General features: G+C 38.2%; 2 protein-coding genes and 1 long non-coding RNA gene across 6 annotated transcripts; 2 read left to right on the forward strand and 1 right to left on the reverse strand.

The window, feature by feature from the left end:
• The first annotated feature begins 5698 nt into the window (after positions 1-5698).
• LOC136848841 (WD repeat-containing protein 91) lies at positions 5699-46089 on the forward strand. 3 transcript variants are annotated; one of them, XM_067121623.1, is made up of 15 exons: positions 8380-8579; positions 11588-11711; positions 15491-15631; positions 17524-17639; positions 20351-20544; positions 29227-29398; positions 31002-31111; positions 33789-33951; positions 36500-36621; positions 37761-37937; positions 38334-38472; positions 40837-41052; positions 41208-41417; positions 43531-43700; positions 45016-46089. In XM_067121623.1, the coding sequence occupies exons 1-14, from the start codon at positions 8460-8462 to the stop codon at positions 43681-43683; spliced, it is 2157 nt and encodes a 718-aa protein (XP_066977724.1). In that variant the 5' UTR covers positions 8380-8459; the 3' UTR covers positions 43684-43700; positions 45016-46089. The 3 variants fall into 3 exon arrangements, with proteins under 3 accessions (XP_066977725.1, XP_066977723.1, XP_066977724.1); XM_067121624.1 differs by lacking the exons at positions 8380-8579; positions 45016-46089 and adding an exon at positions 5699-5885 and having other exon boundaries at positions 43531-44993; XM_067121622.1 differs by lacking the exon at positions 45016-46089 and having other exon boundaries at positions 8156-8579; positions 43531-44993.
• LOC136848842 (uncharacterized) lies at positions 6558-7172 on the reverse strand. Its single transcript, XR_010856153.1, has 2 exons — positions 7042-7172; positions 6558-6777 (listed from the first exon to the last, which is right to left on the reverse strand). It is a non-coding gene; the product is annotated as an uncharacterized lncRNA (long non-coding RNA).
• Positions 46090-49415: 3326 nt separating the features above from the next.
• LOC136848843 (protein FRA10AC1 homolog) lies at positions 49416-60038 on the forward strand. 2 transcript variants are annotated; one of them, XM_067121626.1, is made up of 6 exons: positions 49416-49919; positions 52541-52646; positions 53475-53637; positions 54177-54342; positions 57154-57313; positions 59157-60038. In XM_067121626.1, exons 1-6 carry the CDS (start codon positions 49908-49910, stop codon positions 59435-59437), a joined length of 888 nt encoding a protein of 295 aa, XP_066977727.1. In that variant the 5' UTR covers positions 49416-49907; the 3' UTR covers positions 59438-60038. The 2 variants fall into 2 exon arrangements, with proteins under 2 accessions (XP_066977727.1, XP_066977728.1); XM_067121627.1 differs by lacking the exon at positions 57154-57313 and having other exon boundaries at positions 49442-49919.
• Positions 60039-72089: the final 12051 nt, after the last annotated feature.

A 72089-nucleotide genomic window follows, 5' to 3' on the forward strand; every position in this document is an offset into this window, starting at 1 on the left:
ATATATATATATATATCCAGAGAGAGAGAAATATGACTACTTGCTAAAACAATATTTCGCATTGAATTTACTTTTAACATACACGGTGTGAGGAAGGGAGCAACTCACATGACTCATTTATAGTTAGGTTTCTTATGTGTGGGGCGTGAATTGCAAGAAAAAATATGTATATAATATATATGTGTGTGTGTTTATATATAAAACCAGGCGGCGTAGTTTGCACAATCCTGGATGTCACCCTTCTCTTTATAGACGGGCACAATAAAGCTTTCTCTCCATTCTTTTGGTATCTTTTCCTGACTGTATATTTTCTTTGCTAGGTCCCACAGCGTGTTTATTCCTCCTTCTCCCAGGCTCTTCCAAAACTCTGCAGGAATTCCATCTGGTCCTATTGCTTTACCACTTTTCATCTTCTTCAGTGCCTTCTTTACTTCCTTCCTGATAATATTATGTCATAACAAGTTTCTGGAATCCATCTTCAAAGAATTTTCTAGGATTTTCTTCATTTAACAGGTGTTCGTAATATTCCTTCCACCTCTTCTTCATCTTATCCTCGTTGCATAAAACTACTCCATTCCCATCCCTAACCTGTTTTATATGAGAGTAGTCTTTGGTGCTCTTGTCCCTCGACTTTGCAATTCTGTGAATTTTTCTCTCCCCCTCAGGTGTTTCCAACTCTTCGTACATGTCATCTAATGCTCTTGCCTTTTCTTGTGCAACTGCCTTCTTTACTTGTTTCTTATGTCTTTGGTACCTCTACTTATCTTCTTGCTGCCCATACTTTTCCCCAGATATTTTTTGCATCCCTTTTGGCTTTGACCACCTCTTTCACTTCATCATTCCACCACCAGGTGTCCTCGCCGTCAGGAGGTTTTTTTCCCAGATGTCTTTCCCAACTCTTCTCCACCCGCTCTCTTTACGGCCATACTGTTGTGATTCCACCATTCTTGCACTCCCTCTAGCAATCTAACTCCCCTCAATACTCTCTCTTTAAATTCCAAGCAAAAGATAATTCAATACAACAGTATTGCTGCGACCTGATATATGTAAATCAAGCTCAATCAAATACAGAGCGTTGATTCTTCATTTCCAGTGAATGACTGTTGACTTAACTCTATTTTGCACTTTCATCAAAGGAAAAATAATCACTGCAGTAACTTCAATCTCCAAATGAGATAAACTCAGCAAAGTACATCAATAAATTTTGCCAAACACTAGCTACAATTGATAATTTACTCTTGGGGTGGGTGGAACACCAAGATACGTCGAAGGTCTTAGACTGCATTCAGACCAGTACCAGTTGGAAACCTAAATATTTCTATGAATTACAACATCATAGTTACATTCCTAATTTCTAAAAAAAGATAATTTGGACAGCGAGTGTCACAGAGAACTTTTGCATTAACCTCGCTACGGGATCGAGTCTAAGAGGTTTCCCGAGTGGCCATAATGCCGCCATATAGTTGAGATGACTACAGGGGTGAGTTTCCTATGTAGATGCCTTTTGCCTTGACTGTGTAATACCTGTGATAAGAAGTAGAAGACTAAAAGAGATTCCTAGATGTTGGCTTCGAGTTCCCCATGGGGTGCTGAAGAAAAGGGGTCGGGAAATTCCTCAGTAATTTCAGAGAGATGAATACTGTGAGAGTTTAAGAAGATAGATGTACGGCAGTAGGCGTAAAAATGTTCTCTAAAAACAAATGGAGATGAATTGGTTACTTAGGAACGTGTTAGAATTAAAAGAAGGTAAATTCCCAAGAGATGAGCGTCAGAAATGCTAGTCCTACAGGAAAGAAGAAGAATTATAATGGAAAAAAGTGGGCCACGCTCAAGAGTGCCACACCCTAGACCAGCAGAGGTTGTGGTACAGGGGAGAGGGTGTAGGAGTTAACTAGTTCGTTAAGGACTTTCGAGTGTGAGAAGAAGAGTGATGAAGGATCAGGGAGTGTCAGCAATGAAAGTATATCAATTAACAGGGAGGCCCAGAGACCTGGGTTCGTCAAAGTAGGTTAACGTAACAGCTATGTTTGTCTATTAGTCTTGTGCTGAAAGAGAAAATTTCTTTTATCCTCGTTCAAGGAGATGATCACTAAAGATACTCTAATGCCTTAGTCTGTCTTAGACTAATAAGTATCTTAACTTCATAAATGCGCAGGCGAGGGGGTAGCCAAGAACTTCTTTGTGGAGTGGGTGGCTGAATAGTCTTGACTAAAATGTACAAGGGTCTTGCTGCAAGGATCTGAAGAGGTGCTAAGTACATGTTAAAATGATATAATTAATATAATGAATATAGCAATATGATATAAGAAACAATAAGCAACCAATATAGTGAGATGTTACCATATGTATGGTGATGTATTATCGAGGTTTCAGGATCTCCAGCACCGTGCGCCATGAATTGCCCAACGTAATATACATACACACATACATGCATACATATACATACTCACACACACACACACATATATATATATATATATATATATATATATATATATATATATATATATATATATATATATATATATATATATATATATATATATATATATATATATATATATATATATATTACGTTGGGCAATTCATGGCGCAAAGTGCTGGAGCTTCTGAAACCTTAATAATACATTACTATACATATCGTAATACACACACACACACACACATATATATATATATATATATATATATATATATATATATATATATATATATATCAGTAATAAGATGCAAAATCTAGCTTGATAAATATATACATTGATAATCCCTGGAAAGGTGAGGCTTAAAGGCCAGGTACTAACAGCTTTTGTGCATTGTATTCATCATCTTCAGGTAAACATACAAAGTAAAATAAATACAGAGACTTGAAAAGGAAACTTCATCAAACAAAGACTAAAGCCATTAACAAGCGGAACATTATTATTGTGTACAAGGAGTGGTTTTTAAAAAGATTACTGTCATTACCACGCCATCGTTAAGAATGCTTTGCAAACACTTGAGCATCAAACTGCTGACAGTGGAACAAACAATCGCTAAAAGGTGGCATTGTACTCCCCTACCTTTTATGAACTAGGTAACTATCTAGTTTAAAGAGACCAGAATTAAGAAAAAACAGGTAACAGGCCTTGATCAAATACCTGTAATTTTCGGAGAAGCTATATTTGAATAATCAAGATGAAGGTGATTAGTATCTAAGACAAATTTGCTGAGCCATTTTATTTATGGGTTTGAGATCACATTAAGACCGCTTACTTCAAGAATAAACAATAAAAGCCGCAGAGTTTGCCGGTACCCTGGAACCTGGGAAACACTCTGGTAGGTACCACAGTCACCTGGTTTTAATCTTCGGCCCTGAGTGTGCTATATAAAAATTTCCCTAATTCTGATTCAGATTCCCTGACTATACCATCTACCACGCAGTATTAAATATACAATTAATTAATTCACTCTAAAAGTCTTGCTTTTTCTCTCGTGAGGTTAAGTACCACACAACTTTCTTGAAGTTTTACTACTCTTCTCTGGGGCCGTCTTTCCAAGAGGGAGGCAGGGCTCTTGCAAAGCCAGGGAACATCCCAAGTGAAAGGCCTCACCCTAGGTGTGGAGGCTGAGGCTTCCAAAGGAAGGCATCCCCTGAGGGTGGTGTCTCCCCCAGGGATGCCTTCCCAGGGAAAGCTATAGCACCCTTACCAAGAAGGTAATCCTCTGAGGTTGCTTTTCCACTAGGAAAATAGTACTTTTGCCATGTCGACAAGCATCCCAGTAGAAAGACCTCACTGCAGGCATGGAGTACAAGGCTTCCTAGTGAAAGCATCCTTTGAGGGAATCTCCACCCCTTCCCTCAGAAATGCTTTCCCAGAAAGAATTAGGTCATCTCTGCCAGGAAGGTTGTTCTAGGGGCTGCCTACTCAGGAAGGAGACAGGCTCCTGACGGGTCGAAAAGCATTCCCAGAGAAGGGCCTCACTACAGGGATGGAGGCCAGTGTTTCTTTTTCTTCTTAGCTTAATTCTTAGTCAGGTCTAAGGATTCACGGGGGCGACCATCCTTTCCCGGCAGGGCTAAGAGCCCTAGGCTCTCAGGGGAGGGGTTCTCAATGAATAGGACTTTTTTAGTGTTGTGTCGGTCAGACAGCCATTCTGTTATTATTATTATTATATTATTATTATTATTATTATTATTATTATTATTATTATTATTATTATTATTATTATTACTATTATTATTATTATTATTATTATTATTATTATTATTATTATTATTATTATTATTATTACGCATAGTGACTCGCAGATTTTATCAATATGCTTTCAAAGAACGTTCACTGATTTTTCTTTGCTTTCGAGGCTTCTTAAGAATGATCATATAACTGACTGAAAATGTAATATGAACTAGATATAAGGCAGCCACATTTAATGAAACATTTCTGCTGTTGAAGAATTGTTATATTCTCGTGTATGCCCATATTTCATCTTAAACGGAATGTTCGTAAAAAATAGATTCTCCCTTATTTTACTTGTTAACTGATGCATACATTAAATCATAAGGATTATTAATAGCTTGGTTTAAGATATATATTTTGCTTATCATTCGTTCCGAGAATAACGCATCAGCAGTTTACCGTACGAATAAACACTGTGGTAAAGATCACATTTGATGTGTATATGTCATTTTTAACACATTCACCTGTATGTACGAAGGATATACTTAGTATTTCGAACACTGCCAACAAATTGTTAAAACTTAATTTGTAGCGATTTATAGATCCTAGGAATTTCCTATGAATTTTATGGGCGTTTCCAAGGGGTGACTTGTCACTTAATTTTAACGCATCATAGTTTGATAAAGAAAAAACCTTTTTTGTAACATTTCCGTTATTCGAACAAATTTGATCCTCTTCCGATATATAAAAGACACGTATGCGGGTCTGCATTAGTCCTAAACTCTATGGAGCTATTAGTACCAACGTACTCAAAAAAATTATTCAAGTAATTACGTCAATATGTAGTGAGCGAATTCGTTAAAGGAGTTTACTATATTTTTTTTACTCGTGTGTGTGTGTTTTTTTTAACTAAAAAGGGGAGGTCGAAAGTCTAAATTTCTATATAAGCAAATAAACACACATGCGTTCATGGCAAAGGAGATAGCTATAGAAAGAGTATAAAATATTATACACAGGCTGATGCTAAGGAGATCTCTGTTACATACAATTCCGAGCAAACAAATTATTCATCTCCTGCTAACGATACTGTTACCGAATCATATTAAATTGCAAAGTTCGCATACGAGTAATTCCTTTTGAAGCAATCTTCAAGATGTCGATGAATTGCATCATACACAAAAAACGAACCTCATAATTGATGAAAGCAAATTCTTTATGAGCGAGAGTAACGTGCATTTAAATATGCATCGCTATTTACATTCCTCACAAAATTAACATACAGTGTATAATAATTCCAGGAAAAATTAATAGAAATATTCATTTCCCATGGACACAACGGTCTGAGTGCATACCCTAGCCTCCACCCCGGGCAACGTCATCGCCGTGGTAGGCAGGCTACTCAGCGTCGGAGGAGTTTTTTGCAGTATCCTCCCTCTTGCATTAAGTCAGGAGGGCTTCCAGAGCGGCCATATGGTGGGGGAATGGCAAGGGAGGGACGAGTCTCCGGTATGTATGTCTATTGCCTTGACAATGAGATACCTGAGAAATTCAGTAGATGGCGAAAGAGACTGAGCGTCCCACAGGGGCCCGAAGCTAGAGGTGATGGCCGCAAAGATCTCGTGTTTGAAGTTGGCAGTTAATGATTGTTCTAGAGATGGGCCGGAGAATATTAGATAACTGCAATATCTTATGAAGAAAAGCGCAATAGGCACAAGGGTTCCACTAAGAGTAAGTATATAAGGTTGTAACTTTACAGGAATGAGTCACCAATTAGGAATTTCACTCATTTATTCGAGTGAAATTCCTAATTGGCGACTATTAGAAACGTTGGTTGCATTGGAAAAGAGCTTAATGAAGGGGGAGTGGACTAATGGAACATGCTTAAGAATGTCAAAAACTACGTGCATTATTGAACTTACTCTCAACTATATATATATATATATATATATATATATATATATATATATATATATATATATATATATATATATATATATATTTTCAATAGTTAACTTGATATTAAACGATATAATGTGGCTTAATATTTACGAAAAAATATAAAAAGTAAAACAATTACGCACATATACACACACTATATATATATATATATATATATATATATATATATATATATATATATATATATATATATATATATATATATATATATATATATATATATATATATATATATATATATATATATATATATATTGATGATTTTAACCTGGGGAATGCTTACCATGGGCTGGTTCTAGAATGTGTGTTTACTTACCACATCATATTCGTCAGTTCTAACTGCAGGTGCTTCAGGTAATCATAATATACAAAGAAAAAAGGGGGTTTTACTGAGCTGAGGGCTCTGTTCACAAGACAGTTTTGTAAGTAAAGAAATTTGGATAAGTTTTAAAATTACATATATTTACATTAGCAAACAATCAGAAGATGAAATGAACTTTAAGCAGTCACGTAAGGCCTGGGAATTAAGTAAAACACCGGGCTATGTTCAAACGAACGCTTTGAAGATATGTCCGCCTCTATGGCTATGCTGATACGGGCATCGTGGGGTTCACGACGTGCAAGGCATAATCAAGGAAGGGTCCCACTGCCAACACTTCCTCTGTAACGGAGAGATTTACGAATTAAAGGCCAGTGGGGGCACAGTGAAATAAGCATAGGACAAGGCGGCACACAGAAGGTGCCAAAGATACCTTGAACACTCAACTCTATGTAGTCATTCGCACACTGGAATTTACTTAACACTACACTGGCTAAGGCGAGGCTGATTTTAAACACTGGCACTTGAAAATGAAGTAGGAAGTTCAATGAGAGAATTCAAACTATGTGACTGAATGAAAGAACCTTTGTAAACAGAGCACTTTACCTTGTAGAAGAGGTGGTTTCGGCGTAGAAATGGCGTTGGAGGAGGACTTAAGGGGAGCTAACTGGTAGGAAGACTGAGGCCCAGCAAGGTGGTTCTAGTGGAGGGGCATGGCACTCTGAGGAAGGCTGGAAAGCAAGGGAGAGGGCTGTGTCTCGACTGTGTCTAGGTATATCTCTGACCTCTCGTTCCTAAGATCAGTCCTTTTAAAACCTTAGTTCCGGAATTAGGATGATGTCCTGTCCAGATGGGGCTAGTGTCCTTCCTCTATGAATGCGCTATGCAGAAATGTTGCATCATTACCACGGCCACTGCCTTCAACCCCATGCAGTGCATAGAGCCTCTGTGAAATTCTGCTACCCATGCCTTTCTTGTGATTCGACTTCCACAAATACCCACTCATCCTTCGCTCTCTTTTCATATTTCTCGTCCAAGAAAGTCTGGACCTTCCAACTCTTCCTGGCTATACGGGAACCCAGCCAAGACCTCTGTCTCCTACTATTCTCTACGAATTAAAGCGAAGGACATGTTCAAATTTATCACCATCTCCCTTTCGTCATGATGTCATCTACATGTAGAACTTCCACGAGTTCCTATATGTGGTATAATTAAATCTCGCTCTGCCAAGCCACTGGGCTTTTGTGACGCATCTTGAACCTTTATTCACAAAATGAAAAATCTTGTAAAAAATGGCTTCTCGGTTGTAACATGAGGTACCGTATAGCAATCTAGATCGTGCTAGATTAATGTATAATTTTACTTTCACTTGTAATTTCAGTCTACTCGATTCCCAAATCTCATTCACCTTCCCCATAGTTGATTTGCTCTTTTTAGTATCACTAAATACCAGTTAAAGAGAACCAGTATTGGGAATCGTTCTAACGGAATATTGAGAGAGTTGGCTCCATTTATGTGATTACAGAGTGTCAGAATTAAATAAGTTAAATTCCCCCCCCCCACAAAAACTGTTAGGATTGCGAAGTGATCGATAGGGAGCACAATTACTGGAGGAAAGAAGGACGTGCACAAGAACGTCACATTCCACACGTTATGCAGCTAATCAAACTACTTAATCCTATCAAAAGAATAAAGATACAGTAAAAGAGAGATTACCTCATTTGAAAATTTAGCGTCTGCGAGACAGCTTCTTGCAATATGATATCCATGCATACTTAGACTATATCTATGTATACTTAAACTATACCGTCATCTACGTGTGTGTGTGTGCCTGTGGCAAATTGACTTAAGAAATGTGTCAGTCGTTGCTAAACCCGCTGAACACCAAGAAACATTACAAGTAAAAAAAAAAATAATTACAATGGCGAATTCATAACAACAATAAACGCCCCCTAACCTTAACGCACCTCGTTTAGGCCTCCCAGAACCATAATTGACAGATGATCAGCTGATGGACATAAACAATGTCACACATTCAGTATTTAGACGAGTTGGTGAAGGAATATCTACTTTTCCGCGGTTTCAGTTTCACATTAAGGTCGTTGGACAGTGACCTCAAGGCCGACAAAGACAAAGGGTTTAGGGTAAGTAGAGGAGAAGCGCTGGACTAACCTACCTTAAGGCAAAGCTGTCAGGCAAAGGTTCCGAGTTCCGTACATTTTACCGATGAATTCGGGAGAGTGTGATATAGCTTTAGGTTTGGGTATGGGGCATGTTTGTTTTTAACGGCCCTCGTCATATTTTCCGCTAATGAATGACATTTTCTTGCTCAATATGTAAGGTATAAGCTTCGTAGATTAATTCTAACCTATATTTTTCTGAGTGCACATCTCGTGGATACTGTCGCCTTTACCAGTCAGTGATGGGACAATAATTCATTTTCATTTTCCCTCTTCCATTACGTCTAACAACTTAAAATTAATAAATTAATCGACAGTATATGTAGGTAACTGGTTCTATTGTCAACAGCAGTGATGCTGAAAACGAAAGATGCAGCTTTGAAAATATATCATTCATGGGAGTAATCATTGAAAACTGCATACCTTAAAAAACATGAAGACAAAAGTAAAAAAATTATGGCGATTATAATTAGAGGAACAAATTCAAACAATGAAGGATGCAGCATCCTACCTTACCGTTGGACCATTAACCTTAGCTAAAAAATTTGGCAGTGGTACATATGGTATACATCTTAACTAGCCAAACTTGCCCATAGACACCGCATCCTACCTGACCTGGAGTTTTTTATAATAAATATTACTTCAAAATATAAATTATAATGCAGGGTGAATGTGAAATGTAGTTTTTCTGATGTTGCTTGTTGTGATTTTGATGAATATGACATCCATTTCATTTGGAGATACCCAGTCAGTCAATTGAAACCTCTTTCCATCTCCCTATGTCAAAGAATAATGGGGTCTGCAGTAGGGAATTGGGATTTTGGATAGGGCAATATGAAAATTAGTAAAAATAGATGCTTATTAACCTAACCATTCAAAACCTAGGGCTACACATTCCATATAACCCCCCCCCTAATCTGACCTAGAGAGCCATTAATCACAGAGAGATTTTATTTGCTTACATACCTTTGGTTAATTGTTCTCATCTTCCTCTTTCTCGGCCTCCCTAAGCCTACCCTAACCATGGTTCCCATTCTGGTCCTTCACTATTATTAAACAAAGGGGATTTGTTGTAAGTTAACTAAACATTTCCAATGAAAAAGAATGTCAGACTCGTCAGTTGTGTTATTAATTGTTGTATTTCACCTCTACACAACCTTCCATGCTAGTATATAAGTCTCTTTAAAGTGCATTGTGGCTTAGTTGTTGCTACATGATCAACCCGTCAATAGTTTGATTGTTTTTCTTCTAAAATGATTATATGTATGTGTACCTTTTATTCTCACACTTTTTAGATATTTAGTCCCTTCCTTACTAACACTTTTTCACCTTACCTCTCCAACTTTTCTTAAGGCCTTCCTCTCATACTTCCCCCTACCACTTTTGAATCATATACTCCAGTAGTCTATCATTATCCATACAAACAGTTCATTTCAGCTTCAACCCTTCATTTGCATTCAGCGTCCAGCAATCCTTTCATACTTTCCCACTTTGTCCATCACTGGCAATACAAATTTTCTCAGTATTTTGCACATGCTCTGATAACTTTTTTGCTTCACCTGTTCTGTGGCTTACTTCTCAGATCCTACCATCAACCAATATATTTATTGGATGATTTATATTTATATATAAATCAACTGATCCATTTATTCACCATAGTACCTATGAACATTCATTGCTCCCTCTTCTTGGTTTCGATTTATCCTCATAACCTTACTCTTGCTCAGATTTACTCTCAACTTTTTCCTGTTGCTAACACTTTCAAAGTATTTTACAAGTTTCTGCAGTTTCTCTTCATTCTCCCATCTTTGCAATGTATCATCTGCAAAAATCTACTATTCCACAATCCATTCACAACTTATTTCCTTATCTCACAATGTTGCACTTACATCTGCTGTCGTTTCTCAGACTTATTGCATCACTCCATCCTAGAGAAATTGAGCAGCCGTGAGGACATAAATGACCCTGGATTTAGACCCACTTTTATCACAACATACCAGTTACTCTCCCGTGATACATATACTGTACTAACATGCTTCTCACAATCACCCCATTGGGGCAGGGGGAGGGGTGGGCGGCTTGGTTAGGACTGTAGGCATTGCTAAAGGTTGTTTGCAGCATACCTTTTGCCTCTAGCTGCACCCACTTTTTAGTCTTTTACTTTACCTCTGTTCCCACTTCCTTTCTGAGTATTACTTCATAGTGCAATTGTGAGGTTTTCTCTGAGTTCCACCTTTAGATCTTTATTGCATTTCCGTTATTTTCTGGATCTCATTATCTTGCTGTCCAACCACTCCAACTCTCTCTTTCCACAGTTTTAAGTGCCCAGTGGCTGGAAGTGCCATAGTCCTAAAGTTCATAAATCAATTCACTTCAATCTCAGAAATTTTTAATCAGTCTTAATAACGTGTCTTGTACTGTATACCATACATTTTCGACGTCGAGTCTATCATAAGCTTTTTTTGGTTCCTACATGCCACTTATAGCTTTTTCCAGATTTATATATGCCACATACAGCTTTTTCGATATACAGTACTTTCAAACTTATCACATTGGAGTTTACAAAAAAAATTGATTGACACACTATCTTCCTTGTCTAAACTCCCATTGATCTTCACTAATCAACTTCTGTCAGCCATTTTACTCAGTCATACCCTTACCATGCATCTTCCCTGGTATACTGTGCAGTGTAGTGCCGTTTATTTCTTGCACTTGCCACTGTCGCCTTTACCCGTGTACAATGGAACGACAATTCCTTTTATCTCCTCCACCCAGATTTACCTTGCAAACCTTGTCAGCTTCTCAGTCAAACTATTTTTGAGTCGTTTTTGTATTACTTCTGTAAAGATTAACAGCGGGTATACCTTATGCTGTATATCATGGGCACTGAATAATCATGTATGGTTTAGAGATTTTTACAGGATAGTCTACGGAACTAAGAACTGCATACTTTACCATTTTTCCATTTGCAGGTTGATCGTTTGGTTGACCAGGTTCTCACTCACATTCAGACATATGACTTAACAGGCTTAAGAGAATTATGGGGACATCTTGACCGAAGAATATTCACTCGTCTTCCTCATACTTTATTGCCATGTAAGTATGCTTTTACATCAAAGATTATACAGTACAGTATATGAATAATATTTGCTGCAGATATACTGTGTCTGGTGTTAGGTGTACTGTAAATGATTGTTTAAGAATGCTGTACAGTGTCCGGTAAATTTAACTAGGATCATATTGGATAATTTTTCTTTTTGAAGGTATTTAGAATGTTCTAAAAAATCACTGTGTCCATAATCTTAGAAACAGGATTTAGTGGTATAACACCAGTAGTACTGTACTGTATGTGTTAGTTGAAAAATGCCATCCATTTGGGAAGAGAAATCTGTAGGTCATTCCCCAGGTTATACTCAAGGAATGTCGAACACTGTACGGTATACTGGAAAAAATGAGATAGTATGCAAGTCTGCTTCAGACCCTGGCTATTGCATCTGGAGCCAGATGAAAGGCAATATAAATCAAGATTCCCCTAGGCTACGTAGGATGGTATTTAAACATGGGCTACCGTCTTTACAATGCTTTATTCAGGTCTCTTATCATAGCAAATGGAACATAACAGAATAAAGGAAAACGTAATATCATGAGGAACTAAACAAATATATAACATTCCTCCCCCATATTCCAAAAACAATAGCATAATAAATTCAATTAAGAAATATCAATATGTAAATAAATGGCCTATCTTAAAGATTAAGTCGTCTTGGTGGTTTAATAATCCTACCAGATCTACTTGTTATACCTAGGTTAGCCCTCTTTGGTGAAGGCATTTGCCTCTGAGGATTAAAATTGCTTACAGACTCAGGTGCATCTTGCTGGACAGTTGGAGCACTTGCCTGAGGGGCTTATGCAGCTCTCCTCAGATATTTTTTGGTCAGCTTCCCGACTTTCTTCATTCCAGCTGCCCCAGCTTCTCCTGCATGTACTTTCATGATGAGGAACCAGCCTGACAAGAGTTCCAGGCTTCCCAAGGTGGTTCTCTCCTCCTCTTCAAGGAAAGCCTTAAGTGAGATTGGAGTACAGCTCTCAGAGAAGAGGGAGCAAGGCAAGGCTGTCTTCTGTTCCCCTCCCTCTCGCCTTTCACGTAGGAGGTACCTCTCTTACACCACCGGAGAAGCTCCTTCTTTGGGAGTTGCTGCCTCCTCCCAGGGGGACCTCTCTGGCCTTATTGATTCATCTTGCAGATTGGCTTTCGCGTCTGCGAAGATCATGTTCTCATCAATGGAGCTCGATCATCTGGTGAAGAACATTTTTAAAATTTTCAAAGTTTTACGTTTTTTAGACTGGACAATAGGAGCACTTGCCTAGAAGATCGAGGACTGTTGCGACCTGGCTGGGGACTTTTCTTCAGACTGGCTTGGTGTCCTTTCATGTGCAGACAAAGCCATCAGGGACGGCTCCCATGAACTGGCTGCTTTGTTTTCTCTTGGGGATCTGTAAGAGCATTGAGGTATTACTGTACCTGGATAGGTACAGTAATACCTTCCAGACCACTTTCCAAGGATGCACTGTCATTCTTTTTAAGAGACCTTATCTCCGAGATGCACTTGATGATTCAAGAGGATTTTTTACATGCTCTTAAAGTTAGAGCCCACGAGATTAGAGCTGTCACTACCGCTTTGACTCTTAGACATAACTTGTCTATCTCTACAATTCTACAATCCACATATTGGAAGTGTAAATCAATTTTTGTGACACATTATTGACGTGAAGTGGAAACAGTGTTCAAGAAATGCAGTACTGTACTATACCCTGGGTCCATTTTCAGTGGCTGGCATGGTGTTGGGGGACGAAGCATAAGAGGTAGTCCTTCTATCCTATATCTCTTCGCCTTGATCTAGGATGTCTAGTCTTTGGGAGCCTAGGGGTACCATGTACCTGGAGTACCCACCATTTTTTTAGTGGATGGGTGATGGTTTTTATTTGCGTAGGTGACAGCGTTGTCTGGCTATGTTTTATGTGGCACTGTGCCTAGGGCAAGGGCACTTATAGATGCTTTGCCAGCCATTGGAAAACTCCTTCACTGCAAAGCTCCCACTTACGTTGAGGCGCTCCATGGCTATGCAACACTCCACTACGGGTTAAGATGAGCACTAACTACAGGCAGTATCTTCCTGCAGTAGCTCTCTTACCTGGTAAGGTTACAACAAGCATTTTATCAATGCTAGCTACTTTTCTATTTCAAATTCATTACCATTACTGTATGTTTCGGAGTAGATTAATCCATGTATCCCACCTCCTGTCAATGTGGGATTCAGCTATGTACAGTAGTTACTTGGTAAGGTACTTATATGAAAATGTTATTTCCATAATAAAATCGTTTCATATATACTTACAAAGTAATTACAGGATCAGAGCCCTCCCTCCTCCCCTCACATGGACGTAGGGCACAAACGAATTGAGCTCTTCCCCAAAAGTGGGCAGTGCTAGTCACATACACTAAAACAATAGAAGCACTTCCAAGAATTTCAAAATTTAAGCTGCTGTGCAAGTTGAAACTATTAGGTATGTAATCACTTGGTAAGTATATATGAAACTTGATTCTATTATGAAAATACTGTAACATTTTTCAGGAAATTCATTCGACTATCCATTTTATTTTGGCAGAGAACATTTTTAAAATATTCATTTAACAATCCCCTCAAGCTGACTGAAATTATATCATACATGTTGTAAACAACAATAGGTTTTGGAGAGCAATCAACCACCAGTGAGCTAAGTAAGAGAAAGAAATGACTATTAGGAATCACAAAGCAAAACAAAAGAAGCAGACCACAGAAAGTGAGAGAATGGATATATATATTTAAACAAGTTTCATCAAAGGGAAATGCAGTAACAGGATAATCTTTTTTGTTTAACTACTGTATATGTATGGTCAGCCATTTTGAACTGAATTAGCAAGGCTGTCTAAGGCAGTGGTTTGCTGGAGTATGAGCACTTCTGGAGTTCCAGATTTTGTCTAGTTTTTGTTGCTGTTCAAACTCTCAGCAGGCACTATAAAACACATATGCACGTAATTACAAAGATGCAAGAAGGTACTACAGTACTGGCTACAAAATTATTCCGTAGAAGTACAACAGTGAGTAGGAAGAAGAACACCAACATCCAACATTGTTAAAAAGGAAAAATGTAAGATGAATGAAAAATTACTGTTGGAGCAGATGAACATTGGGGACTGAATCTTTGTGCAGATTAATGAGGACAAAAAATTAGTAAAATGTTCATCTACCTTTGGAGAAAAAAGATTCTTGGAAAAGTCGTAGTTGCTGTCCCATCTCTACCAAAATTATTGGCTTGGTAAAGGTAGTGGTTTGTATTTTATAATAACACATACACTTGTATTGTATTGCCAGGAAGCATTAAACTCTTTTTCAGAAGTTTAGGATTTATTTGTAATAAGAAGACCCAAAACATGTTCATTGAAATACCCTGTCTCTATAATATCTGAAAAGTAAGCATTTATTAAATTCTTTTTTTACATTGTTAACTTTGTTAAAATAAAATTTTATTAAATGAAGTAAATATTCATCTAGGGGCAACTTAGAATTCTTAATGAAAGTTACACTATTGTTTATAGCTTAGACTTTATGTAGAGTTCAAAAAGGACCCTTCACTTGACAAGGGTTTTTTGCCAATGCATAAATAATGTACAGTACATTTCTGAGTCCAGTCCCGTGTCAGCCGGTGAAATTCCATTACAGCACGAATTCAGTCTTAGGTGAAGGTTCTGGATATTTTGACGATGAAGATGAAACTACAAGGTTGTGAGAGTTACAGTAGCTTGTTCTTACTCTGTGGTGTTTTATCTTTTCCAGGTGTAAGGAAGCTAGAAACCAGCATCTTGCGTTTGTACATTGTAAATATAGTACAGACAAACAAGCCAGAAAAACTAACAGAATTTTTCGAGAGGATGGCCCCAGAGCTACAAAGCCAAGCTGAGTGGCGAGAATGGTTCAGTAAGTTTCCATCTGTAGTTATAGTATCTGCAACCGTTTGCCCAGTTAAGGTTGAGGTAATCGAGAGCTTGATAATACCTTAAACTAGGAAACAGGTGGTTACCAATGAATGATACCTCTCATCGCTGAGGTAGTACCCTGTTTCACCTGCCAGATGCTACTATTACTTAATGAGCTTTTTCATAAAAGTCACTAAGTGTAATAAGCTCTTTTGACTAAAATTTGCTCCCACTTCATAATCCCTTTGTCTTAATTGATGATCAAGTTCTATACTTCATATACTTTATGAAATGTAAGTCATGTCCATCAAAATAATGTGCTTTGAATGATAAGTTAGAAGATGCAGATAGTGCTAATGAGCTGCAAATATTTTCCTTCTTTATAGATTAAAATGTGTATTGTCATTATTTTATTTGATTTGCTATATTCGCTAATGGACTGTACGTGTTGGCATTACTACTTTTAGATTATTGTTTGTGAATGTTAGTTTTGTATTCTTGTTACCATTATCTCAGCAGTGGTAAGTACAGTAACTGGGCTTGAATCTTTGTTGCACTTTGTTTTCATGTGTTCCACAGAGGATACCAGGAGTGCCATGATTCATGTAATCGCTTGGTTCAGGAGAGGACAAGTCATTCAGTGAATTCATAGCCCAAGTGGAAAAATCCTACATACTTTCTGATCTTCCTGTAGAAGGAGTCTTAGAGGTATATCTGACGCTGGGGTGAAGGCAGGCCAAGAGAGGTCTGGAATATGTACAAGAAAAGTTTGAGGAATGATACTTCCTTATCTTATCCTGTTGGCATTCCCCCTGGGTTAGGTTAAGTTTGGAAAAAGATCATTTCAGTTACAAGAGATTATAAGCAGACTAAGAATATCAGTGTAAATATTAAAAGGAAAGAGAAAAAAAATTGATGAAGCTGACTTTTCCTTCAAGTAGTTCAAAATTATCTCTTTAAGTAACATTAAAATCCCAAGAAAATATTTTTAGAGCTTAATTCAACAGTCGTTAACAAATAAGATCAATTTGGTTCAAGAATAAACTTTTACAAAACATATGCTTTTATTATATCAAATGAAAGGATGCAAACATCTGCAGTGTTTGTAAAGATTTTACATTTACATTGGCTGTACATAGGTGTACAATATAACCAAAATGTCCAGCAAGCATAGGGCTTGCCACAGCCACTTTTGCATCCTCAGGACATAGCTTCAAGACAGTTATTTGGGTCCACAAGTTGATCAGTTTCACGTGGTCTTGAATGTGCCACCCCATTTTGTGGGATTCAGCTAGTTCCCTTGCCCAGTGTTATGAAGTAAGATGAGTTCTGAATGAGTGTTATGTTGCTGCTGGATTGTTTTAGGCAATGACTCCAACTTGATTGAAAGTGACAATGAAAAGCTGTTGTCTGAACAGTTATTGCGATAAAGCTTGAGAAGGAATTGCTCTTCAGTACAATGAGTATCTTCCTTGGAACTAGCAGAATTCTCAAACATCAAGAACAGCAAGACTATCGTTTTGAACAAGCAGAAAGGCCTTTCATTTTCCTTGACCAAAAAGACCTGATCTAGTGCTGCAACCAGTGATGACATGCAGTTTCACTAAATGTGTTTTCTTATCACCAGTATCCTTCTTATATTACCAGGATATCATTCACAGTGGGCGGGTTGTACATGTGAAGAAGTATGAAAAATTATTCAGAAGTTGTTTAAATATTAGTTGCATTAGCATGGTCTAAGGTGTAATGATAATTTGGTGTATTTATTTCCATTTTTTACTGAGAACATGATAGCTTTAGTAAATCTATTATTCGTACCTTAGGTTTTGTGTGTATATTATATGCATACCGTCATCAAGATCTCTGTATTGATAATAACTTATTTCCTTGCAGTTCTACCCTACCTGAAAGGAGTAGAAGAAAATCCATCCTTTGCAATGTATTTCACAAGACATTGGCAAGATACTCTTCTGGTATCTCTTCATAACTTCTTGGCAGTTGTCTTTCAGGTAATGTACAGTTGAGTTACCACCTCATTCCTTTACTAATATTTAAATTTCTGATTTAGACATATTTTTTCTTGAATCTTATAACTGTAAAAGACCAAGATGGTCAGCAGGCAGAGGAACAGTGAATGAGCTGTCACGTGCTGGACAGGTATGCATTTATAACATTTATAATTTCCCTATTGGTAACATTTCTCATTCTTCTATCTTAAAGCTTTACTCTCAAATCAGCAAAGTCTTATAGATACGCTGCATTTTGATTTTCTATATGTCAGTGCAGATAGCTCTAAACTAATGTAGTAGGTTCTCGGTTTACGCTGTCCTCGACCTACGTCATTTCATGGTTACGTCTCACAATCTCCAATAAAGTTATTAAAGAATTCTTGTTACGTCATTCAGACGTAAATTCAAACTTCATGGGGAACTAGTTTGCGTGTGGAACTGATGAATAATGTCATCTCACAGCAGAATAGGGGGAAGACGGCATTGGTTACTCACTCGCGTTATGCCATCTTGAATTGTGCTACGTTTGCTCTCTCTCATTTGCGTTGCTTTTTTGGGAACTTTTTTAATTACATTATGGCTCCCAAGTGTAAGGCAGACTTTTCTGATGCCAGTGCTATGAAGAAAAGAAAAGCCATCTCCATGGAAGTGAAAGTTGATATAATAAAACGATCTGAAAAGGGTGAAAGACCGTCGAATATCAGCCGCTCGCTTAGGTTTAGTCGTGCAACTGTGTCGACGATCATTAAAGATAAAAAAAGCACCTACTTGAACATGTGAAGGAGCTGCTTCTATGAAATCAACTGTGATTACAAAGCAGCATAGTGCTCTCATTATTGAGATGGAGCAATTATTAGTGCTTTGGCTGGAATACCAGCATCAATGCCGTATCCCAGTTAGCCTAATGTTGATCCAGGAGAAGGCTAAAAGCTTGTTTGAAACCTTGAAAAGAGAAAAGGGGAAGGGAGTTGGAGTGAAGAATTTGGGGCTGGCGAAGGTTGGTTCATGCAGTTTAAGGCCTGTGCAAATTTACATAACCTTAAGGTACAAGGGGAAACTCCTAGTGGTGATGAGAAAGCAGCAAGTGAATTTCCTAGTGCATTGGCTGAAGTAATCAGGGAGAGGGGTTCCTGTGCTGAAGAGGTGTTTAATGTAGATGAGACAGCTTTGTTCTGGAAATACTTGCCTACCTGAACGCACATTGCCAAGGAGGAGAAGGCAGCACCAGGCCACAAAGTCAGCAAGGTGAAAATGACTTTGCTTCTTGGGGCTAATGCTGCTGGTGATTTCAAGCTGAGGCCTATGTTGGTGTATCTTGCAGAGAATCCAAGAGCATTGAAGGGCTCTTGGAAATCCAACAAGAAGGCATGGGTGACACTTGAGATATTTGAGGACGTTACCAACTATTTATTTCCAGAAGTGAAGGAGTACTGTGCTAAAAGGGGCTCCTCTTTAAGGTGTTGCTGGTACCGGACAATGCCCCTGGTCACCCTGCCCAATTGGATGACTTTCATCCTAAAATGTCAAGGTGGTTTTCCTTCCACCTAATGCCACTTCCCTTTTAAAGCCTATGGCCCAAGATGTCATTGCTTCTTTCAAGGCCTACTACCTCAGAAGGACATTTGCTATGGCTTTCAGGGTAACTGATAAGGACAAGAACTTGACTCTAGTATCTCCAGCATCTTCTGCAGGTTCTGCAGAACTAGACGACCCTGCCCCAGTATCTCCAGCACCTTCTGCAGGTTCTGCCTCTCCAGACTCACTTGCCCCAGCATCTCCAGCACCTTCTTCCACCCAGTAACCTGGTCAAGCCTGTCTCACCCTCCTTTTTAATGCCTAGTATAGGCTTAGTCCTTGGTTATCGGCAGGGTTCTGTTCTGAGGGTGTGATGATAACCGAAAATCGCTGCTAACCGAAAGTAGGCGATTTTCGCGCTTTTTCGACTAATTTTGGGGCTTATCGGCGCCGAAAAGCGCCGATTTTTGGTTACCGGCGCCTCTGTTAGGTATTTATGGGCGCCAATACCCAATTATCGGCGCCGATAAGTGGTAGTCGGTGATTTTCGGCTCTGAAAATTGCCGATTTTCGTCGCTAGACAAGCGCCATAAAACCGGATCGCCATTAACTGAGCCAGCCGTTAACCGGGGACTGCCTATGCAAGCCAACCACAGGATAAAGGTAAGGAAGTGTTTCTTTTTATTTACTGTAAGGATAATATACCCTTTTAGTGTATGTATGCTTAGGAGTTGTTTTCTCTATTATTTATTTTTGTACTTTTACCATTTCATGTCATTACGTCTGCTTAAATTCTGACTTACAGACAAAATCGGGTTACATCCTTTTCGTAGGAACCGATCTCAGACGTAAACCGAAACCCAACTATAATCTTTCTTTCATATGCAGTTTCATTAATGGGAAAAAAATACAAAATTTGTAAAATATTTTGTATTTTTTCACTTACAGTAAAGATCAGTGCATTAATAAAGTAATAATGCTAATAAAGTTGTTTTGAAAAAAGATATTGTCTATATTGAAACATCTTTTATTTGTAGTAAGATATTAGTAAAACAGATTTAACTGGTAGTGGTTATAATTTTTATTGGAAAGTTTTTATTCTGCTTCATGGTACAGTGATTATCTTTATATTATTTTTTGGGTAAAGAAAGATAAAGTACACAGTTCCTTGACATAATTTTTCCTTTATTTTACAGAGTATAGAGCTACCTACACTAGCAAGTTACAGAGATGAATCATCCAAAATTGCCCATCTACAAGAGGAAAATGAACTTCTTCGTGCTCGATTGGCTGCACTTACAACATGTGACCAACCTACACTGGAGCACCTAACTGTACCTGATCCACCTCCCCCTCCACATCTCATGGATGATTTTTACAACATTGCTCAGTGAGTCTGGCTAATGCTATGATGCTTTTTCTGTTTGAGGATGCAATCTTATCCCAAAAGACCTTGTAATATCAATGTGAAACTAGTTCTCATTAATGTAGTTGTCGGTTTATTCCCTAGTGGTGATGCATGTCATGGAAATAAGTATTCCTCCATAAAAAAGGGATTTTGACAGAGGAAAAATCTATTTCTGAGGAAGGTCCCGTGTCACCCGGTGAAATTCCATTACAGCACGAATTTCTAGGTATAACCTTGCTAGATATACCAGAGAAAAAGAGCTTTCAGGAAAGCTGGGGTTACTACCCCAGTCGAGCGCCTTCTAGGAAGGCGTCGGTATAAGAAGGGGTGAGTGAATTACCACTACCACGGAAACCTACCGAAAGATCTCTCCTTATCAAAATCCCCGAACAGAGCGGTGAGCCGTTACAGCCCCCACACCAAACACCCGCCAGGACGGCGACACCAGCGCCACCTACCTCATTCCATGCTAGCACTAACCCCAGACTTGGCATGTGCCAGAGGGGGGGAAAGTACTATTTAATTCAGGGAGGGTCACGGGTGACACGGGACCTTCCTCAGAAATAGATTTTTCCTCTGTCAAAATCCCTTTTCTGAGTCCAGTCCCGTGTCAGCCGGTGAAATCGTGATAGAGAATCATGCCAAGGCTGCAACTACTAGGAAAAAGAAATTGAGGATAATCTGAAGAAAAGGCAAAAGTTTTACCAGAATAATTTTAATTAAGCAATCTCTTCCGTGTAGCAAGAACACTAAGACTAAGGCATATTAAATCTAAGGCACATTAAGGAACTTAATACTATGAAACATGGGCAGGTTCCTGCACGACGGAGAAAAAGCCCCAAAAAACCTTAAAATTACTTAAAGCAAATGAAACATGAAAAGCGCACAAAATAACTGCAAATATAACCTTAATACTATACACGTAAACTTAGGCTAAACACGTAAGAGACAAATCAATCAACATTAATATATACATTCATCTGGGGTACATGGAACCAAATAAAACTGTCCAGTACCCCACAAGAGAAACAATCATGGCATTTCAGATTACGCTTTTTCCATCAACAGGTACAAGAAACAACAATATGAGGAGCCAGGCAGTGAGGTATAATCAACCAGGAGAATAAGCAGAAAAGTAAATGAGGCAGGCGGGCGGGGGGGAAAGGAAAGGACAAGGATATGATTAACTAAGGTGGGGAGATGACACTTCCCACAGCTATGGTAGAAAATTTCAGGGCTTGAGCGTTTTTTTAAATAGTGGCGTTTAAACACTAGAGGTGATTTCCAACCCGTAAATTTAGATAACTCCGAAAAGTCCATATTATGAAAGTAATTAATAGAAGTGGCAACTGCTCGAATATCATGAACCTTGGGGATTGAATCTGGGTTGGCCTGTTTAATGAAATATAAAATTTGTTGTCTTATAGCATTTAGTGAAAGAGTACCACCTTTCTCCCTGATAAAAAAGAGGACCCGACTTACTCTGTGGAGTTCTTGAAAGGTAAGATTTAAGTGTATAAACTGGACATAAAGACTGGTCTTGAGGAAGGGGCACCACCTTCCAAGGAGACCACCTGTCCTGTGGGTCTTCGTTCTTAGCTAAAAATCTAGGGTCAGGGGAAAGGAGGACCTCTCCAGATGGGAGGAAGTTCACATAATTATCACCTCTAGTGAGAGCCGATAGCTCTGAGATTCTAGCACCTGAAGCCAAGCTAATCAAGAACAAAGTCTTCCTTAACAGATCCTGATAAGAGCAATGAAAGTTATCCATCTCTGATGCTAACTTAAGGACGTCATTGAGAAACCACGTAACAGACTGTGGGCGTGATACTGGCCTCAGACGAGCGCATGCTCTGGGGATAGATGAAAAGTAGGAATCTGTGAGGTCGATTTTAAAGCCGTAAAGAAAACTTTCTTTAATGCTGACTTGATTGTGGTAATAGTGGCCGGAGCTAGGCCTTTTTCAAACAATGATCTAAAGAAGGAAACTCCTAAATTAGCTGTCATGATTTTGGCTTCAGATGCTTTTAGGAAGGAGGCCAATTTTTTGACTGCTGAATCATATTGTCTAATAGTAGAATCTCTCTTATCTGATTCTAAAAACAGAGTGTTGACAGGGTCAATGTTCGCTCCTTTTTGAGCTGCGAATTTTATAAAGTCCATAAAACTAGGGCATTCTGAATTCTTGAGGAAGCTGACACAGTCTTGGTTTGTACTGTCTGAGTCAGAATGGGCTTGGGGATCCGCAGACTCCGTAATCCCAGTTCCTGAAGAAGAGGGAACCAATTGCTCTTCGGCCAATAGGAGCTACTAGGGCTAATTGACCTTTGAATGTCCTGAGTTTGTGTAAAACTTTCAGCAGTAAGTTTATTGGGGGAAAAGATAAATCTTCTCCCAATTGTTCCAATCTACTGTCATTGCGTCTATGGCGAACGCCTGAGGGTCCAGGTTGGGAGCCACATAACAGGGAGTTTGAAGTTGCTCTCCGTTGCGAACAGATCCACTTGGAGGCCCGGAACCCGGCGGCAAATCCATTTGAAAGATTCCACGTCCAGGGACCACTCCGTCTCCAACGGAGCGTTCCTGGACAGGGAATCCGCCACCACGCCCGCACTCCCCGCTAGGTGGGTGGCTGACAGGTGCCAGCCGTGCTTGTTCGCCAGGGAGAAGATAGCAACCATTACTTGGTTTACTCGGCCTGATTTGGAGCCGCCCCTGTTGATGCAATGAACTACCACTGCGCTGTCCAATACCAACCTGATATGAATCCGGTTGGGGGCGGATTTTCTTCAGAGTTAGAAATACCGCCATAGCTTCCAGGGTGTTTATATGGAACTGCTGAAACATTGTGGACCACGTTCCTTGTACTTTTGTTTTGGTGAATATCCCCCAGCCGCTTAAGGAAGCGTCTGTGTGAACTACTAGTGCCGGAGGGGGAAATTGAAGCGGAACTGTATTGGACAAGCCTTTGACCGAGGCCCACGGTCGCAACCTTGTCTTTAAGATTTGAGGGATAGAGGAGACCTTGTCTCTGAGCTTGACATTGGCTCGACTCCGCCACACTCTGTTTATGTCTTTTAACTTCGCTTTTAATAGCAGGTTTGTCACTGAGGCAAACTGAAGAGACCCAAGGACCCTTTCTTGGGACCGGCGGGATGCTGATGGATTTTTGAGGAATCTCCTGGTGAGGATGCTATCTCTTTCCTCTTGGGAGGCGGAAGGGACAGCGTGTGAGATGACAGATCCCATTGGAGACCCAACCACTGAAACCGGGACTCGAGTCAGGCGGACTTCTCTCTGTTCAGTTGGAAACCCAGCGACTCCAGGAAACTGATGACTATGGACGTGGCTTTCTGACACTCCGGAACTGTTGGTGCCCAAATTATCCAATCGTCCAAATATGCTGCTAGGGATATCCCTTGAGACCGGAGTTGCTGTATTACCGTGTCCGCCAGCTTTGTGAATATCCTGGGCGCAATGTTCAGACCGAATGGCATGACCCTGAAGGAGTAGGCTTGATTCCCGAGTCTGAAACCGAGGAACTGAGAGAAGTTCCGCGCAACTGGGACGTGATAATAAGCGTCTGAAAGATCGATAGAGGTGGTGACGGCTCCACGCGGAAGTAGAGTCCGCACCTGAGCTATCGTAAGCATGCGAAACTTGTCGCATTTTATGTAGAGATTTAGACGCGACAGATCCAGGATCACTCTTTGCTGATCGGAGTCTTTTTTGGGAACAGTGAATAACCTGCCTTGAAACTTTAGGTGCCTTACTTTCTTTATTGCTCGTTTGTTGAGCAATTCTGTCACATAATCCTTTAGGATTGGTGTCGGTGGCTGGTAAAACCTGGTTAGAGGAGGAGGGTTTTGATCCAGCTCCATCCTAGGCCTTTGGACACAATGCTGTGTGCCCAAGGGCTGAAGGTCCATTGGTCCCTGAACCAAAACAGGCGACCGCCTACCTGTGTTTCTCTCAGTGGGAGGGAGCGGGTTTATTCCCTCTACCACGTCCAGGTCTTCCCCTTGGGGTGGTACTGGGCTTTCCTCTATGAGGGGCTTTGCCCCTTCCTCCCCTTGCAACCCTGTTAAGGCCGTGAAAGTAACCACGGCCTTCATATGTGGGGTTGTATGCCGGTGAGGCCACATATGAGGGTGCAGCTGGTTGGACCAGCACGTACTGTTGGGGGTGAGCCTTTGAAGTGGAAGGCTGTGCCACTGCCGAGACCGGGACGGCTTGGACTACCGCCTGGTGGTGAGGCCTCTTATGCCTCCTGAAGCGTTTGCCTCCTCTCGATTGGGGGCCGGCCGATTCTGGGGTCTTACGCTTGTAGGCTGAAATACCCCAGCGAGAACGAAGACTTTGGTTGGCCCGTGTAGCCTCGGCCATAACAGTTGTGACCTCCTCTTCCGGGAAGAGGTTAGGTCCCCAGATCGAGCTTTTCACGAGCTTGTTGGGCTCGTGACGGATAGTTGCATCGGCGAAGATGAACCTCCTACATTCCAGTCTGGCCATGATGAATTCAGATAAGTCAGACTGGAAACCTGCCAGCAAGGACTTTGCCAAAACCTGAAAGAAGGGCTCGTCCGAGCAGGAGACGGCCGTAGCTTCAGTAAGGCATACGGAGTTCAACGACCGGGCTAACTTAACCCGAGCATCAAACTCCGCTTTCAAAAGAGCTTCCGGCAGCTTGGGAGCTGCTCGCTAAATTGCGTGGAGGCGCAGAGGGGTCCAGCTTCCCGACCGTGAAAGTGGCCGGGCGTCTGTCCAGAACTCGTTACTTCCTGGGAATACCAGGAAGTAGGGTCTGTCTCCTTAGCTGAGGAAACTGAATGCCGTCAAAGCACGCCGGGCCGTAGCCAGAGCGACTTTGTCCAAACAAGGAGTGGGAAGGTCGACTCCCAGGGTGAACATGGTGAAGTTCCTTGAAAGGAGTCAACCGTGTTATCTGCCTGCCACTCCGGCCAGAGTGCGCAGGAGAGCCGACTGAGCTTGGTCCCTAGGGACGATGACAGTCTCCCTAGGAACCTTGTCTGACCTAATCCAGGCTTCCTCCGTGAGTCTCACGAAGCCTGGGTAAGGGGGCAGGAGATCGGGGGGGAAGAACTCCAATTCCTCCAACCGTCTCGTGCCAAGACCATCAAGAGTCAACTTGCCATCGTGTTGGATGGCCCGGAGAGCGAACCGCCAAGGGTTTCCGACATCGAACGGCGGGAGGTCCGCAGTGTCGGGGATAACATACTGTGGTTCGGCTGGGGGTGGGTGAGCCATTCCCGCCAGTATGTTATCATGACTGGCCAGCTTCTCCGAAATCTCACTAAATCTTGAATCCAGGTCCTCCGTAAACCGTTTATAAAGCTGGTTAGCAAAGGCCTCTGCATCGAAAGCAGGTTGGCGAGGAGGGCTTGGTTTTGCAGCCCTCTTACTCGCGCCTTTGCTGGAGGAACCAGACTTGCTCCCGGAGGCTACAGGTCCTGAGACCTTAGCCTTCGACGGGGGGAAGGGCAATGCCTTCTTGGAAGACGAGGACTTGAAGCCCTTCGCCTTCCATGAAGTCTTCAACTTCAACTTGGGGATAGCAGATGGAGCTCTATCACCCAAGGAGGAAGACTTCACAAAGCCTGCAAAGGAAGAAACAGATGAAGCAGGGGAGTCAAATAAAGGGGGGCCCGCCCCAACAACCTCACCTACCTCACCACTTACCACCTGGTCCTGCTCTACAGCCATTGGTTCTAGGTCCAGATTAATGGCGGCAACATCCTCCGAGACCTCAGCGTAGAGGATATCCGCTTGGGGTGGCTGGGTCTCATCCCGGATCTGCTGGATGATAGGGGTGGCCACATCTTCAGGCACTGCTGCCGCCACCCGTGCGCCGGGGTAGAGTAAGTCCCTCAACCTAGCGTCGAGGACGTAGGGCTTCCCCGACGGAACGTTCCTTCCAAACCCAGCCACCCAGGCCCGGAGGGATTCCAAGGCAGACTTCTTGGAAGTTTCGTCCGCCTGTAGAAAACCAACAATTAGCTAAGGACGAAAACCATTCCGGGAACCTCATAGACAATGTATAATATACAATATGAGGAGCAAAAGCAAGAGTAATGTAAAGACTGTCACTTACCAACTCATCCTGGACAGTTGTGCAGAGAGCAAAGCAAACCTCACAACCATCAGGGTGCCAAACAATCAGGTCATCCAGGCGGACCGCACAACCAGCGTGGGTCCGACAAACTACGTGACCGACGGTTGTTGGAGGAGGCGGTGCACCCGGCTCCTCACAGCGAACAGTCTGTAAGAAGAAGCGTACATGAACCTCCCACCTAAGCAAACTAAAGCTGGCGAGGCCGGAAATTCAACCACCACCGGAATACTCCGGCGGAGAAGAACTCCCTATCATAAACTGGGCCAAAAAGCTCTAAATTACACAGAGTGGAAGGTAGGATTCAGACCCGAGTACTCCGGGGAATGAAGGGGAGAGACCAGGAACTAACCATAAGGGCTGCCAGTAAAATAACGGCGAAGACCCCTGGTATAGGACCGGACTCACGAATTTATATATATAATAAATAAAGGAGAGTACTCCTGTAGATAACAGACTTATCTAAAAATAAAAACAATAACGAGTGATGGTAAGAACTGAAGAGGACGGAGGGATCCGTTCCCCTATATGAAAAAACCTTCCGCCCTTACTTCCCCGCCGGAGAACGAGACGGGTAAAATGCTTATATGATCATAACATAGGGTGAAGCAAAATATACCGCGCCAACGTAACCCGACGAGGAGACGAACAGTGACTCGAACACGTTCGAGTAAACAAACCACCAACCCCAATACAGCGATGCTGGGAACAATCTGGGAGGGAGCGAATCCCTCAACCAACAAGAGAGGTCCCTGAACTCGGAGAAAACGCCATCTAGCGTCACCCGCACGAGTAGAGCAAGGCTGGAGAGGAGGAGGGGGAGGTAGGTAGGAGGAGTAGGCTACCAGGAAGGAACAGGAGACGGGGAGAAGCTCACCCGCTCAACTGCACCGTATCTCCCAGACCATGAATCTTGGAGGGGCAATATGACTGGAAGCAACCAACCCGAAGCCCGACTCCTACCTAGGCGAAGCCTAATATAGACCTAACCTTGGTATAGGCTAGGACGAGGAGTGTAAAAGGGAAGGGGGAAGCAACTGGGAGAGAAACTTTGAGCCGAGAACCAGCCGGGATCGAGAATGGCAGGCAAGGGGCGCTAGCCCAGAGGAAACACAACCTAAGAACTCGATTCCCCCAATTGGAGGAAGAGAACCAAGGGGCTCACTCTGCCCACCGAAAAACGATCCCGGAGGAAAACAGCAACAAAACTCCCTCAACCTGAGCTCCACACCCAGGGCAAAGGGAAGGAAGCTAACAAGCCTACTCTACCAGATAACCAACACTCACAAAAACTAAAATGTGCTCAACAGAGAGCGTAGCCTACCACGGGGAGGCGGTTAGATCTGAGGCTGCCGCCAGCACCCGAGGTAAACCACACAATAAAATAATAAAAACAATAAAATTAAAAATAAAACTACAAGAGAGCACCATCTTCAATCAAATTAATTAGCCTAGTAAGACCAAAACAATAGGAACCCAACTGGGGACCTAGGCGGGCATCACTCCCCCAAAGGCCAGTGGGCCAGGGATCGTAATTGATAAGAGGGGGGAGCCACCGCAAGGAACCCCCAGGAAGGGAACCAATGGGGGCAAAATATCTATAACGACGAGGAGACGACACCAACTGAAAAGAACAGAAGGAGACGCCTCGCGGTCGAAATGGCTGGCTGGGGACGCCGTGGCGACATAATAAGATCTCGATATTTATGAAAATACGAGACTATAACAGCCAAAAAATAGAACAAAACCCCACAAGAAGATGGTACTTAACTTGGAAATGGTAAAGCTGCTTGACGCCATCGTAAAAGCAGAAAAAATCCAAAATGATGGAAGAGCACACAAAACAAATCGAAGATTCACGTGCTAGAAAATGGAATGAGGTAGGTGGCGCTGGTGTCGCCGTCCTGGCGGGTGTTTGGTGTGGGGGCTGTAACGGCTCACCGCTCTGTTCCGGGGATTTTGATAAGGAGAGATCTTTCGAGTAGGTTTCCGTGGTAGTGGTAATTCACTCACCCCTTCTTATACCGACGCCTTCCTAGAAGGCGCTCGACTGGGGGTAGTAACCCCAGCTTTCCTGAAAGCTCTTTTTCTCTGGTATATCTAGCAAGGTTATACCTAGAAATTCGTGCTGTAATGGAATTTCACCGGCTGACACGGGACTGGACTCAGAAATAACTATTTATAGAATGAAGGAAAAATAATCCAAGGTTATGGTTCACTTGATACAGGTGCAAGCTCTTTTATTTTACACAACAGTTCTTTCTGTCATAATGATTACAGCTGTTATAAATCAGTTGCCATTGTGCCTGATCCAGTCTCCCTCCTCGCTTACTCTTGAGCAAGCAGTCTTTTCACAGTTTCCACCATAGCCACACACTGTAGGTGGCTATGGTGGAAACTGTTTGCTTGCAAAGGATCTGGATAATTAGTTGTTAGAATGCTTAGAGAACTTAACCAATACAACTCTCCTCCCCTTGCCTGGACAATTCAAGGGATTATGATGGGATTTTAATAAAATTGATAAATTGTTTCAGAGAAGCTCCAGCATCAGATAGCCAGCTAAAATCGTTGAAGACTATACTCTTTGGTCTAGGTGGAGGATTACCTACTTCTCCAATACTAGGTCGACGTAGTGTTGGTGGAACCTTTTCTGCTTCACCACAACCTAGTCCTTCAGCTGCACAACCACCTGCTACTTCAAATCATGTAAGTAAAGCTATTTATACTATGCTCATTAAGTTAGTTAAGAGGATCTGTCAAGTGACCATTTTGCAATTCCTCATACAGAGACCACATTGCCATTAGAATCCTTATATGGGTTGGTTTGATGAATAGTTTGTTTTGCAGGCATTTTAATTTATTCTTAGCTTCTCATATCTCATATTAATCACATGGTGCCTGTTTCAAAAAACAAACCTATAATTTCTTGAAGGAATAGAATCCACTCCCTTACTTCCCATGTTCTTTTACTTTATTTAGATTTTTTTCCTTCTATGCATAATCATATCAAGGACATGTGTTTTCCTGTCCCACTGTTTTTATCTAGTGCATTTGCTGGCATATAAGACTTACTTTTTTATCTTAAAAGGTGAAAATCAGCGTACAAGTTTAATTTATGGGCTGTAAGCAAATAATTTTGGTGATGAGCAACAAGTCCCACCTTTAGTCTCATATAACAAAGTTTGACTTATCAGGTATATTAGCTATGCAGTTTCCCATTACACAGGTAATATTTGACAGAATTAAATACATTTATAAATGAGATTGAATACAATAAGTTATACCTAGAGAAGAAGACGTTTTGTTAGTTTATGTTACGTGTAACTCTTATACTTCAAAGTTGTCTGTAACTGTTTTCTAAATTAACAAGACGTACCAGTCGGCTTTTCTTTATACAAATGTCTAAGCATTTGTATTAAGACTGGTATAAAGAAAGCTATGAAAAGCTTGACAGTTTTAATAATAAAACAGAACTATAAGAAAACAAAAACTGAATATCATTGTCCTTATAATGAGCATAAATGATAATGACAGAAGCAAATTTAGCAGCAAAATACAGTAAAATTAAATAAAATTCAAAATGCTAAAGAGAATACTAAATACATCAGCTGGAGACTGAAATCTGTCCAAATTTTCTAAGGTAAATTGGGGGTCTTTGGGAAAAGAACAGAAAATTACAAGTCATATACAGTACAAAACTTATTACTGTACATCAGAAGTTTAGAAAAAAGATGACACATATCAAGGATAATGGACATACTGAGTCCATTGATAAATTGACCCTGTGAAAATAAAGATTTTACCCACTGAATGCCACACAATTTGAGTTCATTTTCTTTCACAAAGAATGTGAAAGTTTCTTCATTTATTTTAAGTTGGTTTTGACACTTGTGTTACTGGTCTCTGAGAAATGTGTAGAGGAGAGCATTTAAAATTATGGAGCACGTTTGTACTGTACTATTCCCATGGTTGTACGTATTTGCATTACTTTTGGAGATATCTTTTTTTTTAATTTATCATTACAGTACCTGTACTTCATTTGACAGTTGGTGTAATTAATGGCTAATGAGAGTAGCATTGCTTTTCTTGTGTCTATTTACATTTATCATTACTCCATTATTAATGGTTGGTGCAGTTAGTAGCTAATGAAAGTAGCATTAGTTAAAGATCACTATATTGTGTAATGTCCTTTTTATAGTAGCAAAACTAATTGCAGTACTGTATTTGTATTGTATAGCTCTTTTTTGTGAAAGTGCATTGCTGATTGGAAACATAATTGTTATTTACAGTAATTTTATTTTTCTCATAGGGTGTAAGTGGTGGGTCTGGTCACCCAGTAGTGAGGAGAACTGCTTCCCAAGCACCAGCAGAAGAAAGAAAAAGGACTAGGTCTTCAAGTGTAGCTGGGACATCATTAAAGTTAGTTGTTACTTTTTATTCAAGCTCAGTGCATCTGTTACCCAATGACAAACTAACACTTGAATAATTTTTTGAGATGTCTGTAAGTATTTTAGTTAGAATATAATGCAGTATGAAGTGCAAGTCTTTAAAGACCCTTTGTTCCTGCACAAAATACAAACTTTTGTTCTTTACATTAGGGATAAGCTTGTGAACACAATTTAGATCGGCCATTCAGTCTTACTGATAAGGTAGTATAAACTACCGACGGGCAGGGGGAAGCCCAACCCACCCAACAGTCTGCATTCCACTTTGCTTCCAGCTGCCATCAAGTTCAGATGTCTTTCAGGACTCTTTCGTCAAACTTTTGATGATTAAACTTCAGTATTCCTTTTCCTTTTTTGGTTTTGACTATGTGTTTGTATTGTGATTATTCAAACTCATCAGTCAAATAAACCTTGTTATGGGAAATTTGGCTTGTTTTTATCTTGCTGACTTTTCATCAGCTTCTGGTAGTGTTCACAACAGCTGTATTGTTCTCCAAAATACTCACTAATAACATTTACCTTTCAGGTACAGTAGATTTGGAGGAAATAGGCTTTGTAGCCATATTCCTCTGAGCTCTGTGGTTTAGTTTGAGATTCTCCACGTCAGCAGACGATGTGTGTTCTCAGCAGTGGTGGAAGGATGACCGAGCCACTCTCCATCCTTTCTTTACCTTCTTTCTGTGTTGTTCTTCCTGAACGTCACCTCCACACTGACTATGGCTGCGAGTTTAGAGGTGGGGGGAGTTGGCCTGTGTTAGAAGACTTATTAAGCTTCTTTATGCACACTTTTCCCTTTGCGTTAGTGTAGAGAGTCTTGATCGCCAACGGCAATAGATTTCTTGGGTAAGGTTGACACTGGGTGCCATTCCCTGAGACTCGGGGTTCTCTTCATCTTATCTCTTTGTAAGCCTTTGAGCTTGCTTCAAGCCTGGTTCCTGTCTGTCTGCGAGAGAAACGGGCGCAACGTCCCTTTGTGCTGCCTGTTGGCTCTTGTTTTCCCAGTCTGTGGACCAGGTTTACAAGGTATCAAGTGTCCACTCTGTTTTTCTGATCAGATGACCCTAATAACAGGGTGATTACTTAAATCCTTCTCACTGCAGTCTTTTGGGATGGCTTAGAGAGAGTTTGCAAGGCTCATTCACACAGACTGTTGGCTCCCTTTTGCTCAACCTATGGTTTGAGTTAGGGTTGCCAATGGTCCAGGGGTGTTCTCTCTATCTCTCCTTGGTTAGGCAACTGGGGTGATAGGGAAACACTTCTACTCTTCTTTTGGGATTGCATGGAGAAGGATTTGCGCATCTGTTCGTGCTACTTGTTTGGTTTTTCCTAGTTTTCAAGAGTTGAACAGTTAGGTGACAGGGGAACACTTCACTCTTCTAGCTTCAGCTCTTTGGGGCCATAGAGAGGGGCTAGCATGACTTGGTCATGCGGATCGTGCAGTATTGACTGGCCCAACCACCGGATTTGGTTGATTGGTAGTGATAGGTATTGTGGAGTTTCTATCACTTCTTCACCTTCCTCTTTCAATAATTTCAAATAGGGGAAGAGAAAATATGCTATCCCCTGGGTCCTCTGGCTCCAGGGTTACTGGTTTGATCCGGGTCCTTGGACCACTGGTCTGGGGCCCTCTGCTCTGTGCAGCTGCTACCACTGAGTCCTCTGGTCCCCAGGGTACTGTTACTGGTCTGGTTAGCAATGCTACCGGTCTGATCAGGGTCCATGGACTACTGGTTTGGTACCAAGGCTACCAGTCTGATCAGCATCCTTGGATCACTGGTTCAGGACCCTCTACGAGATAAGATGAGTGTTAACCAGAGGCAGTAACTACCTGCAGCAGCTCTCTTATCAGGTAAGGGAACAACAAACATTTTATTAATGTTAGCAATTTTTTCTGTTCTCAAATTCATTGCCATGCTTAATGTTGTAGGGAAGGTGTATCCATGAATCCCACCCCCTACCAATGTGGGAATCAGCTGTTTAATTACTGGGTAAGTTATTTATATAAAAATGACATATTTATAATAAAATAAAGTTTTATATATACTTACCCAGTAATTACATGATCGGAGCCCTCCCTCCTCCCCTCGCATGGACATCAGGGCATAAACAAATTGAAGCTCTTTGCTAGTTGTTCCTCTCTTTCCCCCAAAAGTAGGCAGGTCAAGTTCCTCTCTTTTCCCTGAAAGGGCAAGTCACTTACCCCAAGACAAACTAGGGCGACCTGTGAATTTAAAAATTTTAGCTGCCGATAAGTGAAACTAATAGCTATGTATTGTGTAATTATTGAGTAAGAACAGTACTGTATATATAAAACTTTATTTTATCATAAAAATGTCAATTTCACATTTTGCCTTGAGACGAGTTGGATTATATGCTCTTCAGGTGCTCTCATGACAGGCAGTGAATTTTTTTATTACATGTATACTGTATTCGCAAGTGCATGTGTGCATAGATAGATCCATTTAGTTACATTGATATAGGGGCATTGGTTCTGTTGTTATGTAAATGTGTTGCACTGTCTACTGAGAAAATTAGCATCGAGATACATAACGGTTTAATTTTTTTGCTATACAGCTAACTGAGGAAGTACAAAAATGGATAATTTTCTTAAATCATTAAAATTATTGTAAACATCTTTGTATGTATTTCAGTCGTGGCGCTGGTGAACATGTTCCTGTCAAAAGACTAGTTCAGCCCAATTCTGCAGCATCGAGACCCTCCAGATCACCAACTAAGATTCGGCCTCATGAAGAAGGGCCATCCTCCAAGAGTGACTCTGCTAATGACAAGTCATCATTCCTATTACTTGGTCAGGTATATTTGAAATCCATTATTTTTTCTTTTGTACTCACTACATAGCAAATTACTTTTGATTTCTACTTTGACATTTTGAAAAATATAAAAATCTTAAACTCAAAACTAGGAAACTATATCACTCAAATGTGCATTAGGATTGAAAAGGGGTTGGAATCATCTTGCAGTTATATCTACTTTGCTAGTTTATATGTTGTTGCTGTTATATTTTAATTGATGGTTTGCTTATGATTGTATCGTTAAGGTGTTCTGCTTTCTGTATTTCATTGTTTTTATGCCATGATGATATTAAATTAATACCTGTCTTCAAATACTCTGTAATAAAATGAATAGTAAGTTATTGTATTCAATTCAGGTGACAAACTTCATTTCAGAGATTTGCACAGGCATAGATGTTGTTTATTTTATTTTAGAGCAGGACTTCCTGTTTATTTCAGGAAGTATCCTGGAAGCAGCACCTGCCATAAAAGAAGTGTTTTTTACCAGACTATGCTTTTGTGTTTCCATTCATATTCTGAAAACCAGCTAAAGCTTTCTTCTTGGTCCCGACAATTCAATAAAAATAACCATTAAAAGTTTTCCAAAAACTGGGTTTAATTAGTAGTAAAATTAGAAGTTTGCAGTGCTCTTAATAACGTAATGTGAATGCTTTATTTTTTCTTTAAGTATTAAAATCAACAGGAACACCATAAAAATTGCATATAACCATGCTCAGCATTTGTAAAAATTGCTCAAAGTCTGATGCCAGCAATGGACTTTAAAATTAGTTCTTTAAATTGCCACTGTCTTAGTTGTAGAAAAACAGGTTGAAGGAATCTATCTGCTACTATCATATAAGTACCAGCAAATGACAGGAAAAGATACTGACAAATAACATACAATAAGGCTTTCAGTATTCCCTTTTGTACTGTATTTATTACCAAGGCATAAAGGGTAATGTGGAGCACACTGTCCTGGAGTAATTCTACGTTTTGTTTCACCTTAGCAAAACATATTTGTTCTTTTTCTTTTTAGTGTTAAGACTTCTTTTCCAAGAGAAATCTGTAGCTTTTTTGATCTGTGGCAACATTTTCTCCTCCACACTTAGTACAAGAGGGAGTTTTATATTATTTATGGTATTCATCATGTGCCTCGTGTCAACAGTTTGTATTGTGTAGATACAATTAAATGGCACTATGTCTGGAAGATGGAACCTAGACTGTAACTTCCAATTTAAACATTTAGTGGAACGATCTCTGGTAGTTTTAGCAGTTCAAAAGTGAGAATGAACTAAAAACTATTCCATTCTATTTTCTTGATTCTTTTTGAGCTTATGACATTCTGGCTCTTTACCGCTTGAATTATTTCTTCTCAAAAGCATATACGGTCGACCCCGCAAACAGCTAAAATCTGTGAATACTTGATACCCCCTCTAAAAACACTTATGACTGCCTATTTTGATAGTTCAGAACATCAAAAAAAATAACCTCTAAAAATGCTTATACCTGAATATTTTAATAGTTTTATCACAAAAAAGTGCATTTCGTCACGAAAATGATATGGAAATACAGTAATTTGTGAATATTTCTCTATGAAAAATACCGCGAATAGGTGAATTTTCCACAAATAATGTGTATATATGCTCCACAGAGAAATCCACGAATAGGTGAAGCCAAGAATTCAGAACTGCAGTTAGGTGGGGGTCCACTGTAATCATAACAAACCTAGTACAGTAGAACCTCAGTTTTGTATAGCATATTTTCTTTCTCTGTTCGGACTGTGATTGGCTTGAATTAATAGGAAGATAAAGGTTCATTGTTGGCAACTCAGAGATGTGTAGAGCCATATTCATTCCTTGGTTGGTCATTATATTTTTTGAAATCATGATTTGCTAGTTTTGAGTTTAAGAATATATAATACAAAAAGTTTAATATTTCATAAAGGGCAGCCTTCACCTTACAAGAAGATGGGGAATACTGTAGATGTTTTTGTGTCCGAACTGCTGACCATTACAGTATATATAGTATTCTATAGCAATGATCTTTGTTGTTGTGATGACCATCAGCCTATTAGTACATGAGGTATCATCTGCCTGTCAGTCTATCAGTACAGGAAGTATCATCATCATCATCATCAGTCCTAATTGTTTACACAAAAGATGATTATCATACAAGATATGCAAGTGTCTAAAGCAAATTTGCATGTTTTTCAGTTACAAAAAATATTTTGCTTGTGATATAGCAAAAAATTTTTGGCTGGTACTGAGTATGATACTGCAAATGAGTTCAAATTCAATTTGTAATATTTTTATTTGCAAAATGACTTGGCGAAAATCATGACACGTGATGGTCAACAAGGCTATGCTTCAGGAAATTTTTTCAAAACCCAGGGACTGCATTAGGTATTATATGTTTCTCCCAAATTCCAGCTGTCTGGGCTTGGTAATGCATTATGTCGAGAATAAATTTAACAGGTATTGGTTACTTTACATATTTTGATTGGCTAAATTTAGGTATTCAAAACAAGAATTGTATTACAGTAATATTTTTTCATCTTTTGTTTGTTACAGGATGAATATACTGAACACCGATCAGTTGTTACACATGCTGTGTTTAATCCGTCTGGAACTTTAGTTGCTTCTGCTGATACTGATGGGGTTGTGAAGTTATGGTCTCCATCTCCTTCACCTAAGTATGTCTTAGAATTTGTATAGCTCTTCTTTATTTTGTGGATAAGACTGCTCTTATTCTTTGTGTAATTTAATTAAATTTTTAGTTTACTGGTAATATTTTGTGTTGGACTGCTCTTATTCAAAGTGTTATTTTATTAAATTATCAGGTTACCAGTAAGTGATGGACTGTTGATTTCACTTTTTCTTCAATATAGTACCATACAGAAACTCAGCAAATTAAAATTGATAAAAATTGGGGAGTTACAATGATAAAATGACATGTCCTCTTTTATCTTATAGACAGGTGATTAATTATAAGTACAATACTATAGAATAATGAATTTCATATTGATAATATTTTGCAGAACAATTATTTATCAGATGGTTTTTATGCTTGCCTTCTGTGATCAAAGTTATGTGCCCCTTAGTAGTTGAAGAAGAGTTTTATGACCTCCTATATGGACTTTAGTGTTACTTCATTTAAAGTTCAGTTAGTGATGTAAAAGTCAACCTGTCTCTTTTGTAGAACCTCCCTATCCTTGGTATGCTTGCATTGTTTGCTTTCACAAAGCAGGTAATAAGTGGTGGTATAACTAATGTGCTGTTTCAGCATATGCAAACAGAAAACTACACGATCAGTTTCAGTGGGACTATTGTGGCAGTTAATGTTATGGATACTAAAATCAAGAAAAATAGTAAAAACCATTGTACAGTAATTCAAAATTCTAATACATCTAATACTCAGCAAAGTAGCTTTGATTTGGATCAAGTTCAAAGTACTATAATACTAAAATCTCATTCAGAATACATACAAAGATTGTTAACAAAAATAAACGATCACATACAGTATCCTCTTTATATTTTCATATTTCCATTTAAAATGTTTTATTTAGAATGATGTTTTTTTGTTATTTACAGGTATGTATATATTAGTAAAACTATTTTAGTATACAAACTAACATTTCTTTAATAACATGTTGACGAATAACTTATTTATCAGTTCTCTTGCCAGCTGTGGATTGTTTAATTCCAACCACTTTTTATGGTTTTGACTGAAATATTTCTTTGTATTTACATATGTTTTACAGACTAGTGTGTCTTTGTCTTTTCTGATTAGAATCCTCATCTCTTTATGAAGCAGCTGATATGTATTTCACAGGACACACAGTAGTTTAATGGTAAAAAGTGCAGTGACAGCCGTTGAGTGGTTACCACGTGGAGAACGCTTTGTTTTGTTAGCCACAAAAACTGCAAGTTTGCGACTCTTTGACACAAGAGACAAGAAAACTGTATGGGACATTGGACCAGATACTTGTTCAGTTCTTAAAGATCAAAGGTGCAGTATTAATGAAATTTAAGATTTTTATGAATTAGAAGGTCAGTCCTATAAATAACGCTGCTCAAAACATATGGCTAATTTAATTTTTTAGAAATTTTGCATTAAAAAGTAATTGTTTCTGAATAAGGTTCTTGATTATTAAAGTAATTTTATCTTCCAAACCCTCTAATGAAAATTTTTTACTGTTATGTTAGAAAATATTTTATTTTTGTGGTTACCATGTTGATTTTTAAGATGATATTTATATATATGATACAATATTTATTTCATCTAATTTTGCAGAATGAAATATGCAAGATTATTTTTTCAGTAATTTTATAGTAGGAATGCCTTGCACGTTTAGTATTGATTACAGGATAATCACATCTAAGATTAATTATTGTATGTACTCAGAATAATGGGAGTTCGAGTAAGTCCAGGAGAGACAAGCGCTATTATAAGTGTTGCTCCCAGGGTTAGGCCACAAGGGACAGCTACTCCTCCAGCACCACCTGCACTACACACCCTTGATATGAAGAGTTTGAAAGTAGAGGTTAGTGCCTAATTTGTAATTCCGACACGTATTCATGAATAATGCAAATATATACTTATGTGGTCATTTTTCCCATTAATAACCCATATGGATTGTCAAGTCAACAAGCACAGATGGCTAAGGCCTGCCAGCCTACCAATAAAAAGTTGCTGTGTTGATTATGTCCATTTTCCTCAGGTATATTCTGAATAATTTGTGTTCTGTAAATCTGGAAAACTTTCCCCTGTCTTTCAGTTTTTATGTATGATGTAGAGGTTTATAGAGTCAACCTAGTGCTAGGATCCATTTTAATTGGTGCAGTGCATTTTCCAACTGCCTCAGCAGGAGAATTATGTCATCAGGGTGGTCCCTAGACTTTGGGATCTGCATGGCTTTGTCATATATAAAGCACACATATGAGAGTCGATTTCATGGATGCCCTCAACTGCAACCTTTCTGCTATCGTGGAACCTAAGAGAGCACTGTAGTTCAGCAAATTGAAACGAAAAACAAGAATTTTCTATGAATATCTGTCTTCTGTTCATCTACTTCCCCCACCCCAACCAGGGAACCGAAAGGTACAAACACTTGTAGCTGGTCAGTCTACTTCTGTTGCTGGTTTCGGCAGGAAGTCAACAGATTGATAATGTACTTAGTTTTCCGTTGGTGTGTTTTTGGATGCTCTTTTATTTTTTTAAATATTCGTTCGGTAAGAACCTGTAAGGTAAGAGTTGCTATAATGGGCATTACTCCAGTTTCATTGACCCTCATGATATGTTTTTGCTGAGGGAAAGGTTAGGATTGGATAACTATATGAACCGTAATTGATTGAAATGCGGAGAGAGAGCCTGTTAGGTTGTAGAAACAACTGGTATAGAGGATAATGCATACCTGTAAGACTTGAGTGAAAGGGACGCATGTCTTGTCTGCTTCCCCATTTAGTAACTGGTTAGGTCCTCTGCTGCTTCTCTTCAATCTGTTACTCTTAATGAGCTTCCCATTGATTCAGGGCATTAGGTTTTATAGAATGGCATAATTTTTTTAGTTTACTTGGCGCAAGTTTCACAGAACATTATTATTAGTCTTGTGTTTTCTGTGCTACCCTCCTGAGAGTCTAGTTAAGTTCAGGTTTTTTCCCACGTTGGAGGAAGGGTCAGCGCCCAACGTCGTGTCTCACTCCCTCATGGCTTCGAGTAACAGGGATCAGGGACATGTCAGAAAGCGATGCGGATCTGTACCTGTTGTATCCTTCCTCTGTTCGGTCTTGCATCTGTGGCTCTAGTTCTGATGTGAGCAGCGCCAAATGACATCCAGGGTTAGCAGCGCCAATTTCAGTGTTACTGGCGCCAAGTCCAGTATTGGAGCTGCCAGTTCTAGCACCAGAATTCGCTCTCAAATGGGATCGCTCGGATAGGAATAAGAGGAGTCTCCCGTTGTTTTTCCCCTCTTTAATTTTACCGTTTCAGATCGGCTTGGTAGCAGTGGTGCTTCGACTATTTCTGGTAGTATTTAAGTGAGTTTTAGCTACTCCTGCTGGGCAATAATCATCAACTAAAGCTACCTTGTTGAGGCGATGCTCAGGCATGGGAGGGTTTTGGCCCTTCAAAGGCAGCAGATGAGGCCATTCCTTCTTGTTCCTTTTCTCCTTCTACGAGTCATCTTCTTGCTACTTTTTCTTTGGAAGAATTTACCCCTTCATGTTCATCTACTGTTTCCTCAATGAATGTTTCTGAAGAGGGTTCCGGAGATCCTATTGTTGTTTCTCTCCCTGCTCTTGGGGCGTAAAGATGCCCCTACCCCCTTGGATGGGGGATGAGATTTGTGATTTAATTCCAGGTTCGGACTTAGATGGCGCTACTCTCCGTGAGTATTGGTCAACCTTAGGCCTTCCCAGAGAACCGCGGTTAGGGGTACATTACTACTTTCTTATCTGATGGCGTCCCACCTCCCCATTTCTGCTTCTGGGAATGTTTCGTCTGCCATGTCAAGGATGTCTTCACGAATGACTCCCACAGCTATCTCTGTGACAACTGCCTGTGTATCGGCCATTGCTTCTGGCCGTATGTCTACATCAGTGTTTCCCTTATCACATGATGCTCCGGGTATGACCACTTCGTCCCATCTACTATGTGATGTCTTACATGAGCCCCCTTTTCCAGCATTGTGGATTAAATTCATAATAAGAAGATAGGAGACTGAAGACTATTGATTGGGCAAACTACAGTATATATAATTCACATGAATATTGAGTTTTATGCCTAAACCATTGACAGGTGAAATGTATGTAGAGCTCTTGTGTGTATTTTAGGGGAGCAGAAGTCATATTTATATCTCTAACTTAGTACTTTCATGGTTTTGTAAAGTGTTTTTTCTTTTTTTTTCAAGAGTTCCTACAGACTTGATGAGGGTGTTGTAAATGGGTGCATTATGAATCATAATGGTGGCCTTCTAGTTTGCGGCTGTAATGATGGATCTGTCAGAATTATTGACTTGAGATGTCCAGATGTTATAGCATCCTGGCCAGCTCACCAAGGTGAAGTGTTCACTGTACGACTGTCCCCTCAGGAAAACAACATCTACACAATAGGGAGTGACAATAGGGTAAGAGTATTGTTTTTTACAGTTGGTTTCATGATGTTTTAACGAAACTGTATACAGTAAACTTTTTTGTGGTTATCATTTTTAATAGATATACTTATAGGTTGCAAATTATGGTAATAACATCATAGTCTACATATCATTCTTGTATTCTGTAGTTTGCTTGCTGGAGCATGGCCCAGACGGGTGCTCGCATTATGGATCATGTTCTTCACGAGCGTGCTGCTGGACCTTTCCTTGTCGGTGTTGGTGGAGGTGGAACTTCAGGCCGAAGTGTTCTTCTTCGTCCATATGGTCCATTGTTTGCTCTTCATCAAGAAGGGGATCATGTACTTACCTGCTCTCCATCAGGTCCTATTTTTTATAGGGTTAGTATCATGATTTTGCATTATCTTTTGATTTGGCAATAAACAACACCTTTTTTACAAGCAAAAATTACAAAACATACAGTAGTGGAGGGAGACAGACGCAAATAGATTTTCTGTTGTGTAGAAGAAACTATCTGGTGGAAGTAAAGAACTGTAAGATCATAAAGGGAGAAACTGTTAGCCCACAACATAGGTTAGTTGTGTCTGATTTTTTGATATGGCAGGTTGCACAGGGGAAAATTATGGTGCAGCCCAAGATGAAGTGGTGGAGGCTAAAAGACCAAGAGATGAGACTGAGTTTTAAAGAAAAGGTCCTGCAGAGCATTAGATTAGCAGATGATGTGAACATGTGAACATCTGGTGGGTAGAAAACAGCACAATGATACTGAGAAGAGCAGAGGAGTTATTAGGGAAAACATCAGGTAGAGGACCACCTAATGATAAGGAGAGCTGGTGGTAGAACCAAGATACTCAAGATAAGGTAAAAAGGAAATGAGAAGCAAGGATAATATATGAAAGGGATGAATCTGTGGAAAATGAAATGGCTTGGAAAATCGCAAATAAAGAAGCAAAAAGGGCTGTGGCAAGGACAAAATGAAAGGTCAAAATGATGAGTTGAAGTTAGCTGAAAACAAAAATTGTTTTATTGATCTGTGAAGAAATTTTTTGTCAAAGATCCAGGTGTTTGAGATATATAAATTTTTTGCTCCATTCAGAAATGAAATAAATTACACTACCTTTTGATTGATATACAGTATAATGTAGTACTGTGTGTTAGTTATCACTGGTTATGGTGTTAATGAAAAAGTTCCAACAATTTAACGAAACTTGACAAGGATAATGTTATTCTTTGACAGGAAAATGTGTCAGTATGTAGTTTTTTGACTAGGAAAACGTTATTCTTTGACAGGAAAATGTCAGTATGTAGTTTTTTTACATTACTGTATAGGAATTTGGCTCTCTTCTCATTTTGAATTTGAATAGCAGTAACTTAGTGCACAATGTCCAAAACATTATAAAATCAAGTGAATAGTCACAGTAACAAAATAAAGGTAGCCAGAAATAAACACTTTCAATATTGTCACAATATTGCAATACAGTATTTTGTTTTTACCACTTACCTGTGATTTTATAGTAATAATTATTAAAGTAAGAAAAATCCAGATTTTGTGTCCAGTCAACATTTTAGCCAGCATCCCATATGATTCATCTCAGGACCACTGTTCCTTTATCCCATTGATTCTCCCAGTTACATTTGCTAATCCTGCATTATTCCGTAACTGTAACCACACTCACTAGCAATATACCCTCTGTGTAGTTGATATTTAGTATGATCAGTCTGGCAAATCTGCAAGCTTGAGAGAGTCCTAAGAACCCCTTCTTCAAATTAGAGGATTGAAATTCATTGATATCATGGCCTAATTGATTTGGGAAATGTTGAAAAAAGAAAAAATTTTGTGCTGCTTTTGCTAATGCCTTTTCAACTTTGAAACTGCTTTGAGCTATACATTTTGAGTGGTAATGGAAAAAGCCTGAAACTAGTGGGTAGAAGACATGAACAGAAAACATTTTTTGATGGATATCAATATGTTTCATCAAAAAGCACTAGGCACATAAGATTTTGCAAAACCACCCAGTGTGACATGTAACACTAAGCAGTTTTATTTGCAACATGTTAAGAGTGGTTCCACAAATTTCAAAAACATGCAAAGGGTCATTCAACAGATTTAAAAATCGATATAGCTTTAAAATCATTAAAATCATAAGAATGCCACAGCAAGGTTTTTCCTTTTATTTTTCTTATGTCTGAATATGTGTCATAAAGAAAACAGTATCATACCTTTTGTATAAATATCAAAATCAGGTTTTCATTGGGACAGAATGTCAATTTTGAGATGCATGGCACATATAGATATGTATACAGTACAGTATTAAACTATATCACTCATTTTTATATTGTATGGAATCCTTTGCCAGCTCACTTTTTATGACCAAGTCATTTTAAGGCATGAGGTGTGTTCACAGTTGTTTAGCTAATTGCTTTCATGAGTTCTTTCTTAAAACCTATCATTTAATATGAATAATTGCTGTTTATGTGTCATTTACTTTTCAGATTGGTGAAAGTAGTCTGGAACAAGTATTGACTGCTGGAGGACACAAATCTCCTGTAGTAACCGTTGATTGGTGTAGTACTCTTCAATGTGGCCTTTCAGTATCAGCCTCTCTTGATGGCACAGTGACTGTTAGCACTCTCATGCATCAATGAGATAGTTTTGTAAAAAGGTGTTTTGTATCCAAATAGATCTGCAGTCTTTTTATAAAGATTTGTATAAGTATTTGTTATCTTTTGTAACTTTAGAGTATTTATTTTCCTTATGTCTCATCTTGTGAGTAAGCTACTTCTGATGAGATTGCTGACCATGATTTCTGTTCCAGAGCTTTAACTTAGTACCTCTGTTGAATTGTTTGTAATGAAAGAATCTAATTGAGTAAATGCAGAAAGTGAAAAGACTTAACTACAGTACTTGAAAAATTATGCTGAAAATCAGTTTAATGGCGCTGGGACTCCCTTGTTATAGCTTTGCATGCTCAATTGATAAGTGATGGTGATGATAAACGTAGATGATATAGAGGAAAGTGGATGAAAACACACAAAATGCTTAATAATATATGTTGAATCGATTATTTTATTTTGCATATATAAGCTGTAAGGGAATTCTCTACAAACGTAGCTTGGATTGTACAGCTTGCTGTAAGGCCCCTGATAAAGTAAATTGATTAATTTATGGTGTATTCTCACATTTGTTGTAAAGTACTATACTGTAAAATAACATTAGATCTTGATTGTTCATTAATTTCATAAGATGGCTTTGGATGAATGATATACAAATCTGAAACTAGTTTGTAAGTGTGAAGGTGTGAGATGAAAAATTTTTCCTGTGGTGTTTTGACCTTGATAACTGAATATTGTAAAGCAATTGCATAATGCACAGTAAAAGTCTAACAAGTCCTGGTTTGAATTGTGAGATTTGTAATGCAACAAATGAACATCAGCAAATGGCCAAAATTTCTTAGAACAAAAGATGTCTTCCAAATTGTTCATATAACTATTTACAAAGCAATTGCCTTTTAGATTTGGTTAAAACCCATAGATTGAAAGGTAATCCAGAAGAATGGAGATACCAAAAAAAGTCTGGCAATTTAGAAAGCTGCAGGTAGAAAATTACTCTGTTGTCACAGAAATGAAATGTTATCTTAGAAGTGAAAGTTTTGTGTCACTGATTTTTTTTTATTTTATCATCTGATTTTATTAGTTACAAATGTTTCTTGTGATGATTAGTTTTTAAGAATTTAGGTATCACTCTTGGACTAAAGACATTCCATTTACTTATGATCATTTGCAATGCCTCCTAAAAGGTATGAGTAATCATTGTAAATTTGGAAAATGTAAGAGGACCATTTGGTTTTTTATTTCATAATTTTATTTTGAAGTTATCCTTAATTAAGAAACTACAGAATGTATTAATCATATGAGGTATTTGTAAATTAATTGAAAAATCACACTCTAAAGCTAAACGTTATTCTTTTTCCTTTTCAGAGTCTCAGTCTTTATCAAATCATAATAACTTTATGGGGTGGTTGTACATCAAGCATCTGGCTAACGGTGACTGATTTGTGCTGACATCAACTCTTTGACACTTGGAGGAAGTGAAGTAATGTTTGCTTGCCATCCTGGCAAGGAGTTGTGGATGCAAAATAAACCTACAGGTAGATGGTCAGGTGTGTTCAACATTCTAAGAAGGAAACATGGGACATGCCTCACACATCTTTGAAGTACTCAGTACAGTAACAGTATCAGCTTTAGCATGTACTGTAATCTCATAGTGTCGTAAACAGAACAACTGTTTTATTTGGTAAAATGAATGCCAGAACTGATGCTTACAAAATTTTAAGGCAAAGTCATCAGTATTATATAATCTTGTATATGATAATGAAAGTGTTGGGTACCAGTGGGATCCAAATGAAAGATCATTATCAAGACAGTGCAGACCCAAACTAGAATGTGGGTGCCAGATATTTTTGTTTACATGGGTTTGAGGATATGAATATCAAAAGTTTGTTCGTTGACTGAACTTGCAGTAAACAATAAGACTAATATTCAATGAAAAAATAAGGCTATGATATTCAATGAGAACAAAAAGCTTCTGAGAAAATGCTTTTTACAAAATTCTATGGGAGGTGAATTCTTAAGACCCACCTTTAGCTCCTCCAGACATTTTTAGGTAAGACTTAGGAAGAGGTAATACACTATAATCATATTGCAATAAAAGATGGATGTGAATTTTTATAAAATTCCTCCATGTTTGGTTAGCAATAAGAAAATGAAAATAAAATATCAAAAGATATGAAAAGCAAGTTTTTAAGAACTGCAAAGATTTTTTCTGGCAGAACTAGCACTCAGATGGGATTCATATGTAAAAAAAATTCCAAGATTCAGCCTTTATTTTCACAGCTAAGCTATCTGCACTCATCAAAGCCTTGGACATAGCTTTTCATGACAGAAACAAACCATTTGTTTTATACTCGGGCCCATGAGTGCGCTAAAGTCATTTACAGTAAACACCCCGTATTTGCGGTCTCACTATTCTCAGACTCACGTATTCGCGGATTTCTCTGTGGAACGTATCTACCCATTATTTGCGGAAAATTCGGCCATTCGCGGTATTTTTCACTGAGAAATATTCACTAATTACTGTATTTTCATGACTAGATGCACTTTTTGTGATAAAACTATTAAAATACTCAGGTACAGGTATAAGCATTTTTAGAGGGGGTTTTTTGTGTTTAAACTATCAAAATAGGCAGTTCTAATTGTTTTCAGAGGGGTTTTAAGTATTCGCAGATTTCAGCTATTCAAAGGGGGTTGCGGCATGCATCCCCTGTGAATACGGGGGGTTTGCTGTAATTACATTTGATATAATTCATAACATCCATTTATTCAAAAAGTGCAGAGGTAGCTTATCTAATATAATGTTGCCACAAAACTATACCATTTTGTTGCATCTCCCATCACGTGGAGATTAAGAGCAATGAAGCTAACAAAGAGGCACAGGAGACCTGTAATTTTTTACAGAGAAGACACATTCACGTTAATATACAGCTTGGATAAGTAGAAGTTAAAATAATTGGATGGTAAATAGAAGGAACAGAACAGTCATTCTTATCCTTATGAGTTACATCATATACATGCCTATGAGAGTATGGGTACATGCAGAATTTAACAATTAAGAATACTGTAATTAGAGCAAAATTCACGAGTTACTTCATCAGCAAAGTTTCTGAGGAATGTGATCCAGGCAAAATGACCAGACAATTTTTGCAGATACTAGAATCCTATGAGCCTTTTTATTTTTAACAGGGTAATTTTGGAGAGGACATGGGATTATGCAGAGTAGAGTAGTAGGATCAGAAAAAAAGAACTGGGTCAAGAATGAGAACCAAAAGATTGTGACCATTTCAGTAGAGAGGAAATTAAGGATCCACCAGGACGTAAGAGAAGAGAGAGATTGGATTTGCTGGAGTTCTTGAAAATTGTTTTAGCAAAGGACTACAAGTTTTTTAATAGGTCACAGGATCTCAGATTTCATTAGCAGACTTGAATCTACACAAAGAAATGGACAGAAATATTGTATGGTAGAAGTTGCGTTCATTGAGAGAGAGAAAACGGGATGCTCTTGTTTTTGTTTTGTTTCCTCCGATGGATGACGCACACACACATGCGTTCGAAAGACCGCGATGCGGTCTCTTACAATACTCCCCCCCCCCCCCAAAAGCAAGGCGTTGATGCGGAAATCGTCTTGCTGACAATTGGAATGGGTGCAAAGGGCTTGGGCTTTGGGCGGGTAGGGTGCTTTGTGGCTCGCACCAGCCAATAGCAACTTCGAAGATTCTGTACATTCATTCAGTAAGGAACCACCAATAAACCAGACAACACCCAGCCAGTATGTCACTCTATACCATCCTTACAAGCTTGTTTCATTAATTTTTTGTATACAATGGTGTCATTAGGCAATATTTTTCCCTTTCTGACTTGTTTGTGTTTGTAGTGGTTGAGTAATTTGGATGGACATTGTTTTTGTTTATATTGTCTTAATAATACATTTTTACTTGACTTTTTTGTAAGTTTTCTTGCTAACTTATTTTTATGCTTTGTTTCACTTTATGCCCCGAAGATATGTTAATTACACGAAAGTACTTAGCACTGTCGTTTCTTTTTAAACTTTTCTTGTGGCTTCAGCTCCACACACACACACACATATAATATATATATATATATATATATATATATATATATATATATATATATATATATATATATATATATATATATATATATATATATATATATATATATATATATATTGGCTCTTAAGTTCAGAATCTCTCGGGCACATTTCATGATTATGTGAAGAAAGATAGAGACAGGGTTGACCAGGAGGAGTTTCACCACCTACAAGCACAACCACCTCACACGAAGTAACACCACATCCACACCCTACACCATCATCACAACAGCAGTTTTCTCCTGAGAATATTCGACCATTCCCAAAAGCTGGAGAGAGGAAGGGGACAGGTAAAGGCAGAAAGCGGGGAAGATGCCTGACTGCAACGGACACTCCAGAAAAGCTTGAACTTGAACAGAAAGTACTGAAGAAAAAGCCCAAAAAACCCAGCCAAGAGGGAGATAAAGTTTGGAAATGATAGCTCAAGAACATCAAAAAGCAAGAAAAATACAAAAAAAGTTAGACACAGAGGAACAAACCAGTGATGAAGACCTTAATCACCTTGAAGATCTCTTGACATCCGAGCTTAACAATAATTCTTCTGACACCTCAGAGGAGGAGATCAAAGACAGAAGTTGGTTTCACTGATAAAGCCCCAGAGGAGGGAAATTTTGTCCTTGTTGGGATAGATCCAGGAAATGGTAGCAAAGTCTATTATGTAGGTAAATTAATCAGCAATATAGATATGGATGATGAATTTCAGGTTTCTTATTTAATAATATCACCAAAATTTTCTACTAATAGTTTAAAATTTCCAGAAATTGAGGATGAAGCAAGCAACTATTGGTAAAGAGGCAGCAATTGGAGTGCTTCCAAACCCAGTTCAGCAGAGAATTTAAAGAAAGCAGGGGTATTTCAAATTTAGTTTTTGTTTTGAAGGATACAATATTCTTTAAGCCTACTTCAACATTTATTCTCAGCAAACATCGTGGGTACGGGTTACATTTTTTGTCTGCCATTCACCTTTTAAATTGATTTTGATTATTTCAAAAAAATTTTGTATGGCATTTGTTTCATTTATCTGACTTGAAAAGTGAAAATATCATCAATTATAATAATTGTCCGAATCATCCCACGCTCTTGTCCGGATCATCACCATTGGTGGGTATGATTCGGACATTTTGGAAACTTGTGTTTTAAGATAAATAGCTTCAAGTATAGTAAAGTGTACGGCTTACCACATTCACCCGTAAATGTAGGATGATGAGGCTACACACTGACGTGCCAAGGATATCACTGCTCCTTAAACTCCTCTAGATAAATAAAAAAAAAAAGTGCCCAAACCATCACTGCACACACTCCCTATATATATATACATCATATATACTGATATATATATATATATATATATATATATATATATATATATATATATATATATATATATATATATATATATATATATATATAATATAAATACATATATAAAATGCACTGAGCTGCTTTCAATTACATGTATGATTACGTCTGTAATATATTAAGATGCAAGTATATTTGGAGAATATGGAAATAAGATTCTGAAAATCCGGCCATAATTAACGAAATTTAAGATGGTTTTTAAGACGCGTGTATATTTTGTTCCTGTTATTATTCGACCGGGGTAAGATGGCGCCGGTTACGGCCGTCATCCACCCCTGTGACTGTCCTTCTATTTAATGTACCTCTATGAGTGGCTTGGACAGATGTCAGTGTTATTGTTTGGAAGTCAGCTGTTACGGGACATTACCACATATGAACGTTTACGAGCTGTGTGTTAACACCATTTTGCCATTGTGTGATATTTATTATAACCGATTGTGTTTTCTTGCCTGCTATATTATCATTATAAAATAAAGCGACTCCCTCAGCTTAATTATTAAGGAAAATCGTCGAAAAGTGCACAACGGAGGACCAGACATTCTCGAGGCCATTTCTACGAAGATGATTAACTACTTCTTCTAAATCTGGTTTGAAATCAAACGAAGACTACAGCTACAGCGAGAATATTGCAAGTAGCCAGTAGCTACTAGACTGGCACAATGTAGGATTGGCCGAATTTGAATTATATGGAAAAGAGGCGTAACCTACCCTACCCTCGTAGCATTCTCCGTCAGCCTGACGTGTTAATTCGATATCTGCCGTAGGTCCACTTTAGCCTGATTTCAACATGTCTCTTAAGGTAAGTGTAAGCTAGAATTACTTTTAAATTCATTGTTATTAAGTTTATTTTATCCGTGGCTCTTTGTAAGATGTTTTTACGTCGGACGAAGTGGCCAGATTCATATTTTTCCCCGACTACAGAGTTTGTTTCTTTGAGGATATAAACCTTCATCTTTTATACCTTAGACTTTCAGCAAATGTCGATTCGGTCATTAGCCCGTAGGATGAGGCAGCAAATGTTGATTTGGTCATTAGCCCGTAGGATGAGGCAGCAAATGTCGATTTGGTCATTAGCCCGTAGGATGAGGCAGCAAATGTCGATTCGGTCATTAGCCCGTAGGATGAGGCAGCAAATGTCGATTCGGTCATTAGCCCGTAGGATGAGGCAGCAAATGTTGATTTGGTCATTAGCCCGTGAGGATGAGGCAGCAAATGTCGATTTGGTCATTAGCCCGTGGGATGAGGCAGCAAATGTCGATTTGGTCATTAGCCCGTAGGATGAGGCAGCAAATGTCGATTTGGTCATTAGCCCGTAGGATGAGGCAGCAAATGTTGATTTGGTCATTAGCCCGTAGGATGAGGCAGCAAATGTCGATTTGGTCATTAGCCCGTAGGATGAGGCAGCAAATGTCGATTCGGTCATTAGCCCGTAGGATGAGGCAGCAAATGTCGATTCGGTCATTAGCCCGTAGGATGAGGCAGCAAATGTTGATTTGGTCATTAGCCCGTAGGATGAGGCAGCAAATGTTGATTTGGTCATTAGCCCGTAGGATGAGGCAGCAAATGTCGATTTGGTCATTAGCCCGTAGGATGAGGCAGCAAATGTCGATTTGGTCATTAGCCCGTAGGATGAGGCAGCAAATGTCGATTCGGTCATTAGCCCGTAGGATGAGGCAGCAAATGTCGATTCGGTCATTAGCCCGTAGGATGAGGCAGCAAATGTTGATCTGGTCATTAGCCCGTAGGATGAGGCAGCAAATGTTGATCTGGTCATTAGCCCGTAGGATGAGGCAGCAGTTGTTGGGGTCATCCTTTCTCCGGCCACTCTGGCTGGGAAGCGGACACTAGCTGGCGGGAGAGGTCAACACCAGTCGTATTCACCGGACAAGATTTCTTGTGTGCTGCTAGCCTGGTTAACTACCTTGTTTCCAAGCCTCAGTGAACAGTCTTTCGTCAAAGTTAACCCTTATAAAGGGTTTGTAGGCTATATTGTTACACTCTCAAGGGGCATGTTATATTTTGTTTCACCTGCCTTGAAAAGGATGCAAAGAAGTCTTGGTAGCGCTGCGGCCGGCATCCCCCCCTTGCTGAGTGTCACATCTCTCTCTCTCTCAGATGCACTTACGAAAACCTATTTCTGAACTGATTACATGATCGGAGTCCGTCCATCCTCCCCGCACATGGACATAGAGCATAAACTAACATGAGCTCTTAAGCCATGTTGTACCTGTACTTCCCCGGAAGTGGGCCGGGCACTTACCTCCACCAAAGCAAAAGAGCGCTACCGCGAATTTCAATTCTAAAGCTGCCGTTCAAGGAGAAACTAATAGCTATGTAATTACTCGGTAAGCATATTACAAACCTCATTTTATTATAAAAATATCATATTCCACATCATTCCATTCCACTGCTGAGATGCCCATAATAGCACTGGTCTCCCACTAAAGATCCCCTTACACATCCCGCAACTCTCAGCCAGTAGGTGAGGGACAATATACCTGGTGGATGGAAGACCAGAACCTCCTTGTGGGAGCTCCAGAGAAGAGGCTTTTGTCCTCATACGCTTGAGAAGGGTAATTATGGCTACAAAAAGGTAAGCATATTAGTAAAGTAAATGATACATACTGTAGATATTAACCCTAAAAAAATATAATATATACAGTACTTTTATATGTATCTTACTTTGTATGAAACATTTTTAATTATTATATTAATATTATTATGATTATTATTATTATTATTGATGACAAGTGTTTTGGTGTTATGAGTAATTTAGATTGACATCAAAAGTACACCTAGGCATTTTTTGCCTCTTTGGCATTGTTCTCGTACAAAGCCAAGAGCAGTGCCCATTGACATTCTTTAGCCAGTGCTAAAGATTTTTTTGTGATCCTAATGTAGCCTGAAAAGATATGTATAAATAAGCTGACTTAGGTATCATTAGCTTTCAAGAAAATTAGATTAGAGAGTTCAAATGTGACATTAAATGATGAAAGGAAACTAGTGACATTTGCCAGGATTTTTAGAAATATTTACAATGCAAAAGAACATTGTCCCATCACTTTTGTTGTGTGAGACAAGATAGAAAGTGATGCAAGTAGCTCAGGTTGCTGCAAAGGCATTTAGTACTATCAACACTGTTCCATTTAGGGCATCTTGTAAGTTGTTGTTTAAGGGCTGCAGGATGTACAGATACGACAACCCATTACTGTACAACAAAGTAACTATAGCAATACTTCATACATGTATGCTTCATTTCTGGTTAAATTCACAAAAATAAACAGGTGACTGACTGTATATCATTTTTAAAAAAATTCATCATCAGTGTATTACTGTACATGAAACATGTACTGTACTTATAATTTGAGGGAAATTTAAGCTGCTGATGCATTCATAGCCATATGTATTCTTAATTTTCAGAATTCACTTACTGGATATGATTCAGCATTTGAAGAGGATGAGAAGCTCCGCAATAAACAGAGGGAGCGCCATGCATTCCTTAACAAAGAAAGACGCCAGAAGTCAGGTAAAGTATCATAGAAAATTCTGTTAATTAAGAATGACTGTGAGACTTGAGTGCTGTTAAAAGTTATTATAGCAGTGGAAGTAATTAACCAATACTGTAAATTTATGATGGGTCTTGAAGAAGCTGTAAAATTGGTAAAATTTCTTGAAATTATATGATGGAAGTGTACTGTATTGTACAAAATAGCAACAAGATCTGAGATTTGTGCAGAGTATGAGAATTTGAGATTTTATAAAAACAAAATACTTCTTAACACAAACCCAACAGCTTATGACAGCCTAATCTTGTGGTCAGCAGCTCCTTTAAAAAGAATAAGCACTCCTGCCTGGTAGATATACAGGTAGTTGTGGTGCCCAGAAATAGATTTTTCATTTGTCAAAATCCTTTTATCCTATGTTGGAGCATTATCAAGAATGGTTGGGTGATTGGCTCTTAAAACATACATTAAAGTATGGGTTTGTATTATACTGAGTGTAAAGGAAAAGCCCACTTTTATCCCCAACAAAAAATTGTTGTTTGGAAGTAAACAAAAGCAAAATGGTAGGATGGGACAAAAGGCAAGTAACAGAGTAAGTCAAGCAATTTACTTAACAAGCTATATGCAAAACTGGTAGGTCTTTATTTGCAGTAACTACTGTTTGCAGCCCTACAACAATTATGAAGGATCTGTATTTTCATATACCAGCAAAGTAAAGCATATATTAGGTAAGGATATGTTTTATAAAACAAAAAATATTTTTCAAATATATTTTTTTTGTAAAACAAAATATTTTTTAAAAGGTAATGTTTTTTCTTTCAAGCTTTTTAGAATTTGCATTTACTTTCCAGGGCTTCCTAGTAAATCTTTGTTGAGTAGCAGTGCTAGCAATGAAGAAGGAAGGAGGCTGAGGTATCAGATGTCAAACTTGACTGCTTACGAACGTCACAAGCTCCTTATCAATCACTACGTTCTTTATTATCCTGGAAGCACAGCATTGCTACAGCGAGATACGTAAGCATTAAAGCAGCCCTTGGAGGTTTCTGTTATCTGGCTAGTCAAGTAACTGAGGTTTAACCTAATTAATGTTATAAATTACCAAGGATTGCTTCATGAAAGTTATATTCAGTGCTCTAAATCATTCTTAGTTAAGGGGGGATAGTAATCTTATATATTTGGTCATTTATAGTGAAATGCACTGCCCTTTAAGTGTAATTTGTTACCCTTACATTAAATTTTCCCGGCTTGGTTGTCTTGTTGAATTTAAGAAATATTACCATGGAACTCGAAATAGGGATCTTTTGAAAAATTAATGATTCAGATCATTCGGAATAAAACATAAGTATTATGTTCATAGAAGTGGAAAAATGCAGTTTCTGAGTAGGAAGCTAAACCGGATACTTTTTAATAAATATTTTGAATTTAGATAGGCACTAAAATAGTAACTACTATTTTCGTGCTTATTACACATTTACAGGACATATACTATGTAAAACATGTTTACCATACTTCAGAACGATAAACATGTTTTATATTCGTTTTACTTTTTTCAGGTCAAAAGACAAATGCGACATTGATGTCATTCGAGAGAATCACAGATTTTTATGGGATGAAAAGGACACCCCTGACACTTGGGAATGCCAGCTTGCTAAGAAATACTTCGACAAACTTTTCAAGGAGTATTGCATCTGTGATCTGTCTCGCTATAAAGAAAATAAGGTATCGTGTTGACTGTTGGTAAGCTGTTGATAATTTGCTACAGTTTACATTCATTGACAATACAAGTCTCAACATAGTGTGTGAAATACATATTTTCTGTCGTCTGAAACTATACTCATGAAGTCACTCTTGTGTTATAGGTAGCCAAGTAGTGGTATGAAAACACTGTATACTGTTAAGTTAAAATTTGTTCCGACACAATATTCAAACCCTTGGTCCTAGTGTAAAGGACCTCGGGTTTGTATAGTTAGGAAAAATACAATTTACTTTAAAAATTGTTATATTTTAAAAGTTAAACCTTGATACAGTACAGGTTCAGCCTTTCTTTAGATGCAAAATTGAACCAGCTCAAAGCATTTGTATTGTGAGATGTTAGAAGGTGAAACATTAAGACTCAGTTACCTTTAGAGAATATGTTGTACATCAGAATTCATCTTTTGAATTAGTTTCAAAAGGAGGATGGGTTTGTGGGAATTAAAATGTTTTACTTATGCAAGCACTCTTCCTCTGAGGATAAACAGCTCATGCACTTTAAAGGTTGAGCACATCTGAGCCATGGGTTATGAGCAGCTTAATTCCTTAAGGTAGAGTGGCTTGTGTCTTTTGAAGCTGAGTAGCTCATCCTTTGACACTGAGTGACTTTAATCCTCAAAAGTTGGATGTCTTTGGTCAGTAAGTGATATGTGTTTTTGAGCCTTTGTGATGAGTACCTCAGTTCCTTTCAAGATGAGCTGCTCGAGTTCATTTATTAAGTTGAGTAGCTCAAGTCTTCGAGTTCATTTATTAAGTTGAGTAGCTCAAGTCTTAGAAGATTAACTGTTAAATAGTTACAAAGATGAACAGCGTTGATCAACTAGTAAGCAGCTCATTATTACAGAAGATCAGCTCAAGTTTCAAGCAATCAATAGGTGAGATTGAGTCGGGGAAACGAGTGTTCCCTTGAAGGACACCATGAATAAATTGGCTTGCACTAATACTGTGTGCCACAGAGGGGTGTAGTGCCTTCAGTGTATCTCTTGTGGTGCACTGTAGGCTTACCGAAGGGTGTTTGCAGTCCCCCCCCCCCCCTTCAGCCTCTAGCTGCAATTTTTAGTACTTCCTTTCTTCCATCTTGCTCTCCAACTTCTCTAACTGTTACTTCTTAGTGCAGTTGTGAGGTTTTCTCTCAGTTCCACATTTAGATCCCTTACTTTATTGCCTTTATTTATTGGGTCTCTTTACAGTGTCATCTCAACTTAATGGACAGCTCAAGGGTTTGTCCTTCAGATAAGTACAGTAGTGAAATTCGCTAATTAACGAAGACAGTTTTATAACCTACACATTAGGGTACCCCTGGGCTACCTGTCATAGCTTATAGTCTAGCGTAATTCCATGTGGAGTATGTAATGTAATATCCTATCTTAACTGGTATTTTGTAATTACTGCATTATTCAGTTTCAGGTATTGTATTGATTTACTTATTAATTGAATTCAGAAACATACATACCTGCTACACAATGCTCCTAGCAATATATGTATGTGCCTGTACATACTTAAGCTTACAAGATGTGTAAAGTACGTACTATATAAAAAACCCATACAATGTTAATAAAACAAACACTGTTTATCTCAAGAGAGAGAGAGAGAGAGAGAGAGAGAGAGAGAGAGAGAGAGTATTGTAAGTGCACAGTTTATCCTGATATGAATAATTAGATGAGTGGTTCGCGGTGGTAGGCGTTTGTTTCCTAATATTAGCAATTATGACTTAGACCATCAACGGATTGTATGTCAATTTTTCACGAGTTGTATTTTAACAGAGGTCTTTCACATCCACCATTGATCCCTTGTCCCCCTTTTCTTGCTGGAGCAACCAGATTTGCTGAACGGCAGCACCAATATGCAGTAAATATTCCTTGCTGTGAACTTCTCAGTTCCAGGGGTCCTTTATTCCTCACACTGTTGGACTGTGGAACAGTCTCCCTGAGGATGTTGTGAAGTTGGAACTTCAAAAGTTCAAGTGAAAATGCAATTCATTACTACCCTAACATAATTCTCCTTTTATTTTAATAATTTAACTGCATTTTTGTTTGTTTATTCATTTAATTAATTTTTTCTTTTTTAATAAGTGATCTCGTCTTTCTGTATTTCCCACTACCTTCTGTTACTTCTTTCTAATGAACACCATACTCTGTACATACAGTGAAAAATGTGTAACACTACTGTACATTAATGTACTGCGTTGAGTACAGTACAGTAGAGGGCCCACACTAAGTGTGTAGTTTCCTAACATGATGCATGAAGAGGGATGAGTTGTTCATGTCTATGCATGCGTTTGTCTACCATTCACCCTCACAGGCACAGACAGGAAAACGTCAGTCAACACGAGTGTTTGTTCATTCATTTGCTCTCCATCTTCACAGATAAAAACAAGAAAGCTTCGGTCTACTGTCCGATAACTGAATACTACATTTACTTATTGTAATTGTAATACTACATAATTGCTTCCAATACAGTATAGTACAGTAAATAAGTAATGTCAATAAAAATAATGTGAGAGAGAGAGAGAGAGAGAGAGAGAGAGAGAGAGAGAGAGAGAGAGAGAGAGAGAGAGAAACAATGGTGGTACAAAGGGAAAGACGGTCGTGGGCTACAGTTCATTTACAAACGATATAATTTATAAGAAAATGAGCACAAATATTCCCAAAGTAAGGGGCTTTTAGAAAATGTTTGTGTCCATGAAACACACAAACTTTTTCCAGATTTTTCTCAGTAGTTCTGTGTACTACATTATACTTTAGTTGATTTTATGCTATTGTTTCATGTCTCCTGCAGATTGGGATGAGATGGAGAATAGAAAAAGAAGTTCGGGATGGAAAGGGACAATTTTCATGTGGAGAGAAACACTGTCAGGAAGCTTCAGGTCTGCGCACTTGGGAGATGAACTTTGGCTATGTTGAGCAAGGGGTCAAGAAAAATGCCCTTGTAAAATTACGTGAGTAGGAAATTAGTTTTTTATAATCAGAACACTAGAATTAGTAGAATATTGTTTAGGTGAAAAGCTAAATAAATATATCATCTATTTTCCTGTCAAAGTGCCCAAAGATGATTAGCCAAGTATTGAATTTGACTGAAGATGAAAAGAATTCATGAGACATTCTCTTTTGATAGTTGCCTCACTGCCACTTAGAGAGCCCTTTGTGCTAATATTCTATAATTAATTCCTGGCTTAGCTTACTTTACAAGTGGTTTTTAGCTAGGTGCAAATTCATTTTTGACCACCATTAGCATCATGGGACAAGGTCGGTACTGTGTAACTATTTCATTTTAAAAATAGAAATAAGAGTTTAGACATTGGTTTAATTAAGGATTGATGTAGGATAGACCACGATAGGTTACTAAAACAAACCAAAAAGACCTGGGCATTGCGTAAAGGAAAGCATAAGGCATTAGTCAAGGTAAGTCATGTCTGAGACTGCTAGACTAACTAGGACCGAAGTCAGGCTTTTGAATCAAGTTAGCATCCACAAGAAATCCCACATTTGGTTTTGTTTGCCAGGTTAGCCTACATATCAAAACAGAAATCAGATTCAGAATACAGATGGATGGATTTGATCCTCAGACTAATCACAAAAACTTGGCTACCACAAGAAGAGTAGCTTACAAGGGAGGTAAGAGAGACTCCAACCATTTCCTTGAATCATTCTTAGTCAGTAACCAACCAGGAGAGCCAAGGCTAGATGACTGATGATAATATGTATCTGATTGAAAGATGGTATAATTGGGTAACCGATGAAGTTACAGTTACACACATTACCAACAAAATAAATGTCAAGCATCATAAAGTGAGCTGTAGTTACTCTCAAAATACAGCCAGACTAAGGCAATGATCGCCAGGTTTACATGCACATACCAAGATGTAGCTGAGAATTATAAATCCTTAAAGTTATAGGTATACTGTACTTGACATTGGAATGACATGAAAATTTGGAATAGTAATTTTTAGGCATTAGGTTGCCTCAGCTCCTTATGGTCACTATTTTACTACTGTACTTGTAGTATCCCTCTTCTGAATTTTGTTGCTTTCAGAGCTGTGTTAAAGGGCTAAGAACTTATATATAAAGGAAGTGTAGTTGTCTGGCTTTGGCTTTATCTCCTAGCAGTTCCCTCCTTTCTTTAGCTAAACCCAACTCAAAAAATGTGAACGTGCTTCCCTCTTCTATCATAATGATAGCATCTGTGATTTCCTCTATTCATCAGTATATCATGGCATGTTTTGCTTTCGATTTCCAGTTGTAAAATCCAGAGTGTTTTGAAATCTCTGAAGACAGAAAAAGCCTATTGATGGTATACCTTGTTGGTTTCTGTATTTCTTGAATAATTTAGCCTGTCTCATCTAGAGGTGGGTAAGCTTGTTATTGCTAATGGGGGCAAGTCCCATTAGCACACTTTTCTTGCACCAGGCTGCATTAGTGTGTCTATCTTGACAAGGTAAAATATGTCCCACAGATGCAAACTGATTTTACCAGGAGTGATCTCCTCCTTGTGTGCAGCAATTGCTTCACCTTGCCTAGGCATTGAGTAGAAATTAATTACTGTATATTGAGAGGAGGGCTACCTTTGGAAAAGAGGAAATGATCACTACAGAACAACCCAAGAATTATTTTGTAACTGAAGTAACTGGGCATGTAGGTAACTGTGCCTTTTGGTGCGTAAGGCATGAATAAAAAAAAAAGTTTGTATTTATAAAAATTATATAATTTGGTATTTTTACAGGACTATGCAGTGATTTCTCATACAAGTATTGATAAAAATTATATAGGTTTGGTATTTTACAGGACTGTGCAGTGATTGCTCTTACAAAGTTAATTATCATCATAAGCGGAAGGAAGTTACAAAGAAATCTAAATTCAAACATAAAAAAGCAAAAGAAAACAGGAAAAAGGACAAGAAATACAATGCTGAAGGAGAAAAACCCTCAGTGGAATCGGAAGGAAAAGAATGCATTGAAGAAGATATCACCACAGATGAAAGCATTTGGAAGGGACCTGCGTCAGTTGTTGAAGAGAAGAGTAGAGAAGAAGAATTTGAAGATTATTTAGAAGACCTATTTTTATGATGTGGTTTCCTTTCTTTGTTTGGCGGAAGGTCATTGAAGGTCGATAGAATAAGTTGTTCACAGATTTTTCTTCATCCAAGTTTGCTTTATCGCAACCCCAGTAATCAAAGTATGCCTGTACGTGTGTCCTGAATGTTCCCAGGTCTTGTCCTTCAGACAGGAGGCAGTAGTCTATGCATGATCTTGTGGAGTGGATCGTCAAGTGTGCCTCAACCCATAGCCTCACCTTTCTTATCTTGTTTATTTCACAGTGCTTGATACAATTTATTTTGGTTTTTCATATTAAATCCATCATTTCAGTCCTTTTTTACATGCATTTATTTAACTTGACTTCTGCGTCTGTTTGGGGTCAATTTTCGACCTGTTACCTTCGTCTGATGGACTTGAAATTTTGTATGGTTACTCAGTCCCAGTGACAATACCTTGCATGATCCGTAGGTCAGCAGTGACCTCTCCCAGTATCTCAGGATTTGTATGAAAATCTTTGGATTTTTCATACCTTCTTTGACTCAGTAGAATAAGTTAATAACTCTACGGATTTTTCGAACCTTCTTTGGCTCAACAGGATATCACGTTTAATTTTGTTAGCTACAATCGTGAATCAGTTACAGTTTCTGTTTAAACTAAAAAAGTATAAAATAAAAAAACCTAAAAAAAATTTTTTTAAATATGCATTTATATAAAATGCACTAAAAAGTACAAAATAATTGAGACACCAGGATTTTCTTATAATTAATCATGTCTACAAAAACAAAAGTGTGGGCACCAAACATGGAAGGAAATGCTACAAGAAATAAAAAAAAATATATTTATTTTCTTGTAGCATTTCCTTCTATGTTTGGCAGCTACACTTTCATTTTTGTAGTCATGATTAATTGTAAGAAAATCCTGGCATGTCTCAAAAAATTCTTTTGTACTTTTTAGTGCATTTTAATAAATGAACGTTTAAAAAAAAGTTTTTATTCATGTTCACTTTATGGCTTAGTATTTTTTATATACATTATTTACCATGGATTTATGGACTTCCTTATCTGTCCTTAGAACCTAGCTGCCTGCCAGTTTGTTTTCAGACCTTAGATGCCTGCCAGGAAGGCACTTTTCAACTCAAAGGATGTTGCTGTTCTTGTTAAACACTCTGAAGTGGAGGATCTCAAGACAACCTTAGGAGTGGGACAAGTTCTTCCTTTTCAGAAGTTCTTAATTGGGTTTGTGAAACCTTGGAGCTGCAGGAAGCTTCTACTGCCAAAATAAAAGACAGCCCCTATTAATGTTATCTGTGATTTGCTGATGGCTAGTATGATCTTTGACTAAGTTGTTGATGTGAGTGTAAGGATGGACGGAGTGTCACTAACAAAGTATGGCCGGGCCATGGCTGCACTTCTTTAGTTTTTTACTGCCATAATGGTGGCTGTGCTTCTTCTTCAAGAGCACTGATCCTTTCTGACTTGTCCTCCATTTTTGGCCATAGAGGCTATTGACTAACATGTCCCTGCTAGTCAATTGCTTTGGCAATTCTGGAGGACCTGCCAGAAGATATTTTCTGCCACTTGCCTTCTTACAATGAGTGTAACCTTTATTTAAGTTCTTTACTCGCACTCCCTTTTTGCATCCAGAAGTCCATTCTTAAATTATTCATTGTTAAACCAGCAGCTCCTTGACCACAAGCTTCTTGAGTTTTCCTGATGATAAGTTTAGATACATAAGATTTAGGTGGTAATAACACGGGATATTATGTATCATCACTCAAATTCTGAATGACCTAATCTACCTCTACATCTCATTAGATTACTTTCATCAAGATACATCCCTGATTGGTGAATCATATGCCTAGAGTGGAAGAACAAGCCTATAATGTTCCTATTAAACAAGATTTATCTTTTATAATGCCTACATTAACTGTTAAAGCATTAGCCAACAGATAGTGCCCTCAGGAAGGGCAATGTTAGTATTAATCATCTTAATCTCAAAATAAAAAGTCACTCCCGAAAGCTTTGATAATGTAGGGTACCTTTCAGTATCAAAGATAGGGTCTATTAATTTCAGCAACCATTTTGAACATACAATTTTACTCTGACTGGTTTTAATCCAGCTTAATGCTATCTCACTATATGTCCTAAAGTTAACAGACAAATTTCATTGGATACTTTCCAATCATATAATCATTGAGATGCGCACCAACATAAATTGCTGTCCATTCCAACTGAAGTGTTGTTCATGTAGATAATTGCGCAGCTGTAGCTTTGGATGATAATATATTGCTCTTCGACCCTGTAACAACAAATTTTCTGCACTGCAAGCTCTGGTAGAAGCATTGCAAAACATGTAAATGTCCATCTTTAACTGTATTAACACTATGAGGAAATAAAATTTCTCCTCCATGATCGAAATTACATTCTAGGGCATTCCAATCACACCATTGAAAGCAATTTATTTTCCCTACAATATTCCACTTTTCGTGGTTCTTGAAACTTTTTTCCTTTTGATCAAAATAGTGATAAAAGTCCCAAAATAGTGATAAAAGTCCCAAAAGATAAAAAATTTTACTTACCAAAAGGCAGTAAATGCCTCAATAGTTTAACATCTTTAAACTTCAACTTCCATATGTGAAAGGTGTATCTATCTACATTCCACATTATTCCTAAAACCAAAATTTGAGTCTTTCTTCATCAGGAAAATAATATTCAGTTACCCTTTGCAATCCCTTTTGCTAACTCTACATTAGCATTACTGAATATACTGTACAATTCTTGTTCATCACCACTGTTAGAATCAAGATAATTGTCAACATAACTGTTCAAATACAAGGCCAAAGGATTATTAGAATCCTCTAGGTGTATTTTCAAGTGCTTGAAGGAATGGGCTAGGTGTAGATCCAAACTTTAAATCTGTATGGAAATATAGATGGAGGATTTTCATGTTATGTCCTTTACTCATAGAAATCTTGTGAAATCTAAGTCGTCCTCTTGCAATCCTACTCTCATGAAGGCTTTGGCTATACCTGCTGTATATACATATTTCACAGTTCTGAGTTTAAAATTTTGAAGGATATGTTAATAGATATTTGTTTAGTGACACAATTTGCATTTTCTTAGATACTACAATTCAATGCAACTCTGTAGCCATCTTGGAATCCTTAGCTACTTCATGATGGGGAAGATAGTGGGAGTCTTCCAACTTTTTCACAAACTGGTTCAGTAAAACCCATCTCCAATTGCTGCTGGATAACATAATCATACTGCTTCAACCTTTCCAGATTACTGGCGGGTGTTGACTTCAAAGATAACTGACTTTTAGCTTTTTACAAATTTATTGGTAAAGGAGGGTTTATGGACTAACAAGGTAATCTTACATGATACTGGAAGTTTTTATACTTTAAAGTACTCAAGAAAGCTTGTTTCACCTCTTGGTCTTCATATGACATCTTTAGCATTAATTCCAACTGCATCTAAAAGCCATAATTTGTGAACAGGTTCAATTTGCTTGCCCATTGTAATATACAGATCTATCGGCTTAACAGAAGTATGTAACATCATTACTACATGATGTATAAGAGAAGAAACTATATGCCCATATGAAAAAAATGAATGCTATTGCATAATTCATCACTTGAGGTACATCCTCTTCTGACACGTACCGGATGAGAGTTAAACCAACTTTCATACTCGGTAAATATTCCTGAAATATACTCTCATACTCAGTAAATGTTCCTGAAATAAAGTTTTCGTATTAGTCCATGGACTCTGCTGTGCACACAATTCAACCTTCATGGTGGTGGCCTCTAGTGGATGTTGAAACCACCTGAAAAACACTTAAAAGACAGTTATGTAAACAAACATCAGTAAACAAACATCAAACAGGCCTAATATGACCAACCTAAATATGGTGCCCCTTAGAGGGTAGTGACGTCTGTGCACCTCATGTAGTGTACTGTAGGCATTACTTAAGGTTCTTTGCAGCATCCCTTTGGCCCCTAGCTACAACCCCTTTCGTCCCTTTTTACTGTACCTCCATTCTTATTCTCTTTCTTCCATCTTACTTACCACCCTCTCCTAAAACTTTTTAATAGTGCAACTGCAAAGTTTTCCTCCTGTTACACCTTTCAGACCCTTTAATTGTCAATTTCCGTTTCAGCGCTGAATGACCTCACAGGTCCCAGCACTTTGCCTTTGGAATAAATTCTATATTCTATTATACTTCATAACCTAAATATGTGGAAGATACAGAAGATAATAATCTTACTAATCGCCTTTAAAAGAAACTAAAATAAAATTGTAATCTTGCTCTTAGTTACACAGAAATCAAGAGAGGATTGTAACCACACTCCTATGGTACTAATAATTATGATGGACAAACAAGAAACAGGTTGACTAATTAAAAATCAACTGTTGGAAAATCCAAAACATCCATGAAGTACATTCCACTTCTGTTTAAGTAAAATCTAGAATTATTTTCCATTTCACATGGTGCTATTGGTAACCCGAGTCTACCTTTGCTACTTTTTATTTGAAAGACTCTCCTAAATGTTGGTCTTGTGTTACTTCTGAAGAGTAGATGATCTTGATCCTGTTTTACCCGAGGTGAAAGCTAGGGCCTCACTTCATGATCTTCATTAACTCAATCACGCATTCATTGTTCTGTCAATAAAACATAGACTTTCAGGATTACTTCTGAAGTTAAGGGCGAGCGTACTTACTTTCCCATTTTAAAAGATTTATCTGATACAAGTGCCTTACGTTACATTTCATAGGTTTTTCGGCCATGTGTTGTATACTATTAAGTAGACGCTATCAGACTTGGTTTTTGGTTGTACACTCCCAAAGTACTCTCCTGGATTGTACAGAGATACAAAAGCACATATGGTCATTTAGCATCTCAACTACTGTACTTACCTTAATGTTTTATAAAAAAAAAAAAAAAATCATAGAAACCCTGTAAGACCTGCTGCTGCACATATGGTCTTCACAAAAGGTAACACTACTGGATGTGACATACCTGATGATCCAGAGGCCACGTACTTGAGACTACTCCCTTCTTCCTGAAAGACAAATACCCAATGCACCTGGAAAAATTCAAGTAATTAATATATATGCATATTTATGAGCAATGGACTTGTATGAAAAAACTTGTGATAGCAACTCAGTACTGCAGTGATTCTTGTTATTCTTACAGGATTTGTTTCTGGCTTGCCATGTCCTCAAAACACTAGTTCAAAGGTTTGTCCTGAAAATTATACGTAACTTTCTATTAGTTATTTCGTATGGCACGTCATGGATTCTTGCAAGTTGAACTGGTTCAAGATTCTGTAATGCAGTAGAATAAAATTCTTACAAATCCAAGTTGTGTCTGAGTAACGCAATGTAATTTTTTCTAAACAGAGTGGGATTAAGAGTGAAATGTTGTATATTTACAGTAAATTACTGTACAATACTGTAAATCTTCTCTGTATTGAATGTACAATGAAAATTTCCTGTTTCACCTTGGATGCCTGCATGTAGGGGAAAGGGGGCCACTTGCCCCCCCCCAAAATCTGGGAAAAAGAATTTATATATTATATATATATACAGTATATATATGGATTTCAGTTGAACAGTATATGGAACTATTGCAAAAAAAGTCAGTGTAACTTTATATTTTTTTATCTTTATTGCATCTTGCTTCACTTGAATTATTGGCATTGCAATTCCACTGTATATATTATATACATATATTACATATATATATAAACTACTTTATTCATTAAAGAATACAGGCACTGATACTGTTTTTGGAATTAACCTGCTAGTTCAAAGGGTCAAAAGTGTTTGTCTGCTTGATACTGGAGACTATCCATGTATGTATTAAGGTTTGGCTCCCCTTGGAAAATATGGTATGGGTGCCCATGTGCTTCACTGGTTAAGCATCATCAACAGTATTGGCTATGTAGTATAGTAAAAGGGGAACATATTGATGCCAATGACCTAACAGAAGGTCATGTACAAAGAACGTACTGATGGGATATCCCTTCAGGGACTGTAGTAGGTTATTATCCTATCTGTTTCATTGTTGTAAATACTGTACATTTCAGTAAAGGAGGATAAAGGTTATTGGACAGATTCAGAAACATAGGACAATTTTATGTGAATGAAGAAGAGAGATAGGTTACATGTTATGGACAAAAAAGTCAAGATTTTGCAATGGTGTTAGCTGTAGAAACTGTAACTTGATGGAATCTTAATACAGTGTATATAAGTTTGTTATTTCACTACTCTTACCTGTAAAACTCTAGTTCTTGGTTAGAAATTAAACAAGTAAATTACCTGTAGGGATGTAGTGTCATCAGTGAACCTCATGCAGTGCACTGTAGGCATTACTTAAGGTCCTATGCAGTGTCCCTTCAGCCCACAGCTGCAATCCCTTTCATTCATTTTACTGCATCTCTGTTCATATTCTCTTTCTTCCATCTTACTTTCAACCTTCTAACAATCGATTCATAGTGCAGCTGTGAGATTTTCCTCCTGTTACATCTTTCAAACCTTTTCACTATCAATCTCCGTTTTAGCACTGAATGACCTCATAGCTACGTCCCAGCACTTGGCCTTTGGCCCAAACTCTATATATTCTAAACTAGTCAACATGCATTTCACTGACACGTCATTTTGCAGCAATGAACTAACAAAAATTCCATACTCATAATACATTCTCTTCTTGCACTATTTTTTTCTTTTTTACTATTAATTTCATAATTTTAAAAGAAAAACTGTTCATATTGGGCAAACCTTGCAGTCATTAACATGCCAGTAGTCTCCTGCAAAATACAATATTCATACATGAAAAAGATTAACAAATGAAAAATTGAGCACTTGATAATATATACAAGTTTTTGAATAAGGATTATTCCAGATTACAAAAATCAGTTGCTTTTTACCATCCCCAGCTCGTTGAAAGTAGCAAAGGCGCAAGCCTTGCTATAATGAACAAACTTTTCAATCTTTTCATCCTACACAAGAAACTTTTATAGATCCCATTACATTTTTTCTCTTCCTGTGATAGCTGCAAATTCTGCAAAGCACTGAACATCATCTAATTTAATCTGCATGAAATTTGTACTTATCTCTCAAAGTTTACAAAAAGGCCAAGAAAGAGCATAAGGCTGAACTGGTTAATGTGGCAGAGGATGAAATTAAACATACAGACTGAGGTAAACAAAATTAGTATACTGTATCCTGCACTTGTTAAGCATGTTAAAATCCACTGTTAAATCCATCTACACTTAAAGAATTTGAGAACAGCTAGTTTCAAAGTAATATCTCTTAATTGACATCAGTAATAGATAAAAATGGAAAAACCGTCTTTCTTTAAATCTTCAGCTGAAATTCCCTCATGGCTAGAGTCAACAGAGACGAATTATAGAAAAAGGTGATAAATAAATAAATAGGAAGGAATACAAAATAATCAAAACACCTGAATTCAAGAGACATCAGTAGAAACCAGGAATGAACTTGTTCCTCGCTTAAACATCTGGAGGTCAGAGGATTCCATAGCTGCACTAAGAGAGCTAATTCACATTTTAGTTGTGGTAAAAATAAAACTCCTGGCAAACTGAGTGTAAGTATTAAACCTTATACTACAAAATGACACGGTTTGCAGCAGCAGCATGCCTATTATTGTGAGTAAGAATAGTTGGGTAAAGATGAGTGTAGAGGAAGTTTGTTGTTGTTGTACATTTTACGCGACAAACATAATGAACTTATTTTACGTCTATGGTACAAGTCAATATTAAGAGCTGGCAAAATAAAACTGACTGGTAACAACACTATCCGTGTCATGCCGCATGATGCAACAGTGTCATAATGGCGTCTCAACTGATGCCACGGTGTCAGCATTTGATTAAGGTAGATGTAACAACAGTGTCAACATGTGCCATCTAGTACAATGTACGCCATGTACTTGGCAACCTCACAGCATGTGCAGTAGTCTGACTTTGTCACGTGCTTTGCAGGCATAAAAGGCAGGTTTTCTTTGCTTCTCGCTTTTTCGTTCCCGCAGACACTGAATTCTTAATAATCCAAATGCTAGATTCACAATGGTAGCTTATTATTTTCTACCGGTATTGAATACACACACACACACGTGGATTCAACACCAGTAGAAAATAATAAGCTACCGTTGTGAATCTAGCATTTCTTACACTATTTTTATTCTGGATTGGTTAACATGTTCTGAAAATTCAGAGGATCTTTGGTGCAGATTATGCAAGAGTCAGGTGAAGAATAAAAAGTATAATGTTGGAACGCATGCTAAATCTAAAAAAAAAATACAAAATTGGCTGAAGAAATAAGAGTTACCCCCAATGTCACTATGTGTTTTGCTTCTAGTTCAAAAACAAATTAAGTATTCGATATCAGGTGGAGTGTTGCAATTGCATGTCATGCAGCAATTAAGGCAACTGACCACCTTGGAGAGATAATCCAGGAATCATCTTGCAAAAGTGACTTATTACACAACACGAAAATTCATAGAGCAAAATGTGCAAGTATTTTAATGAATGTTGTGCACCCTTGCCTTTTAGAGGATGTAATTAAGGCTCCATTCTCTCTAATAATTGATGAGGCCACAGATGTATCAGTCACAAAGCATTTGTGTTTGTGTGTCAGGTATTTCAAAGACAAATATTTTAAACAGCGTCAATTAGTCGCTAATTGTTGTCGCCCAAGCCTCCCGCTGTCTCTGTCTGCAGTCCTGCATTTCACATTAAACCAGTTTTCTGGCAACTCGATTGAGTACTGGACTCTGAAAATTAACCTGGCTATTAACGTGTTAACTGGTTTATGAATTGTGCCAAAAATTCATCCTTTGGGAAGCAAGTAATGGGTAGCCTATCCAATTACAAAGATAACATTTACCAGTAATTCCCTACTCTTGAATTCTATGTCAAAGGATATGGTGCTGTTATGTCGTTCACACAGCTACATTTATCCGCGAATGAGTTTCAGTTTTATTTTCCTTGGATGCAGTATTCATATGTTTACTCATTTCACTAAACTAACTAAAATGCAATGACCCTTCATCACTTTTACCCTAATAGACTTTTCAAGTTGTCCATTATATGTGTGTGTATACATACATAACATAAATACTGTACAGTATAATGATTTTCTACTGATAATCGAATACACGCACATTATATATATATATATATATATATATATATATATATATATATATATATATATATATATATATATATATATATATATATATATATATTATTATTAAGAATATTCCCTCCTATGCTACCTTTCATGCAATAATTTAAAGTAAAAGGACTAAGTAATTCAATTAGGTAAATTTAGCATGACTCACTGTAAGGAAATTCGCCCCTAAAACCTCTCACCACTGCCTTGGGGGGGGACTCCTTTAACCACTTTCTAGTCCAAAGTGCTGTTGGAAATCCCTTTGTGAATCTAGCATTTGGATTATTAAGAATTAAGTGCCTGCAAGAACAAAAATGCAAGAAGCAAAGAAATCGTACCTTTTATGCCTGCAAAGCACATGACAAAGTCAGACTATTGTACGTCTCCACTGCACATGTTGTGAGGTTGCCAAGTACATGGCGTACGTTGTACTAGATGGCGCATGTTGACATTGCTAGTATTCGCGGATTTTAGCTATTCGTTTGGGGGTGTGGTACGCATACCCTGCAAATATGGGGAGTTTACTGTAACTAGATTGCAAGAAATAAGAAATGGATTAAAATATATTAAAGTTCCCAAAATATCATTCACATTATAGTCTTACTCTGTAACTTGCAAAAGTCAAAATAAGTCAAAGTCCAATACATTTCCAATGAGTATATACATCTTCAACCTTTCTAAGCGAAACATCTGAAGAAGTCAAATGAATTCCTCATTAATTCCCAAAAGCATAAAAATAAAGATATGTGAATTCCTCCCATGTTACTCATAAAATATGTATTATACCAAAAATGCTTGAACAAAAAAGACATTATAAAAATGGAGAAAAACAATCTACAGTTTGGGAAACTGAATGTGGCTCATACCTCCAAACAGCAATGTTCACAGTCTTCCTTCGTGGATTTTGTCTTTCTTTATATATTCATCATGTTCCATATTTTTGTGATTCAGTTATACATACATACATACATTATATATATATATATATATATATATATATATATATATATATATATATATATATATATATATATATATATATATAATGCATGCTGAGTAAAGGACGCCAGTTGAAAGGCCTCACAGCACTCCAGTGTTTCTTTTTCCTTCGTGGATTTTGTCTTTGTTTATATATATTCATCACGTTCCATATTTTTGTGATTCAGTTATACTAACACAACAGAAGCGTTCTGTAAGGTATGGCCAACAGAGCTCAGCTATTTTTAACCACATCAATAACCATAAGCATAGAATAAACTGGAATATGTCACGTATAATTTATAGTAGCAATTGTCAGTTCAAAAGCCAGATGGTAGAATCAGCACTGATTAAACGAAGAGATGCGATGAACCTCTCAACAGGAGCCTCGGATTTAGATCTGATAGATAAAATCTTACTCCAATCAGAGTTTAAAAGATTAAGAAACTGTAAACAGGAGTGACGTAACGACCGATTTCTGGAACATTCTTCAACTGTAGAAATAGCACTGTTCTCTAATCCATTGCCTGTACGTTCAGGAAAACAGTCGTCTCCGAAATATAACGCTATAATTTCTCGCCTTTTTGTTTTATTGGCCTCCTGTGTGTATTTGTGACTGATGTCTGTAATTCCTAAAATCATCCATATTTTGGGAGTATGAATGGAAAAATACAATCTCTTTTCAAAGGTTACTTTAATATCATAAACTAAGTTTTATTTCCCTTTAAAATATGAACTGCCGTCGAGAACATTTGGGCAACGTCCGAGTCTTCGCGACACACGGTGCTCGCATCGTATAACGGTGAACCGAGAGCGGTCAATCACCTCACTGTTTTAGCGGTTTATCTTTATTCAAAACTCCCAGCGACGGAGATCTTTGCAAATGGAATGAGCACAAAAAGCCCAGTGCAGTTAGAACGTACAGCTGGTAATATAACGAAAGTATCCCAGAAAACGAATATACTGGAATTTATGGAAAATGTATTGCTTGCTCCTCTTCTGCCGTGTGCGTTGTATGAGGGAGGGAGGGAGTGGGCGGGAGTTCACTAACTGCTGGATGTTGTGCCCCGGAAATATCAGACACCACCTTCCATCTGAAGGGATTTCATTCAGTGAGGGATTACCCAGTGATGCAAGAGTTCTCACTGCAAGTAAATATGTCAATCAGCCAATCAATCTAGCAGGGAATAAATTGCAAAGTGAATTTGAGGAATTGGATAATGAATGCAAGGAGGTTCAGGACATAAAAAAAAATCCGAAAAGAAAGTAGAATAGAATCGCATCACTTTTGCTGATAAAGTGATGCGATTCTACTCTATTTTGTTGATAAATTATTGCCGAATTTTCTCCCCTCTGACTATCGTCACCTTCAATTCATTAATGGGGAATGGGAAAAAAAATTGGTGACCATGTTTCAAGATAGTCTGAATACGAGAGAAGCAGTAAATAGTTCTCTGAACATGATTACAAATATAAAAATTGAGCATCATACCTGATGACAACGATTTTCATCATTACGATAAAGGGTTAACGTTGGGGTGACAATTTACCAAACTCTGTCGTCTTTTAAAATCTTTTAACATCTTAAAAAAAAAAAAGTTGAGCACGCAAAAGTTCAATTTACAGCTGGCATACTAAATGCTGCATGCAGTTTGGAATATGGGTATAGTATAGTTCGAAAAAGCGTTTTAATCAGCCTTATGCTTTACAATTGAAAGAAATTGGGCGAGTCATTAATTTACGATTCGGAAAAAAAGAGTATGAGATTTCATTCATATCGATTTATCTGAAGAAGAATAAATACATATTTTCCATACCCAGCTTTATATTTCGATCATATTCTTCATGATACAATAGTATTTAGTAAATCAAAATCTGAAGTTTTCAGTGAACTAATTACTTTTAAACCCAATATACCAGTGGAATGCAATGCAATGCGCTACACTTGTATGTGCCCCTATTTGGTGTTATTACCGGATAGGAAATGACTTGACTTTTGGCCCTCTGAATGCATTTGCGAGCATTCATTTCCTTTTTTTGCTATAAATAGCATCGACAGATAATGAATACGAACAGACTTGTACTAAGATTACCTTGAGGGTGGTTTCAAAATAAAAAGTTTTAGTAATTTCCTATCTCCTACAATCGAATTCTTGCTAGTCACGAGACCCACCTTTGACAACATTCGAGAAAATATCCACCCACAAGTTCTTGTGTATTCCTGTTAAACAGAAAATCAAACCGCACCAAGAATATAACCCCCTCGTCGAGGATAACCTTTGCTGAGGAACAGGGGGCCATTGCTTCAATCAATTTCTCCAGATTAACATCTTGGGGGCAAAAAGGTATGACAAAAAAATCTGAAGATGTGGCATTCATGCCAACATATCCTGTACCCCACCATGGTTATCCTCGACGACGGGGTTATATTTTTGGTCCAGTTTGCTTTTCTATTGTTTATTAAATTTACTATCAGTTTTATGGAATCTGAAGTACTTCAG

This window comes from Macrobrachium rosenbergii, chromosome 19 (assembly GCF_040412425.1).
Source record: "Macrobrachium rosenbergii isolate ZJJX-2024 chromosome 19, ASM4041242v1, whole genome shotgun sequence".
Lineage (NCBI taxonomy): Eukaryota > Metazoa > Arthropoda > Malacostraca > Decapoda > Palaemonidae > Macrobrachium > Macrobrachium rosenbergii.

Coding starts and splice junctions, on each gene's coding strand:
- LOC136848841 (XM_067121622.1), top strand. CDS start 8,460: ATGTCACACATTCAGTATTTAGACGAGTTGGTGAAGGAATATCTACTT. Junction 31,112..33,788: donor GTAGCTGGGACATCATTAAA/GTTAGTTGTTAC, acceptor TATGTATTTCAG/TCGTGGCGCTGGTGAACATG. Junction 41,418..43,530: donor CAGGTCCTATTTTTTATAGG/GTTAGTATCATG, acceptor TTTACTTTTCAG/ATTGGTGAAAGTAGTCTGGA.
- LOC136848843 (XM_067121626.1), top strand. Junction 53,638..54,176: donor GCATTGCTACAGCGAGATAC/GTAAGCATTAAA, acceptor TACTTTTTTCAG/GTCAAAAGACAAATGCGACA. Junction 57,314..59,156: donor AAATGCCCTTGTAAAATTAC/GTGAGTAGGAAA, acceptor GGTATTTTACAG/GACTGTGCAGTGATTGCTCT.